Source organism: Equus caballus, chromosome 14 (assembly GCF_041296265.1).
Source record: "Equus caballus isolate H_3958 breed thoroughbred chromosome 14, TB-T2T, whole genome shotgun sequence".
In the NCBI taxonomy this organism is placed as follows: Eukaryota; Metazoa; Chordata; class Mammalia; order Perissodactyla; family Equidae; genus Equus; species Equus caballus.
In genome coordinates, this window is record NC_091697.1 from 35,096,705 (window position 1) to 35,154,134 (window position 57,430).

Consider the following 57,430-nt stretch of genomic DNA (forward strand, 5'->3'; position numbering starts at 1 on the left):
AGTTGCTATTTTCACCTCCTATTTCTTCAAGCCTTTCTTATTACGTTTCAACCTTTATAACTTCTTCATGAAGAGCCTGCACTTTTTAGTAAGTTTATTCCTAGGTTTTTTACAGTTTTACAAGAATTGATAATTTTGGGTTTTTTTTTTTTAAGTTAAAACTGCTCTTTAAGCTCCAATTAAAGCTTACCAAAGCTGACTTTACGATTTTTTTCCAGGTGGGTATTTGCTTGCAGGAAACTAGTCAGAAACCAAAGGCTCTTTAGCAGCAGCTAGCTATTATGTTCCTTCTATACTCGGCATGGCGGTTATCCCTTTATGCGAATTATCTTATTTAATGATAGAATATCCCCAGCAGGATGGTGCAACTTTTATTCTCATTTGACACAGGAGGGTTCCCAAGCTTCGAGAGTCTGAGGAACTTGGCACAAACCACCTAGTTGGTAGGTGGATTCGATCCCAGGACTGTGAATCTCCAAATCACAAATACCGTGCCATCAGATTAGCTGACTGAAAAGAGTGCCTTTCCGAAAACAATCAACTGAATTAAAAAGACAATGCTTTCCACCTACTGGACCGTCCCAAAAGATTGCTTTTCCTCCCATGTGAGGCGTAGATCAACATGTACTTCGCAGGAGCACAAGACATCTAGTTGACTTACTGAGCCTCCTGTAGAATTAGGGACTCGTGGATAATTAAGAGTGGCTTTTCTGGAGCTTTCGTGGGAACCGTCCGTTTGGAAATCTACCTCCCCAACACAGGACAGGTTAAAACAAGAAAGAAAAAACAGGTGGAACGGACGTAAACTCGGCTAGAGCAGCGCACGCGGGAGACAGAAGTTTCTGGGTGCATCCCGCCCGCGCGTTTCACGTGTGCTGCGCGCAGGTGGCGCCGCGGTCCCTGCGCCCCCGAGTGAGCCGGCAGGGTGCCCAGGAGGCCACCGGGAGGCTCGGCAAAGGTGAGAGGAAGCTCTCCACCGGGGCGGGGGAGGACGGCTGGCAGGAAGCGGAGCCAGCGCTGGCGAAAGAAAGACTCCAATTCCCAGCCCCCCGCCCCGCGGGGTGCGGGGCCGGCGGCGCATGCGCGAGGCCCGGCCCCCAATTCCCCCAGCGAGGGAGGGAGGCCCCCGCCGGCCCGGAGGCTGCGAGCCGCGGCGGGACCGAGCGCACGCAGGGGCGCGGCGGCGGCCGGGGCGAGCGGGCTGCGGGGGCGGCCGTCGGGAGCGGGGAGCGCCCCGTGCGGTGCCCGCCGCGTGCAGGCTCTCGAAGGCGCCGCCGGCTCGGCCCTGGGAGGGGCCCGGCGCCCGCAGCCCCCCACGCCCGGAGAGGGATGCGTGAGTTTCGCCCCGGCTCGAGGGCAGGATGTGGGAGCAGGACAAAGGCTGGGCGGCGGGGGAGGAGTTGGGGACGGCGAGCCGGTGGCCGCCGCCGGAGCCCCAGCCTCGGGCGAGCTAGCGGCGACGGCAACTTTCTCTGCAACTTTTGCAAAAGGGAAGATAGAAATTCTGCAAGTTCTCGCACAGCTCCAGGTCGCCCCAGGTCCCGCGAGCAGAGGGGAGGGGGCACCACAACCTCCCCGGGACAGGAGGCGACCGCCAGCTCTGCCGAGCAGGGCAGGAAAGGGTCCCCGGGTGGGGACGAGCGACGATAGGGATGCGGGGGGTCGGAGCCGGGGGTCGCGCTGCGGCCGCTGAAGTTGCCCGTGTCTACGCAGGGTGCGCCCGGAGAGCCCGGTAGCCTCGGATCGCGGCGCTGCGCACGCGGTGATGGATGAGCCGTGGTGGGAAGGGCGCGTCGCCTCGGACGTCCACTGCACCCTGCGCGAGAAGGTCAGTCCCTCCCCGCCCTTGTCACTTACAGGACTGGGTAGTTAAAGTCCCTTCGCTCTCGATTCCGTGTCCTCAGGTCACCCCGCGTGGGAACTCAGAATCCTTGGTGCCTTGCTTTCTTCCTGCCCTTAGCTTTCTCCCGGAGTGTGTGGGGGGAGAAAGGAAAACGAGATTGGAGAGTTTAAGTTGATTCTTCTGATTAGGAGCCCAGAGCTCCGGCCAATTAAACAGAGATAGTCACTGTACTCTTAAGGCAGTATTTCCCGTCGTATTGGCGCTCGAGATTATTTTAAATGTCACATGAATGGACTTTAAAAAAAATAGTGTATTTTAACGTACAGTTTAAAAATGTATCTAGCAAATTCTGCGTAGGATAAATGATGCTCATTTTCCATTTATTGTAACGATGTAGCAGATCCTTTTAAATGTAAGTAAAAATAGTGACTCGATAACAAAGAAATATTAGGTAAATGAAATTTAAGAAACACTAATCTAAATGAAAGAGGCTACAAAACTAGGAGGCTGTGGGGAGAAAAACACAAACTCCCCTGCCAGTTTGCCTCTGGTGGCAGAAGGTGGGGGCAGCTGAAATGTGATCGCTCCACTCCCCTCGCCTCAAAGGAGGGAAGCTGATGGCTCCTGGGAAGGTGGAAAAAGTCCCGGTGGGCTGGAGGCATGGCCAGTGTGTCTGGCCTGCTGCCTGTGGGCTGAGACAGGGAAGGGTGGTTTGGGGAACAGGTGTGAAGTAGAAGAGTGTGTATTGGTTTCCTAGGGTTGCCGTGACAAACTACAGTCCCTCGGTATCCGCGGAGGTTTGATTCCAGGACCCCCGCGGATACCAAAACCCGCGGATGCTGAAATCTCTTATATAAAATGGCGTAGTGTTTGCATATAACCCAGGCAACATCCTCCCGTATGCTTTAAATCGCGTCTAGATTACTTATAATACCTAATACAAGGTAAATGCTGTGTATAATGGTTGTTATACTGTATTGTTTAGGGAATAATGACGAGAAAGTAAAGTCTAGCACACGTTCAGTACCGTCGCAACCGTCAGCGGAACCACGTGCGTAGGGCTTTGCATCTGCACTTAGTTGAATCCACGGATGCGGAACCCGCAGATCCAGAGGGCCCACCGCGCCACAAATCTGGTATGAGGGTCTTAAAATAACAGAAATTTGTTGTCGCAGTTCTGGAGGCCAGAAGTTCGAAATCAACGTGTTGGGAGGGCCATTCTCTCTCTAAAGGAGGGTCCTTCCTTGCCTCCTCTTAGCTTCCGGTGGTTGCACACAATCCTCAGTATTCCTTGGCTTGTAGTTGCACCCCTCCAGTTTCTGACTCCCTTGTCACATGGCTGTCTGTCTGTATGTCTGTCTGTGTCTGTTTTATCTCCTTATAAGGACACCAGTCACTGGAATAGGGTCTACTTTAATCTGGTATGACCTCATCTTAATTGAACTAATTACATCTGAAAAGACCCTGTTTCCAAATAAGGTCACACGCTGAGGTTCAGGGTGGGCTGAGGTTCAGGGTGGACGTGAATTTGGGGTGGCGGGGGGGATGGGACGCTATTCCACCCAGTACAGGGAGGGAGAAGAGGCCTTCCTAGTGGGGCTCCTGGGTCTCTGTACCGACAGGTCCCACATCCAGTGCACTTGCACCCAGTGTCTGTGGAGTTCTGCTTAAAAAGTCACCAGCTATGCGGGATTTTTTCCTCATTAGGGAATAGCTGTCTTCCAGCCAAATTAATTATTTTTTCTTTTTTCCTATATTTACTAGCCTGTCCCTGTCTTGTGCTGTTCGTCCAGGCTTTCCTGGGCTTCCCTGGGGCTTCTTCCTCGAGCAGGATGGCCAAGGTGCAGCACATTCTAGACATCTGAGAGGAAATCCTGGTCTCGAGGGTTCAGTTAAAAAGCAGGGGTGGTGGGATGGAGCCCAGGCTGCGCGGTCTCCGTCCTTTTCTGGAGGTGGTGGCTGAATGAATTAGTGAGGGCCGCCGTGGAAATGGGGCTTCCTTGTTTATCATAGGCTCGAGTGGCTGTCAGTTCTGCTTATAGCTTGGGAGGAATGACTTTGACCTAATTCGCCCCTTTCTACCAGGCAGGATTTCTGAGAGCAGTATAAACTCAGCCGGCTCGTTACCTGAGAATCCCCAGCCTTTTATACGTGAGTGAGTGTTCTCATCTCGCCTCCAGCCACTCAAAGGAGCAGGGCAGGCTGCTCCCCAGTAATTGTGCCTCACCCATGCCATGGGGTCATACTCCTTCACTGTTGGGCCACCCACCTCAGAGGGTAGATGGGTTTGTCCAGGTTTTACAGGTTAGAAATAGAAAACTCAGGGGTTGATGGTCAGGGTCACCAGTGACTTGAAGCTGGTCGTACCAGGGCAAACCCCAGGTTCTTTTTTTTTGAGAAAGATTAGCCCTGAGCTAACTGCTGCCAATCCTCCTCTTTTTTGCTGGGGAAGACTGGCCCTGAGCTGACAATCCATACCCATCTTCCTCTACTTTATATGTGGGACGCCTACCACTGCATGGCATGCCAAGCAGTGCCATGTCCGCACCTGGGATCCGAACCGGCAAACCCCAGGCCGCCGAAGCAGAACGTGCGCACTTAACCGCTGTGCCACCGGGCCAGCCCCAAATCCCAGGTTCTTGTGGTTATAATGTCCCGCCTCCCCAGTGTATTAACTATTTTTCTCCTTTATTTCCTTTCCCTCTTGAAAGAAGCAGATGCTTCTGGAGAAGGTTTGGCTTAACAGAGAGTTTGCAGAGAGAAGTAAAGACTAGGGGGAGCCCAGAACCACGCCAGCCTCACCTTTCTTGAGGAATGAGAGCTGGCCATTTCTTTTTTCCCCAGAGTAATTTTTTATTAAACATCTATCTAATAAAACTTTTCTTATACTGTAGAACAACTTTACAAGTGTCTGGCACACAGGAGACACTCACAGTTTGGTGAATGTTGCCAGATGGACGCAGAGCGTGTTTCCGTATGTGCCGTTGCGCTGTCGTCCCAGAACCAGGAGCACTTACTCTCGGCAGACTGGTGCAGGAAGCAGGCTGGGGTCGGGGGGATGGCGGGATCCCCGCTTCATCAGATGTGAGATTCTAGAAGAGCATTGTACTACAGCACGTAGGATGTGCCACTGTGGAAATGAACCTCAATGTGGGATGCAAGCCAGTAATGCCAGTGAAACCCTGAGCTGCTTATTTACCCTTTCTAAACCTCTTTAAACCTGGCCCCCATTGCCCATTCTTTCCACAGCAGCCAGAGCTTGGATCGTGTCGTTCCCTGCTTAAAGATCTCCCGTGTCTTCTCAGTGCACTTAGAATAAAATTCCCAGTCCTTACCACTACTTGTGTTACTTGATACAAGGGCCCCAGCCTGCCTTCCTCCCTTGTCTCACTGCTCCCGCCTGACCTCCTATCTCCTCCTTGAATAATCAAGCTTGTTTGTGTCTCAGGGCCTTTGCACTATCTGTTCCCTCTATTTGTAGTCGACTTTTCTCTATTACTGTTCCTCCGAGTCACTCTGTCAAACCATCCTATTTTGTTTTCTTTGTAGCATTTACCAGTATCTGGCATTGTTTTCTGTGTGTTTATCATCTTTTTTCCCAGACTAGAATATATGCTCCACAAGAATAGGCCTGTGTCCATGTTACTCAGGTCCGGGCCTTTGTGTCTAGAACAGAGCCTCCCGGATCTGTGTGCAATGACGAGAAGAAAGAATCTTCTTTACTTTCCTCTCTGTCAATGGGGGTAACTGTGTTATAGGAGTGTTAGGAGTAAGTGAGAGAACCTAAGAGCTGTGTGAGACATGTGCTGGGTACCTCTCGGGTGTCGTGCCTTTCCACTTCCGATTGCTGCCTGTGAGCACGACGGCCCTCTCACGTAGTGCATTGTCAGGGTAAGGCCTGGGGTTTGTGACCACCCTCCAAGGGTTTACAAGTGTGACAGATAATCCTCGTAAGAAAGGCAGCATTCTGCCCTTGGACTATTGGACGGTGATGGGGTTGAGGCTGGGGATGGCAGCAGTTTGCCAAAAGTTATGTCCTGCTGAGGGCTGAGGCCCACGAGCTAGACACCATCGGCAAGATCTGACAGCCCAGCTAAGGCGTCCTGACTGGTGAAGAGGAGAATGAGCTCTCCTCCCCCGCCAGTGCTCTGGAGCAATCTCTCTCTCTCAGGTCACCTTTATCCCATGCTCAGCCTTAAATTGCTCCTTTGATCACCCTTCCTGGCCCTACTGCTTCTGCTGGAGCAGACCTAGAGCCCCCCACTTCGGCTACACCCCGTCTACCCCACATCTCACCTTTCTGCTGGGTCTGGGGGCTGCCAGCCAGGACAGGGGGTCAGGTTTCTTGCTGTTAGACCTGTGCCCTTGAACCTCTTCACTGAACACGAGGGGAGGAGCAGATCAACACCAGGCCGGTGGTGATAATGAGGCTGGTGGTGGTGTTTTTCTGGTAACCAGGTGTATGCCCTGGTGAGTATTCAGATGACAACTGAGAGCTACCTTTTTTTTATTGTGAAAGATGCATCCACCTAAGTTTAAACTTAGCAGGTTCTGGACGCACACGATGGAATTAGGGCATGGTGTGGCTCTCAACTTGAGGGCCAACTTCCTTGTCCTTCAAACCTCTCCCCTCTGCCATGTGTCCCGGCTCCAACCTCATGCATGCTTCTCACTGTCCCTGTCACCCTGTGTAGTCGTGTGTCCTGCCCGCTAGACTTTAAGCTCCTTGCAGCATGAGGTTGTGCCTTGTGTCCCGGCATTCCCAGATGAGTGTACCGTGTGGAGAGGGGCCGAGGGATGTCCACCGCCTCACCTGATGCAGACACAGGCATTGTGAGAGCACAGAAGGGAAGGACCGGGCTCAGATGGATTCTTCTGGGGCCCATGGAATGGGTATGCGGGAAGGCTTCCCAGAGACCCTACGTTGGGGCTCTTAATGTAAGGAGAATTCCTGTAGGCCAGCTTGCAGAGGTGATGTGGGCAGCCCCCAGAGGTGCATGAAGACAGACAGAGGGTGCAAGATGGATTGACCAGTGGGGTTGGGGGGCTGGATGAGATGTCATGCAAGGTGGCATCCAGTTTGGTGACTCCTTGACTCCGGTGTGTCACCTGTCTTCTGTAGGAAGCTGGTGACAAAACAATCAGAACTTGGCGTTTTCTCGAGTCCTTCATGTCTCAGAAGACCGAAGGGCTCAGTGTACCCGCGACACGCAGCTGAGACTTGCTCTCTCTGCACCTTCTCTGTGGAAGAAGCAAATTAGCTTGGAGCCTTCTTTCCATCTGTAAACCAGGAAGTGATCCCTGTCCCACCGGCCTCCCAGGTGACGCTGGAGAAAATGACGGGCATGTTCCGTCAACCTCTGGGGCCTCTGGATTGGGGACAGGCAAGGGGCTTGGCAGGCGCGCTGGTTGGCTGGGGAAGCCTGGGCTCTCTGAGTGAGGGAAGGACACAAGGCTTTGGGCTGGCCCTGTGCCCTTGCCCTTGACTTGTTCTTTGTCTTCCTAAACCCCATGGCCCCTTGGGTAAGAGGAGTGCAGCCAACCGCTCTCTCATGTATCTGAGAACCTGGCAGAAAGAGGTGACGCTATGGGTCTGCTTTTTCTCTCTTCTCATTTTTAAGCAATTAAACACACACACTCAGAGTGGGATCTTTTTTTTTTTTTACTTGTTTGTTTAGGAAACTGCAAAAATAAATACAAGCAAACAGAAGAAGGTAAAACCCCTCCCACAGTCCCATCGCTTGGGAGTAATCTCTGTTGACATTTTGATGTAGATTCTGTTCTTTTGTGTGTGCGTTGTCACAGAACATTTTTATTTTTGAATTTCTTATGGTAAAAATGGAAAACCTCTTGTCTCAAAACTCTTTGTTCATTTTGCCTTTTATCATGCACGCATTTCTATATCGTTCTTCCCCACTCAATTCCTGGTTATTGGTTATTAGCAAAAAATGAGAAACAATCAGTTGTGTTTATTTAGAATAGATAATACACGAACATTGTAAAAAAAAGTTCAAGCTGTCTGTGGGGTCTGGCCCTGTGGCATAGTGAAGTCTGGTGCACTCTGCTTTGATGGCCCAGGTTCACGGGTTCAGATTCCAGGCACAGACCTACACCACTCATCAAGCCATGCTGAGGTGGCAACCCACATACAAAGTGGAGGAGGATTGGCACAGATAATAGCTCAGGGCTAATGTTCCTCAAGCAAAAAGAAAAATCTTTGGGACTGGCTTGGTGGTGTAGTGGTTAAGTTTGTGTGCTCCACTTCACTGGCCCGGGGTGCACAGTTTGGGATCCTGAGTGCAGACTTAGACACTGCTCATCAAGCCATGCTGTGGAGGTATCCCACGTACAAAATAGAGGAAGATTGGCAGAGATGTTAGCTCAAGGCCAATCTTCCTCACCAAAACAAAAGAAAAGGAAAAGAAAACAAAACAAAATTAAGCTGTATAAAAGACCAGATAGTGAATAGACTTCCTCTGTCGTGTTCCCCTAGTTTTTTCTTCCTTGGAAGGTACCACTGATCCCAGTATCTCATGAATCCTTCCAGAGTTATTCTGTGCATAAACAAATCAAATGTGTGTATGTTCTAACACAAGTGGTAGTATCATTTACACACTTTCCTGTACCATGTGATTTTTTTTAATGTTTACATTTTAATAATTTAATATTTTCTGTGAAACCACTGAACAGAATCTCCATGACCAGAAGGGACTTTTTTTTGTCTTTTCTGCTCATTGTAACAATAAAGATATATAGTAGATAACTCAATAAATTTGTTTTGAATGAATGAATGGAATATTTCTTTTTGGTCATTTTCTATCCAAATGTACACATTTTATTTTACAAAAATGCCATTAGACTACATTAGTGTTCGCTAACAATTTTTTTCTTAATTGTATATACTAATGACGTAGTCCTATGTCATTAACTATTCTAGAATATCATGCATAATGTTTTATTGTATGGATATACCATGATTCAACGCGATGCTTCAATTAACTTGTCTTGTTGGGTATTTAGACGGAGCTGTTATTCATTTTCTAAATTGAAGTATAATTTATATACAGTACAGTGTACAGATCTTAAGTGTGCATACAGTTTTGAGTCTATAGTGAGTTTTGACAGATGTATACACTCATGTAACTACCACCATAATCAAGATATGGAACATTGCCATCCACCTAGAAAGTTCTCTGTTGCCCCCCTCAGTCACTCACCGCATCCTGCTCCCAGTCAATCACTGATCTGTTTTAGTCTCTGTAGGTTAATTTGTCTTTTCTCGAGTCATATAAATGGAGTTACGCCTGTGTATGCCTTTTTTTGTCTGCCCTTTTTCACGTAGTGTAATGCTTTGAGATTCATCTGTGTTGTATCTATTAGGAGTTTATTTCTTCTTATTGCTGAGTAGTGTTCCTTTGTATGTATATAACATAATTTGCTTACCAATTCCCCTCTTGATGGTCTTTTGGGCCATTTCTAGTGTACCATTTTACACAGCACTGTGGTGGGGAGCCTAGTCTGTGTGGATGCTCATGAGAATAAATCCCTGAAATGGAATTGCTGGTCACAGGGTATGACTCTAAGAACTTTGCACATCAGCAGTTAATACGTTCCCAAAAGGTCGGCCCAGCTTGTGCTTGCCCCAGTGGTGGGGGAGAGTGCCTGCTTCTCAGCAGCTTTGCTAACTCTGGATATTAGCCTTCCAAAAAAAAATAGGTCCCTTTAGATGGTGTCTCTTGCCTGTGCTTAAAAGGAGCAGGAACCCAGAATAGGAAAATCGCTGCGGGATGGCGGGGCAGGAGGAGGGAACTCTGAATACTTTCCAGCATCTGGGAGACCTGTCTGCAGCAGGGAACCAGCCTGAGGCCTGTGTCGGGCTGCTTGAGGGCTGTGAAGGTGACCCTCAGCCCTGGCCAGAAAACTCCCCATGCTCCCTCTTAGCCCCATCATTGCAGTGTGTGCTGTCCACTGCCCCCAAGGGGCAGTTCCTTGGAAACTGAATCCTTCTGAGGCTGAATTGGAAACTGAATCCTTCTGAGGCTGAATTTGAATTGTCTTGAGACACTGGGTCCCTTGCAGGTCGCTGGAGCAGATGGTGCCAGAGTCTAGGCTATCTTTGTGATAGGGACATCCACACTGCTACCACCAGCTACTTAGTCCAGAAATGGTCATCCAGTGACTTGAGAGTCTGAATTGGGGAAGACAAGAGGGGGATGGGAGGATCATCAGAACAGAAGCTTCTGGAATTGGATAGATTCAGTTGTTATAAGGAAAAGTTGGAAAAAACGTGACTGCCCATCAGAAGGGAGTTGGTTTCACTGTGGTTCATCTATCCACTGAAATATGGTGGAGTCATTAGACGTGATGTGGTCGATAACTTTGTATGATGGCAATTGATTTTTCTGATCATTGTAAAAAATCCAAGCTACCGGGAGTGCTTCTGACGCTTTGGAGTAAACCACGGCTTTTTCCTTAACTTGTTATTATAGAAATATTTAAAGATACGCAAAAGTAGAATGAATCCTTCTGTACCTTCCACCCAGCCCGGAACCTGTTTCATCTCTTTGCCAGACAGCATGTCACTTCACCCAGAAATATCTACTAACAGATAAATATCTACTAACAGCTTTTTTTTTTAACATAACAACTGTGCCATTGTTACACTAAACAAAATTAACCATAATTCTTTAATATCTTCTATTGCCCAGGCCGTATTCAGTTCTCCCCAGCTGTCTCAAAAATGGCTTTTATAGTTAGTTTGTTCAAATCATGATCCAGATCTGTGCATTAATTACATTTTTAAAAGATTATTCTTAAGTGTTTTATTCTCTAATGGTCCCCCGTCCTCCATCCCCTTAAAAGTTTTTTTTTTCATGCCATTGATTTTTGGAGAAAAACAGGTCATTTGTCCTGATGAATGTCCCCTGTTCTTGATTTGACCTATTGCTTCCTCTTGATATCATTTAACTGAGTTCGGTATTAACAGTTTGGTTTATATAGTTCCCCACTCTTGTGGATTATAATTTGCTGTAACCTACTTGTTCTCTAGCTGTTAGCTCAAACATCACTTCCTCCGAGGAGCCTTCCCTGACTCCCAGACAAGGACAGGGCCGGGCCCCTTGTGATGTTCTCAGACCACCCTCGATTATTCCTTCTGCGCTCAGCACAGTTTGTAATTATACGCTTCTTAATGGGATTGTTCCATTTGGATCTGGCTCCATCCCTAGATGGCGGGCGGGGGCTGTGTCTCCTCAGATCTCAGCAGAGCAGCTGCTGCATGAGAGGGCCCACCCCACCCCCCGAGTTGGTATGTGCTCATCATGGACACCTTATCTGGGGTCTGTGCCTTACAGCCCACACACTGCCTTCTGGGAGTTTGCTGTCCACAGTGTTGTGGGGTGGGTAGCACGGCTGCTGCTAACTTCATTCTGCTGGTAGAGAAACAGTCTCCCAGGACTGAAGAGCTCGGCCAGGGTCTCCCTGTTAGATGGAAGAGCTGGGGCCTTAAAACCTGTGATCCACTGTCCAGAGCCTGGCTTTTGACAGGCAGAGGACTCGCAGTCAGTCTTGAAGTCAGTGATGGTAAACTGTGAATTTCCCCTCCGGTGGGCCGACACCCTGGGCGGCCACGGAGCGAGGTGAGAAGGCGGGGGTTCGTGGTACAGAGCTGTTGCCTCTGGAGTTGAACTCTCTCGTTGGTTTCTCCTTTTGTGTTAACTTTCTGTTCCGAAAAAATTTCAAACTTGCAGAAGAGTTGCCGGCAGAGAACACAATTGTGAACATTTTAACACATTTGCCTTATCGTTCTCTTCTTCTATCTTTGTACGTTTTTTTTTCTGGAACGAAGTTGCAGACGTAATAACCCATTATCCCTTAATACCTCAGGGTTTATTTCGCATAGTTAATTTTAAGATGGGCCGTGAAGCGGTTTCTGGGGGAATTTATGTCAAGCCACTCAAAACGTCTTCCCGGGTGTCAGGAACCTCCCCGGAAGCCTGTTTGGGAGGAGGGGAGTCAACATTCTGGTCAGGAAGGAGGAAGCCAAGTGGCCACAGGTAGTCTTGGTTGACTGTGAGTCTGGGAAGGGCAGTTCTGGCTTATTTCTGTGCACCATCTCCGTGGCTTATTTAGCAGAGAGCCTCTTTATCCAGCAGCTATTAACTGAGCCCCATGTATAGCCTGCGGACCCCTGGGAGGCTCTGCCAGGACATACCCGGACCCAACTCCCACCCTGGGGGCCCTTAGCACAGCTGAGGACATAGTCGTTTTAAACCAGTTACGGCCATTCCATTTGTTGGTGGCTGTAATAGCCAGTGAAAGTTGGTAATGACTGCCCACCTTAATGGGTGCTGAGAGCTTGACATACCCCCTTCCAGTATCTAAGTCCTCGGGCCCCCTTTTGTAGTGGGTCCTGTAATTATCCCCATTTTACAGATGGGACATGCTGTAAAAGTTTAAGACTGAACTAACTTACCCAAGGCCGTACAGCTAGTACTGTAGATGGCAGAGCCAGAATTTGGACCCAGGCAACCTGGCTCCAAGCTCACACTCACACCACTATACCAACAGCTACATCCCGTTCCCTAGGAAAGTGTGAAAAGTCCAAAGAGGAGGTGCTGTTTGAGCTGGGTTCAAAAGGTGAGCACAAGCTGGCTAGACACAGAGAGGTGTGGAGGAAGTCCATCTCCCAAAGCCGGGGGCAGTGGATGATGGTCACACATCAGTGACCTGTGAGGGGCAGCCCGGTGAGTGGGGAAGGAGAGGGAGATGCGCCAGGAGCATTGACTCTGGGGATGCGGTCTCCGTAGATGTTTACACTTATCCTGAGAGCACTTGGAGAGCTGTGAAGAGGGTAGGGGCAAGGCAGTGCCAGACCACTGGACAATGGCCTTGGCCTTGGCAACCTGGGTGTTGGCAGTGATTCAAAGAGATGGCATTTGAACCAGGGCAGGAAGTGAGGAGACCTCAGAATTTTAGAAAATAGGATCAAAAGGGCCAATTAAGGGGCCAACCCTGTGGTGCAGTGGTTAAGTTCGCACACTCCACTTCGGCAGCCTGGGGTTCATCAGTTCAGATCCCGGGTGCAGACCTACACACCACTTATCAAGCCATGCTGTGGCAGGCATCCCACATATAAAATACAGGAAGATGGGCATGATGTTAGCTCAGAGCCAATTTTCCTCAGCAAAAAAAGAGGAGGATTGGCAGCAGATTTTAGCTCAGGGCTAATCTTCCTCAAAAAAGAAAAAGGGCCAATTAACAAAAGGACTGAAAGATTTCAAGTTTCTTGCTAGTTAGAACAAAGTAATTTTCCATTGCTGAGCACAATCAGCCTTTTTCACAGTGCATTGTTCTTAGACTGCTCCTTCTAGCAATGACTAGTTTCTCTGTAATCTTTAAGGACCCCCCACTGACCACCACAGTAAGGGAGTTGGTGTTTATTGGGCACCTACTATATGCCGGACCCTGTTGAGTGCCTGATGCACATTATCTCATTTGATTATTAAAGTTGCTTTAAAAAAAAGGATAAGTTAAATGTCCTGACTGAAGCTCAGTGCATGTTCATTCTTGCATTCAACACGTATTAGCAGCTGACCGGGTGCCAAGCACTGCTAGCCACTGGGGATGTAAGTGACGAACAAAACAAAGTTCTCTACCTTCATGGAGCTTAGAGTCCAGCATCAGGCTCAAGTGAAGTGCTTGTAAAGCACAGATAGGTGCCCAGGACGTCTGATTCAGTAGGTCAGAAATGGGGAGGGTAGTAGGTTTCTAGGGCTGCCTCAGTCTGGCTGGCTTAAAACGACACACAGTTCATTCTCTCACAGTTCCGGAGGCTGGAAGTTCGAAGTCAAGCTGTCTACAGGGCCGTGCTCCCTCCACAGGCTCTTGGGGAGGATCCTTCCTTGCCTCTTCTAGATCTGGTGGTTTCCAGCATCCTTGGCGGTTCCTTGGCTTGTAGCTGCATCACTCCATTCTCTGCCTCTGTCTTCACATGGCCTTCTTCCTATGTTCGTCTCCACCTAGTTTTTCCTCTGTGTGTCTGTCTCTGTTTTCTCCTCTTGTAAAGACACCAGTCATTGGGTTAGGACACACCCTAATCCAATACGACCTCATTTTAACTTGGTTGCATCTGTAAAGACCCTGTTTTCAATTAAGGTCACGTTCTGGGTAGACATGAATTTTGGGGGTCACTATCCAACTCAGTACGGGGGGGGGTGCCTCCATTTTTCAGGAGATTGCCAGGAGATTCCAATGCCTGTGGTCAACTGACCACAGTTGCAGAAACCCGGGACTAGAGACCAACAGGAGAATGGAGTCCTGGCTGGGGTGACTGGAGGGTAGTGGTGGTGATTACCCTACTGACCCGTTTTGGGCTGCATGGTAGGGTCAAGGTGCCAAGGATGGAAGCCATCAGAAGGAATCTGGAAGTTGGGGACAGGAGCTCCAGGTGTGGAATGGAGAGCTTTTGAGGCCACAGCTTAGCAATGGTGACCTAGGAAGAAAGGGGGAGACATCCAAGGGTGGGACGTGTTACAGAGTACTAGGAAGGGGGCACGTGATGACCCCTGCCCCTAGGTAATGGAGGGTGTGGGAGAAGGAGGGGAACCCCAGTCAAGGGGGTGTGGGACGTGGTCCTATCAGGAAGCTGCTGAAGTGAAGACCTTGGGGGTGTTTTATGAAAAGGCCGTGAGTGTTGTCCATGGGGGTGGTGGGAGGGCTTAGTGGCATTGGTGGGAAGGTGACCACCAAGAAGGGGACACACATGACTTTGGCCACAGTTGGATGCCTGGCAGCTGTAGCCGTGCCTGGTGCAGAGTATGCCCGGAATGGCAGTGGCTCTGGCTCCTGGGAATGAGGAGGTGTGTCCTGAGCTGGCCCCCCTGCCCTTTGCTGAGTTCAGAGGGTTGGTGAGAGATGTGGTGGCTGGGGGCACCTTTCTCTCTGCTAGAAGGAAGCTAAGCCAGGTGTCAGCAGGAGGGGATGTCACTGGCATTGTTGGCTTTTTGTGCCGGGGGCCTCCCTCTCGAGAGAATGTTGAAATAGTGTTCCTGCAGAGATGTCGATTCTTTACCGAAAGTGCCTCCTTGGGCTTTGTGAAGCAATAGGGCAGAGAGGGGAAGGAGGGTGACCCTCCAGCCTTGCAGGGCCTCCCGGGTCAGTGGTGTGTACTCCTGAGGCCTCTGAGGAACCCCTCCCCTTTCTTTTTCCCTTTCAATTTGCAAGTCTCCGCTTCCTGTTGGTCACCTTGGTTACCCATGGTGTTTCTTCACATCTTGCCACTCTTTCTTCTCAGGCAGACGCAACCCCTGGAGCTGTTTCCCAAGCAGCTGGCCCAGCGCCTGGAGGCCCAGCCTCCCTAGGGAGGCAGCAGTTGGCAGCAGTGAGGAGGAGCTTGGTGGGGAGCACAGAGGAGACCCAACGTGGTTTTCTGTTCAGTGGCTATTGTTGGGGAGCAGCTCAGCCCTGCGCTGCACCTTGGGCTGTTTCTGAAGTGGCTGTCACACCCCAGGCCTGGCCAGTTCCTCTCATGTCTGAGTCCAGGATTTGCCACTGACGTGAGTGTGGCCTTGGCTCTCGCACTTCTGTGCCTCGGTTTCTGGGTACTAATGCTAGTGGTGGTCTGGCTGCCTGGGCCCACCTCAGGAGGCTGGGTGTTGGGATGGAGAGCCTAAAGTGAGTTAGAGTTGTCAGGGGGCCATGGTCTCCTGAGAGAGAGAAGTGGGGGCATGTGTGCACCAAGAAGCGAGACTGGAAGGCCTGTAGACTGACACATGCACATCTTCGCAGTTCTTTCCCCGCTGTGGGGTTGCTCGTCATTTTCATTTTCGTTATTCATCTGTATTCTCTGAAATTTCTGTAGTGATGAGATATTTTATAATTGGTTAAATGTAACATTATTTTGGAAGGAAAACACAAACAAACCTAAACTGTCCTGTGGAGCCCCCAAAACATAGTGTTAAGAGCACGGAGTCAGAAAGCCCAGATTCTGTTTCATCATTTATTAACTGGGTGACCTAATCAGGTTATGTCACCTCTCTGAGCCGTCCTTGTCTGGAACACAGCGATGCTCATAATGCTCACCTCGTGGCCTGTTGGAGGATGAGAGGACGAAATGCATGGAACACAGAGTCTAGCCAATGAGAGAGAGAGAGAGATAGATATATAGATAGAAAAGCTTTCAAATTATATATATAATACATATTTATAAAATGGAAGGTTGTATAAGACTATTCATCATAATGAGCAATTCCCAGCACTCGTGAAGACCTGGGGGAGGTGCAAGAAGCTCGGGGGGCTGAATTCCAGGGAAAAGAGAAAACTGTCCTTGCCTTGGAGTGGCATTTGCCTCAGTCTACCCAATAGCGACAGAGGGTTTCCAAGGAGGAACCAGATCTGTGTTTTCGAAGGATTGGGAGCTGCCAAAATTATAAATATAAATATATGTAAAAGATATATATGTAGTCTATATAAGAGATGGGGGCATTTAGCCTTGGGCCAGGTCCCTGCCCACCCCCCCCAAGTTGGCACGTAGCCCTTGGCTGCCTGGGGCTTCCGTGAACTGGCACCTGCAGCCTCTTGTGCCTCTCCTAGGCTCCTAGTCCCACGGCCGTGTAGAAGTTCTCACCAGGGCAGTTCTGCAGGTGGAAGCTGTGGTTTTTAATCTCAGTGAGCTTTTCAGTAAATCTCTCAGCTTAGAGTCATCAAATTATTCGGCATTGAGCCAGGGATTCCCACCAGCCTCGCCTGGCGGATGTGCTGGGGTTGAATTTTCCCCAGTGCACCAGTGCCCAGCCGCCAGCACCCTAAAGCACCCTTTCCCAGAACAAGCTCTCTGAGGTGTTGTTACTCTGCCCCCGCAAAAGGGGCCGGGGATGGTGGAGGTGGTGGTCTGTGGATAAATAAATTTACCTAGAGTTTCTCAAAACTAGATGTTTTTTCCTCAACAGATGTTTCAGGGCTTCTAATGGGCTAATGTACGATTCCTTTGAGTAAGCAGCAATGTAGTATGCACTGCTTCCCAAACTACTGGCCCACAGAACCCTTTTCTTCAAGGAGTGTATCTTAGCACTGGCGTATTGTGGATCACACACTGGGAAACGTTGCCTTTGAAAGGACTGAATGTAGAGTACATAATTTGTAATTCTTGAAGCTCCCAATCCTCTCTAAACAGTGACCTGCTTCGTCCTTGGTAACCCTCTGTTGCTACAAAGTAGACTGAGGCACATGCCACCCGAAGGCAAGGACAGAGCTTTTTCTTTTCCCTAGAATTCAGCATCCCCTGGAATCCTTGTACCTCTTCTCTGGTCTTCATGAGTATTTGGAATTACTCGTTATGATTAATAGTTTTTGTTCAACCTAAGATCAAGAGCAAATCTTTTTTTTTTTTTACCTATTCATTTCAAGTATTTGCCATTCCCCAAATTTGGAGAGTTTGGTAATTATCGAGTGTCCTTTGTGTCAGGTATTAGAGTCACAGAGCTGAACAAGGTGAACCCAGATCCTGCCCTCTTGATGTTTTATAGCGAAGCGTTGAAAGACAGTGAAAATGGATGGATAGATCGATGAATGGATGAAAAGTCCTTGATGCCTGGGGAGTGTCTGACAGGGGCATGACCAGGGGACACTCTTTTCAGAAGAGACTTTTAAGCTGAGATCTGAAGGAAGAGTGGGTCAATAATGAGAAGTAAAACCAGAGGCAGTAGAAAATAACACAGTGCAGGACACCAAGGGTTAAAATGAAGACTTCCCTTCCTCCCGTAGTATGAGAAACCAAGGGTGACTGGCTGACTTCTGCACTGCACGTGACCTTCAAACGCCTCTGAGGTTAGCCTCAAAATGCCAGCAGAGCCTGTGTGTCAAGAGCACACGCTGAATTTTTTCGTCTATCTGTCCAGCGACTGTGACAGGCCGAGGTCCCTGCCCAGCAGTCCCGGCTGTGGGCTCGGGGTCTGTTTAACTGCACTTTGGGGTGGGCCTTGCCCGTACCCGCAGGCACTTGTGAGCCCAGCACAGGGGTGGGGTGTTTGCCACCTCTGCCAAGGTCAGCGCCTCTTGGGGGGAGGGGGAGAGCAGTGGAGACGAGACACAGCCAGGAATCTTCAGAGGCCTGTGCTGGCCGGCCTGCTGCCTCTGTCCGGAGCTTGGTCGGGGCCTTTGTGTAGGTGTGATTCACTGGTGCTTGGCCTTTCCTGGAGCCCTGTGCCGCTCAGATAATCCTGTTTCTGCTTCAGAACCTCCGGGCAGAGCTCTTGGCAGAGTGGTTGACACCCGCCACCTTCCTTCCCCCGAGAATGGCTCTATCTGGTCTCAGAAATGCTGGGGTTTCCCACTCAAGGGGGCAGTCACCCCCCACCCTGTTGGTTACCCCAGAGAAGGAGGCAGGGCCAGGCAGCGGGGGAGGAGGGCAGAGCAGGCCACAGGCGCAGGGACGATCCCCCAGTTGGTGTTTGCTCCAGTCACGGCTGTGTTCATCACATGAAACACTCCACTTATTCATTCGAACGTTCATTCACTCCTTCAGCAGATGCTCATTAGCCCTAACTCTGTGCCAGGTACCAAGGGTACACCCAAGACCTGGAGAGGGAAGTGGTGCCCTCCCTCACGGAGACCACATTCTGGGGGGTGGGGAGGACATTTAGTAAACAGGCCAACACTCAGCAGGGATGCGCCCTGCAGAGGTGTGGGGTGCTGCGGCCGAGGAGGGCAGTCAGGGAAGGCCTCAGTGACCGGGCCTGACCAGAGACCAACCGGAAGGAAGGGAAACAGCCCAGATGTCCACACGAGGGTTTGGTGAAGTCACAGCACAACCTTACAATGAAACGAGCTGGGCAGCCATTGAATACATGGCTTCCGGTGCTGTCTGAAGGGGAGGTGGGGCCCACTTGGAGCTTATGATCCCGTTTTGTGAAAGTTTGCAGAGAGAAACATCGGAACAGTCCGTGTAAAACTTACTAGTACTTCTGTCTTTATGAGGGATTATAAGTGCTTTTTGTTATTCTTTTCTACTTTTGAAAATTTGTAAGTGAACACATAGTTTATCATTAGTAAACAGAAAAACATTACTTCTGGGTAGGACCTTGGCGGGGCCTTTGCATCGTGTGAGGCTGAAATGGGCTATTGAGTGCAGGGCTGGCCCGCGGATGTTCTTGTTAAAGGGCTGACGTTGTCAAAGCGAGGATACGGGGTTGCCACGAAATCGTCGGCCATACACTTTGAGCTGGGCTTTAACCCACTGGGTATCTGGGTATCTAGTCCTTCTCTCCATTTTTTTTTTCGAACTCAAAACACAGTTATTGAAATAGTAAAGTGGTTATACTTTGAATTTTTTAAATTTTAGTCTTTTTTGTTGACGTCTTAGTTCCAGGTGTGCAACCTGATTGGCTATCTGTGTATATTGCAAAATGATCACCAGCACAAGTCCAGTTAATGTCCATTACCACACAGTACAATTTTTTTTCCTTCTGATGAGAACTTTGAAGATCTACTCTCTTAGCAACTTTCACATATGCAGTACAGTATTAACTGTCGTCACCATGCTGTACGTTACATCCCCATGACTTATTTATTTTATAGCTGGAAGTTTGTACCTTTTGATCCCCTTCACTCGTTTTGCCCACCCCCCACCTCTGGCAACCACCAGTCTGTTCTCTATCTATGAATTTGGGTTTTTAACATAGAATGTTTTTTTTCAAATTTGCTGGGTTGAAATTCGTGAAAATAAAAATCACACGTGATCCCAGCCTCCAAGATAACCCCTGGTATCATTTTGGTGTATGTCTTCCATTTTCTTCTAGCCCATTGTTATTGTTTTTTAAAAATAAAATAAATTAGGGGCCAGCCCATGGCATAGTGGTTAAGTTCGGGTGCTCTGCATGGTGGCCTGGAGTTCGTGGGTTGGGATCCCGGGCGCAGACCTACACACCGCTCATCAAGCCGTGCTGTAGTGGTGTCCTACATACAGAAAAAAAAATAGAGGAAGATTGGCACAGATGTTAGCTCAGGGCCAACTTTCCTCACCAAAAAAAATAATAAAATAAACTACTGTGGTAACAAAAGCAGGTTTTTGTAAGGTGGGCTCCCCACCCCAACTCCATCACAGCCGTCTGTCCTTGTGCCCTGCCTGCTCATCTGCTCATCTCCAGCCATACCTGAGGCTCACATGCTCTCCTTTCTGGCTGGGCTGCTAAAGGGCCAGCAGCTGGGGAGGAGGAGTTTCGGAAGCCTCTTGACGCCCCTCCGCCCCTCTTCGTCTGTCCCTCCCCGCAGCCTTTCTGCTGGCCACACTGGTGCTGCCCCTGGCCCTGCTGAGAGGAAGGTCACCCTGCCTGGCTGGGTTCCTGCCCTCTTTCCGCCCACGCTGGCTGCTGAGTGCCTGCCAAGGGCCCGCCTAATCCGGGAGTGCTTTATAAGCCCCCCCTTGCAGGCTGCTCTTTTGTTTCTGGAATCCAGGCTGCTCAGCAGAGGGGGCAGGCTTCATGCATCCCGGCCGGCTGCTGCGGGCTTCAGGCTGACTTAGGTCAAGATGCTTGGGAGGAATGTGATCTCAGAGCAAAGCTCTCGTAATGACTGCCTTTTCCCCCTCATTGGCTTAGGGAAGTAATCAGCTGGACTCTCAAACTAAACAGGGCAGGCATGCTGGCGTCCCACAGTATTGTTTGTTTGAGAAAGAATCGCCCTTCTCTGAGTGCCAGAAGCTGAGGCTCAGAGCTCTCGTTCCATTTGGTTTGGGAGCTCTGCCGAGGACACAGGGACACGAGGACACAGGATAGGCTGATATCCTTTCCTGCAGAGGCCCCCAGGCTCAGCTGTAAACCCTCAGGTAGAAAGCCACATTCCACTGTACAAAGCAGGTTCCTTCGAGAGCCCGACAGAGGCAGAGTCACTCAGCTTATCTGCAGCCTGATTCCCCTGCTTGAGGGAAAGGCCGCTAACGCTTGCTGAGTCCTAAGGGGCAAATACTTTACGTTTATGGCAGCTTGACCCCGATTTTTCACATGAGGACATCGGGGTTCAGGATTCACATGCCCAAGGTTAGTACATAGTGGAGCTGAGATTCCCCCAGAACTGCCTGGCTTCACAGTCTCTGCAGAGCTCTTCCTCCACGTGGGCGGGGAGTTAGGAGTGTATTTGGTACAGGGAGAGACGTTGCTGTATTTATTCTTTCTTTTTTAACAGACTTTACTTTTTAGAGCAGTTTTAGGTCCACAGTAGTATTGAGCAGAAAGTACAGAGAATGCCCATATACCCCTGACCCCACACATGCATTGTCTCCCTGTTATCGACATCCCCCACCAGAGTGGTACATTTGTTACAATCGCTGAACCTACACTGACACATCATTGTCACCCAAAGTCCATAGTTGACAGTAGAGTTCATTCTTGGTGTGGTACGTTGTACAGGTTTGGACAAATGTAGAATGACGTGTATCCACAACGACAGTATCCTATAGGGTAGTTTCAGTGCCCTAAAAATCCTCAGTGCTCGGCCTTTCATCCCTCCCTCTCCCAGCCCTCGGCAACCACTGATCTTTCTACCGTCTTCATAGTGTTGCCTTTTCTAGGTCGTGTAGGTAGAATCATACAGGATGCAGCCTTTTCAGATTGGCTTCTTGCACTTGGTACAGTCATGCACCCCTTAACGACATTGTGGTCGACAACAGACCACATATACAAGGAAGTCCCGTAAGATTAGTACCATCCAGCCTGGGTGTGTAGTAAGCTGTACCATCTAGGTTTGTGTAAGTACACTCTATCCTGTTCATACAGTGACAAAGTTGCCTGATGTCACTTTTCTCAAAACATACCTCCGTCATTGTGTGACGCATAGCTATAATATTCATTTAAGTTTCTTCCGTGCCTTCTCATGGTTATTCATTCTTTTTTACTCGTGCAGATGTTTTTTTGAGTACCTCTTCCAGGCACACACTGGGCATTGGGCAAGTGGTAGAGGCAAGGTGGACATGCCCTCTGGAGCTAGAACTTAGCAGGAGGAGACACAAATAGTAAATATTTGGCCGTGGAGAACAGCGTACTATGAGGGAGAACAAGGGGGCCTGATTTGGAATGATGAGGAGTCAGAGATAGCCTCTCTGAGGAGGTGACATTTAAACCAGTGTCTGAGGGACAAGCAGAAATGAGGAGGAAGAACTCGCAGACAGCCATTCTAGCTTTCAGAATCCTGCCCACCCTTGAGTCTAGCCTTTTCCAGGAAGCCCTGCCTCCTCACTCCTCCTTGTCATGTATGCTTGCCCATTCCAAAGGTCCATATCTTTTATGCACCGATGGCTTCCGGTGAGAATCTGCTTAAGCCAGTGGACCGTTTTCCCAGGAGAATGTACAGAGGAAAGACCTACAAGTGTGTCGCTTTGAGTTCTCTTCTCCCAGTTGGCACAAGGGAAAATCCAGGAGTTAAGCTTGGCTGAGTTGAGCAGGGAGGGAAGTCACGATGTTGCATATCTGACCTGTTGTGTTTGGGGCCTTTGAACTGCCTTGATGAGGGCAGCGCCGCCCGGGCCAAAGGTCGCTTGGCTAATTTCCGGCAGCTGCCGCCTACAAAACAGCAAGGATCTGTGGCTACTTCTTGTCTGGAACCTTAGAGCCGTCTGCTTAGAGGAAATATACAAGTGGCCTGCAAGCTTGTGGGGGCTGCTGAAGGGTGCAGAGTGGGGCTGCTGTTTGAGGGAGCTGCAGCCCTACATTGGCTGCTGCTACCAGCTGTCTGGCCATAGCTTGGGAGGAGGCTGGCCAAGAGATCTTCATGCGTGTCCACTCTGCCCAGGTTGATGCCCTGCTCTGAATCCTTCAGTGGCTCCCCATTGCCCCCAGGGCAGGCCAGGTATCTTAGCAGGACATGTAAGCTGGGATCCCCCAACTCTCCCAGCCTGCTTTATCCAGCACACCTCCCTGTCTGCCTGTTCCAAGGGCTCTAGGTTCCCTAAATGGGACACCTGTGTGGCTCTGCAGGTGGTGTTTACCCTGCTGAGCTTCCTTTCCTTCCTGCATCTTCAACAGGTTGATTCCTAGACATCCTTCCAAAACTTGGCTAGATTGATCTCTCCTCGTCAAAGAGCTGCCCACTGACCTGTTACTCTCTGCAGACCCACCTTCCTCTGTGGGCCCTGGGCGCTCTGCACTCACCACTGAGAGTCTGTCCTTCTTTTTTCCCTCCTTCTCCCCTCCCTCCCTGATTCCTTCAACAGTTAGTTATTGGGCACCTGACCAGGTGCCAAAGCAGACCCGGACCCCGCCCTCAAGGAATTTGAACTCCCGTGGTGGCTGCATAAATTCATGAAACAGTGAAGATGAATGATACACAAAGTCAAGTCTTTTCCTTAAAGAAGTTAAGCTGGGGATAAAAGATCTCCTCCCTGATTAAAAAAAATAAATACAAGCTTAGAAAAGATACATTAAAAATCTTCTAGTCTCAGATCTGTTGCTAGTTAAGTAAAGCCCCGAGTTAATAGGATAGGACTTTTTCAAACTCAGTTTCTTCATATGTAAGCATAAGAGAGAGGAAATAATTTGTTCAGGTTTAGCACCTTCCATGAGCAAAGCTCTAGGGCACCAAGATAGCCGTGTCCCGGCCTCCAGGCTCTCAGGGAACCGGCCAGAAGAGACAGGATCCAAGCGTGAAATTTCAACTCAACTTTCTCTTTGAGGGGAAAGTTTCTCTTACTGGGCCATAAACTCCATGAGAGTGGGTGATGTGTCCATCTTATTTTTTACAGCAGCTTTATTGAGATATAATTCACATACTATAAAATTCAACCCTTTAAAGTACACAATTCAGTTGCCTTTACTGTATTCATAGAGTTGTGCAACTGTTAACACTATCTAATTTTAGAATATTGTCATCATCCCAAATAGAAACCCCATATCCATTAGCAGTCACCCCTCATTAAACTCCACCCCCAGCCCACAGTAACCACTTATCTACTTTCTGTTTATATGGATTTCCTGTACTGGACATTGCACATAAATGGGATCATACAATATACGGCCTTTTATGACTGGCTTTTTTTTCACTTAGCATAATGTTTTTGAGGGTCATCCTGTTGTAACATGTATCAGTTCTTCCTTCTTTTTTATGAACTAGTAATATTCCATTGTATGGATATACTGCATTGTATTTATCCATTCGTCAGTTGATGGACATTTGGGTTGTTTTCACTTGGGGCTATTATCAATAATGCTGCTGTGAACATATCTGCATACGCATTTTTGTGTGGTGATATATTTTCATTTCTCTTGAGTATCTACCAAGGGTTAGGATTGCTGGGTTATGTTGTAACTCTGTGTTTCACATTTTGTGGAACTGCCAAACCATTTTCCACAGTGACTGCACCATTTTACTTTCCAGCCAGCTGTATGCAAAGGTTCCAATTTGTCCACATCCTCACGAGCACTTGTTTATTTCTGTTTTTGTTTTTATAATGGCCAACCTAATGGATGGGAGGTGGTATCTCATTGTGGCTTTGATTTTCATTTCCCTGATGATTAGTGATGTTGAGCATCTTTTCATGTTATTTTTCATTTTTCATCTTTTCATTTTATTGGCTACTTGTATATCTTCTTTGGAGAGATATCTCTTCAGTCCTTTGCCCATTTTTAAATTGGATTGTCTTTTTCTTTTCTTTTTTATTTTTGCTGAGGAAGATTCCCCCTGAGCTAACATCTGTACCAATCTTCTTCTGTTGTGTATGTGGGTCACCGCCACAGCATGGCCGCCGACAAGTGGTGTAGGTCTGTGCCTGGGAACCCAGGCTGCCAAAGTGGAATGCACTGAACTTAACCACTAGGACACAAGCCCGGCCCCTGGGGTTGCCTTTTCAGTGTTGAGTTATAAGAGTTCTTTATATAATCTGACTACAGCCTTTTATTGATTTATGGTTTCCAAACATTTTCTCCCATTCTCTGTTGTCTTGCACTTTCCTGATGGTGTCTTTTGAAGCATGAAAATTTTTTATTTTGAAGTCCAACTTGGGTATTTTTACTTTTGTTGCTTCTGCTTTTGGTGTCATATTGAAGAAATCATTGCCTGATCTAAAGTCATAAAGATTTGCTCCTGTTTTCTTCTGAGAGTTTTTTAGTTTTAATCTTACGTGTAGGTCTGTGTCCATCTCATTGCAGACTGTATCCCCAGTGCCTGGAATAATGCTTGATCTATAGAAGGATACTTACTGAGGGAAACGATGAATGGACATCTCTTGAATGAATGAACAGCTATTTCCTAGTCCCAGAGCTGTCTGCTTAAGTAAAGCTCCAGGGTTAAGTGAGTGGCCTTATATAGAGAAGGGGCATCACTTTGTTTAATCTCATCTCCCAGTGAACCTGCCACCAGTGAGCTCTCACAATTCCTTTTCTGCCAGCTTCTCCTTTCCTGTTTTTCCTCAGTTTTGCTTCTCTTTAGTCTCCCTATTTGACAAAAAGTTGCCAAGACATTTCCTAAATAAATCATGTCCGGTCTACTTGGGCAAAATTGTAAATATGGTAGATAGATAAGAACATTTTTTCCATTATAAAAATCTTGGTTGGTTTGATATTTCAGATATTTGTTTTTCTTGTATTAGACAAATAAATTCAGATAACACGGCAGTGCATACCTTACAAAGGAAAAGTCGCCTCCTGCGGGGGTGGGGCATATGATGTCTGGAACCTTTAGGAAAAAGTGCATGTGCTTGTAGAGAGAGGAAAGGTACAACATCAACAGCTAATGAATCTGCGGGGCGGCTGTTTGGGAGTTCTTTGTACTATTATTTAAACAACCTTTTTTAGGTTGAGTTTTTTTCAGGAAATTGTCCCTTGCAATCCTAGCCCCAGAGGGAATTAAGCCGTGATCCCTGAGAGGTTCCCGTGTGCCAGGTGCTTCCCATTGGTTTTTCATTTACTCCTCAGCTACGGAGGAGGGAACAAAGGTGTGGCAGGTGAGGCAGGTGACCAAGTGGTACAGTTGGTTGAGCAGTAGAAGCAGAATCTGGATGCAGGTCTCCAGCCTCAGGGCCTACATTCTTTTATGTCCTTGTGTATCTGGAATAGTAAACGTTTCACTCGGGAAATGACTGGCTTCTTAGCCGATCTTCTTCACCTGCCTCTGTCATCGTGTCCCTGACACCTGACGAGCCTGCACTCAGAGAGGGCGGATGGGAGACGGTCCAGGAGTTTCTGGAATAGAGGGGCTGCCCTCCTGGGGCTTGAAGGAAAAGAACAGGGTATGGAGGGATCCTTGCCCCCTAACCAGCCGGCAGCTGGGCCCCCATGTCTCACTTCCCGGGGCATCTGAGGCTCTGGGGAGGCAGCCCTGACCTCCCTCTGCCCTGCCTGTCCTCCAGGAGCTGAAGCTGCCCGCCTTCCGAGCCCACTCCCCGCTCCTGAAGAGCCGCCGGTTCTTTGTCGACATCTTGACCCTGCTGAGTAGCCACTGCCAGCTCTGCCCCGCAGCCCGGCACCTGGCCGTCTACCTGCTGGACCACTTCCTGGACCGCTATAGCATCACCACCTCCAAGCAGCTGTACGCCGTGGCCATCTCCTGCCTCCTGCTCGCAAGTACGTGGAACCCGCTTCCTCCTCTGTGCTGTCTGCTCCTCTCAGTGAGCCTGGGTGCTCCCCAGTCATTTTACATTTCCCTGGTCTTTGCACATCTCCCATGTTCATCTTTAGCTGACTACGAATTATAGTGATAATAATCAACATTTTCTTTAGCGCCTGTGATGTACCAGGCTAAGTGATAAGGGCTTTAGCAGCCTGACTTAATGAATCCACACAATGCCCCTAGGAGATGCCCCTGTGTGCAGAACCCATGTCACTGGCTTCCTGGTCTGGGGCCCCTGGATGTGCTGGGAGGGGAGCTCTAGCACCCACTGTTCTTAGAGCTGTTTAGAAATCTGACTGCTTGATTGAGGCCCAACTGGGACCCATTATGTAGTTAGTGGGCCTGGGCACAGGCCTCATGGGTTTGCATCTTCCAGTAAGGCCTCACTGGTAACACGGTATGGCTTTGACCATCTATCTGCCTGCCTTAGTAGGGAGGCCTACGTGAATGTGCTGCTGCTTGCATCATCTGCTTAAAACAGAACTCTGCACGCCACCTGCCACTTACAATCGCCCCCTGGTTTACCAGCGACCAGCCATCAAGGTTCTACCTCCATGACCTCAGGCCTTTCTCCTCCTCACTCCCTGGGTTCCAGCCAAGCCCCGTCCTGTCACAGAACTTTGCACATGCAGTTCTGTCTGCCCGGAGAGCTTCCCGTTCCTCCCGCTGCCCGGCTGGTCCTGGTTAATTGTCACTCAGGCCTGCGTGCCCAAGAAAGCCTTCCCCGTTGCCCTCGGCAGGTGGGGTCTCCCTGATATAAGTCCCATGGCATCATGTCTTTTTAATTCACACCCGCCTCCTCCACTAAGCAGTGAGTTTCAGGGAGGGAGAGGAGCCTGGCGCGTAGTAAGACCTCAAAAAAATATTTATGTGACAAATGAAATGAGGGCCAGGAGTTCCTTGAGAGCCGGGCATCTATACTTCTCCAAGTTGCCCTTAATGCTCAGGAGCAGAATGCCCCAAAGTGGCCAGCCACGGTTACGCATTTCCTCGACATCTAGTATTTTATCCTTAAAACTAATCAGATTCTACGTTCTCCTCTGCTATATGTTATTGTCCTGTTTTATTATATGAGCACCCCTCTCCTTGAGTCCCGCTGATGCTCGAGAAGATGGCACCCCTTTCCTTCTGGGGCTCTGTGTGCTCCTGGCACGCTGCCATGAACCCCCATGGGCACAGTCACCCAGTTCCAGAAGCTTTAGACTTTCCAGCAATCCCTCTTGCTTTCCACCCTGGCATCTTGCACCTGCTGTTATTTAGAGTCCCTTTGGCTGTTTTGGGTTTACAGCCTCCCAGTTCGTGATTTTCTTTGCCTTGGACCAGCTGGATTTCCCGTGTTGCACAGAGGGGCCCGTCTTGCTAGGCGGCTCCTGTTGGCTGCTTCCAAGCCCCAAATCCACACACAGCTCTCTTTCATCTTGGGAGCCATCCCCATCAGCGGAGGGCAGAGTGGGCATCGCGTTTCAGGAGGCCCCGGAGGAGTCTGTGCTGCGGCCTTTGACCTGCCACTGTCTGTGATCCGTGGGGTGCATCGAGGTCGCGGGCCTGGGGACTCGGATTTCCATGGGGCGGTGGGGTCCTTCTGGGGAGCTGGGGCGGGAGGCGCACACTGCAGACTCCCTCGTGCTGCTGCCACCGTGCCAGGGGGAGTGGGCTTGGCGACACAGAGGCAGACGCCCCCCTGTGTCTGAGGGCAGCAGCCAGCCGCGGGCAGTAGGGACGGATTTTTCAAGACACCTGCCGTATGCTCAGAGGCCCAAGGAAAGAAAGTTTCCATGACGGCCTGAAATCCTCTCTGCTTCTCCCTCCCCTCTGCCCAGGTCAGCTGTGAGGGGGGCACCTTGCCTCAGGAAGTGTGGAGTTCTAATTCGGTACCAAATCACTTCCACATAGAGAAGAAGAGCGACATTCTTCTTGCCCCCTCCCACACCCCCGTCAGTTCTTAGGTTTTTAGAGCTGCTGCAGATAAGGGCCTTTGCACAGGTAGGAGCTTTTCACCTACATGCAGCCCCTTCTGCCTCCATGAAACAGGTGTCCGTCAGGGACCCATGTCTACAGGCCTCCGGAGGGAGTGGGAAAAGCAAGAGCTTCTATGTTGTCCCATGGTGGACAAGTGGCAAAGCCGCCCGCTGGTCTCTCTGTGACCGAGGTGGTTGTTTGTGTTTCCTACCTGAACACAGGACAGACTGTAAGTACAGTCTAGATAGAAATCTACTATAAATATAGTCGAGCCCCTCTCCTATAATCGTTCATCTTACACAGCACCTGTCCCCCACCCGTCTTGTTGTTGTTGCTTAATTAGGATAATTTGAAAACATGGAAACCCCACCGACTGCCAGGTGCGATGGCTTTGACAGTGCAACATAATAATCCTCATCCTGGCCGCAGCGGCTTCATTACTTACTGGTCTCTTTCTGCCCGCCCAGCTCTGTGCCAAACACTTTACCCACACATCGCATGGAATCCTCACAACCGAGCCTATGTACTCATGCTGTTGTCTGCCCATTCTGTAGGTTCAGAGAGGCTGAGTAACTTGCCCAAGGTCACACAGCTTGGAGTTTTATTTATTCTTTTAGTTGAGGTAAAATTTATACCGTGACGTAAAATTCACCATTTTGACCACTTTAAAGTGTGTGCTTCTGTGGCATTTAGTACATTCTCACTGTTGTGCAACTGTTATCTCCATCCAGTTGCAGAACATCTTCATCACCCCAAAAGAAACCCTTGTACCCATTAAGCAGCCACTTCTCATGCCTTCCCACCCCCAGCCCCTGGCAACCACTAACCTGTTTTGGGTCTATATGGATTTGCCTATTCTGGATGTTTCATATAATATAATATGTGGCCCTTTGTGTCTGGCTTCTTTCACTCCATGTTTTCAAGGTTCAGCCGTGTCATGGCGTGTGTCAGTACTTCAGTCCTTGTTGTGGCTGAACAATACTCCATTGTCTGGAGAGACGGCCATTCGTTTATCCGTTCGTCTGTTGATGGACATTGGGTTGCTTTCACCTTTTGGCTGTCGTTGGTTCGTGCTGCTGTGAACGTCCAGGTACCAGTCGTGTTTGAACGCTGTTTTCCATGCTCGTGCGTATATACCTAGGAGTGGAATTGCTGGTCCTATGGTAATTCCGTGTTGAACTTTTTGAGGAACCTTGAAGTTTTGCGTTTGCCTGGTTGTTGCTGCTCAGAGATGTCTGGGTGCTGAGTCCTTAGCCCCAGGGCATGGACCGGCCTGAGGAAGGAGAGAGGGTGAGAAAGAAAGGCAGGAGGCAGGGCCAGGGGCCTTTTTGCTAGGGTAGCATGGCCTCAAATGTAGGACCTTATTATTCTGAGACAGGAAGTATGAGATACGTTTTTATTGTGAAAAATCTGAAAGATACAGAAGCGCCTAGTGTAAAAAATTGGTTTCCTCCCAAACCCTTAATCTCATTCCTACAGTTTAGTGTATATCTTTCCAGACCTAAATATACTTATGTATTTTCATAATTGGGAAAATAAGCCTATTTTCATTTACAAGAGGAGGATGAATCATAGATTACACCCATATAAATGCCCAGTATACAAAATTGCCAGGTTCCCTCTCTTCCTCCCTTTTCCGTTCTCTTTTTTCCCCTCTATGTAATCCCAATTCCATCATACTTTCCTTTGCAAACTTCTGTTTTCTTTCACTGTGACTTCCGCCCACCCCCCTACCCCCCAGCCCCCGGGAAAACAAGGTTTCTCAGTACCGAGTTGTTTTCCTCTGGACTGTGAGCCCCGTCCTGCCCCTGGCCGACTGCTTCTGGTTTGTGAAAGGCAGTGGAAGCTAAGAGTGGCAAGTCCATCTCTTTCTTGGGGGAAAGTTCTGACTTTGGGTTGTTGTAGGTGAAGCCGAGTCCTATGTTCTTCATCTCTGCCGTCATCCTTCTCCCCAGGAGAGGGGAGCGTCAAGCAGGAGCCTGCTTACGGCCTTTCTGCAAGGGCCCCTCTCTAGACGCTGGCCGTCCTGCAAGGCAGAGTCCTTGAGTCCGGATGGAGTCTGTTGTGCTGTGCTGTGCTTACCTGTGGAAAGGCCCGTCTCCTTACGGCAGATTTCTAAAATTAGAAATGGTATGCTCACAGGTAAAGCGAGAGTCAAAGAATAAAATAAAAATATGTTGCCCTCCCACTCTTCAGAGATAACTTCTGGGAACAGTGGTTTTTTTTTGTCTTCTTCTAAAATTGACCTAGTATATTTTCTAGAAATGGTCTGTGCATGTACAGACATACAGTCGATCCTCATGATTCAAAAACCCCGAACTTGTGACTTCGCTTGCTCACTAAAATTGGTGACCCCGAAATCAGTACTCACAGAACTTTCGTGGTCGTTGATGGACATGTGCAGAGCAGCAAAAAGTGTGAGTCGCCCCGTGTGCCCGTTCCCAGTGGAGGTCGAACCAGGCAACACTCTGCCTTCATGTTTCAGCTCTCATGCTTAAAACAAGCGTCCTTTTCTCTGTCTATTTAGTGCCATGCATTCTCATTTTTCTGCTTCTTGATGATTTTGCTATTTAAAATGGTCCACAGGGGGCTGGCCCAGTGGCGTAGCCATTAGGTTCGTGCACTCTGCTTCGGCGGCCTGGGGTTCGCCAGTTCATATCCCGGGCACAGAGCCACGCATCACTCATCAAGCCATGCTGGGGTAGGCATCCCACATATGGAATAGAGGAAGGTGGGCACAGATATTAGCTCAGGGCCAGTCTTCCTCAGCAAAAAGAGGAGGATTGACGGCAGATGTTAGCTATAGGGCTAATCTTCCTCAAAAATAAATAAATAAAATGGCCCCCAACCATAGTGCAGAAGTGCTGTCCGGTGTTCCTCGGTGCAGGACGACTGTGACATGCCTTATGGAGAAAATATGCATGTCAGATAAAACGTGTGTGTTCAGGCATGACTTATCGTTGGCTGTGAGTTCAACGATAATGAATCAACAATATATTCAGCAGAAATAGGCGAAACAAGGTTATGTATTGATTGATTGATGAACATGTGGTCAGAGGCTCATGGGAATCTAACCCCGTATTTCCTGTAGGAGAAATGGTTCTGTATTCACTAATTCAGTGCCCACAGGGCCTTTATAGAATATAACTCCACGAATAACCAGAATCGGCTGTATAGTTACACACGTGGGTTAAAACCAAAGGTACTTTCTTTGAAGTACGTCAGGAAACGTCTTGCCAGTCTGTCTGGGTAGATTTTCTTGACTCTTTTTCTTGATTGCAGAGTTCCCCATGTTATAAACACTGCCATCTATTCACTGATTCCTCTGTCAATGGACATTTAGATTGCCATCTGGGTTTTTTTGCTGCTATAAACAATATGACAGCAACTCTCCTTTTCCCTGTATCTTTGCACACTTAAGTATGTCTGTGAGAGAAATTCCCAGCGGTGGAATCGCTTTGGTCAGAGGTGTGTGGATTTAAGATTTTGATAGGTAGCCCTAAATCACCTTGCAGAGGTTTCAACCAACAACTGATGAGATCCCTTCAATTGCACTTAATTTGTGGGCGCCTTTGGAACCGCGCTTCTCCACCTAAACCGCAAACCATTGGAAGAGGCGTGATGTCCCTCCTCCACCCTGGCGCCTCACCAGTGTCCACTTGTGGCTTTTCTTCCGTGCTCCCAGCGGGGCGTGCATTTGCCTTCCGCCTTCCCGCCTTGTCCTGTCCAGGAGGCCCAGGTGAGAAATGAGTTCCCAGACCGATTGCTTTTAAGGCTCCTCAAAGCTAGAAATCAGTATCTTCATCTCTTAGGGTAGGGACCAATAAAAGCTGCTGCCTGCCGGGTGCTGGTGCTCAGGAGAGACCTGTCCTTCTCTCTGTAAACCACTTGCTGCCCCTCCCTCATCCCTGCACCCCTCCGCTTCTGTCCTCCTGCTTTCATTACTTAGCAGCTGCTGCTTCTGAGCAGCAGCTTCTTTGACAGCAGGGCAGGGGGTGGGAGGAGGTCACCCCCAGATCCAGAAACTTGAAAGCAGTCTGAATCCCTCCTGGGAGACAAGGAGGAAGGAGGGCGCTGCCTTCCTCCTGGGGAGGTTAAAACACACCAGCTCTCCGCAAAGCTGGGAATGCTTGAGATGCTTCTGGGGCACTGATTCTAGGCAGCACATGCAAAGGGGATAATTTTTCCAGGAGGCCTTTTTTGGGGGTGTACTTTAGACGAGGCATGAGATTTACTTGAAGGATTAAACCCAAGTCTGCAAGGAAATGTGGCCATCCCCGTCCAGGAGATAATGTAACAACAGCTCCTTGCATCTCACACGAGAGTGGCCAGGAAGAATACGACATTTCCTCCCTGCCGTGGTTTCACGTTTCAGAAATCAGGATGGGTCTCATAATTGACGTGTGCACTTAATGTGAAGGCCATTTATTATTTCCTCCCCAAAGCTGCTCTAACATCGAGGGTGTGTCTTCTGAACAGTGGCATTTCGGCCGTGGCCACACGGCTCAGGGCGGACTGGAAAAAGTGGTCTGTCACGTGAAGCCACACTGAGCTCATCCGGACTCGGGGCTCCAGTGTTGCAGCCCCGTGAGTGAGGACCTGGTGATTTTCCGTTTCCTGTTCCCATCTCTGCAGACTGGCAGCCTGAGAGCTATTTCAGGGGAGGGATTTTGTGTGAAGTGTCTGTCAGACAGCTGGCTGGGCTGGAAACTCAGAAATTGTGCAGTTTGCCTTAGCAAGTCTAGTGCCCAACCTGTTTGTCCAGGGCCTGGGCTTCTGGTCTCTGAGGTTTTTTTGTGGCGAGGGGGATTCTTAAGCTGCGTGAGTTAATGGCTCCCACACAGGTAAAACATTCAAAAAACATTTATTCGACTTCTGCTGTATGCCTAACACTGTGTCCCGCCCCAGGGAGATGGTGGTGAACAGACGGAGTCTGCAGTCTCTGTCGTTGAAGATGATTCATTCCACACACATCTACCTACTATGCGCTGAGCCAGGGAGAGACAGTGGCACACAAAATAGATCAAGTCCCCATCCTAAAGAAGCAGCGGTGAAGCCAGACATTACCAAGAGGTTTCTGGGCACGTGCCAAGAACAAGCCAGTCTCCCTTCTAAGAAAGTCCACGTGTCCTTACTGCGAGCAGAACAGCCTGGCTCACACAGTTAGCGGGAAGATGACCGGGACGCTGGACATCAGGCTGCTGGGAGCTAGGCGTTCGTCTTTCTTTTCTTTTTATTAACTTTAACCTTGAACCCTCTCTGAGGTGAATACTTGTGTCTTGTGGTACCTTCTCCCCTGGTACAGCCAGCATTGCATTATATCCGTTCTCCTGTTCATGCTGGATTTGGAGAGGGAAGAGCTCTGGAATCCTTATTCTCTACGCTCCTTGTTCCCTGGGAGACCCACCCAGATAGTTTTCCAGATTATAGCTCTTCCTTGCCTTGCCTAAGAGCCTCAGGCTCCGTGTGGTGGAGGGTTCACTCCCCTGGTCACAGCAGCCTGTGCTTTGCTGGGCACTCACCGCCTAGTCAGCATTGGTGGTGGTTGAACCAACAGGGCAGTCTCGGTTGGTTTTAAAACCACTTTCAGCCCGGAGGGAAATATGCCAGCCTGTTACACCCCTGGGCAGTGAGAATAGAGATTATTTTTGTGTAAGGTATGTTTGTGTGGATTTTCACAATTCACTTCAAGGAGCGTGCACAGCCTCTCCCTGCTTCCTAAGTCTTCATTTTAATCACACACATTTTGGTGTCTAGACAGCAAAAGTATTCTCTTCATCACTGTCATGTTGGGGTTTCTGGGACTCTCCTAGGAAAGGCTGACACCACCTGACTGATGGATACTTGTACAGCAGGTTCACGCTGGGATAGTCTTGGACTAGGGCAGACTCACTTTCTGGAACCTTCTCTGGCAGTTACTCTTCCAGTTCTGGCCTCTAGGGTCCCATCAGTGGCATCTTGTCTTCCGAGAAGTTTAAACCGTTTTTCCTCAGCAGGAGAGTGATATTTATTCCTTGTAGAAAATAGAAAAAATATAAAGAATAAAATAAAAATCACTTGCAAACCCACTACTTTTTTTTTTTTTTTCTGTAATCACAATTTGGGGTGGAGGGCACATCCTGGCCTTAGTGATTGTGGAATAGCTAGTGTTTTTTGAGTGTTTATCTACCAGGCTGTGTTCTGCGTTCTTTGCATGGATTATTCATTTAATCCTTAAACAACCTTATGAAACAGGCAGTGTATTCTCCCCAGTTGACAGAGGAGAAAACAGAGGTCCAGTAGGTTAGGTAGCTTGCCCGTGGGCGCGTGGCTAGGAAGGAGCGTGGCTAGGATGGGGACCCAAATAGCCATCCCCCTGAGTCCTTGTTCTCAGCCACTACACAACAGCAGCTCTTGTCCTATGGCTGGATCACCTCCTTCCTTGGTTGCACCAGGAAGACTTGGGCCAGCAAATGGAGAGGTTTCTGGGGGACTCCTGACTGCTCTGCTCTCCAAGCCTGCAGAGCTGAATGTTAACTGCTCTGGATGGAGACTTCAGCCCTCAGGACCAGATCCTGTGTCTGGAAGCAGCTTCCCTTTTAACCTCTAGAGAAGTGGCCAAGATTCCCTCTCCTTCTCCTCCTCCCTGCCCCCAGCAGAGGTTGGAACAAAGGACCCAGCACCCCTAATGTCCACGCCTTAGGCACTGTAGCCAGAAGGACTCGCTGTCTGTTCTTCCTGCAGCCGCATCAGGCCTGGTCCAGAGCAGCCCCTGGTGAGCTGGGAGTGGGCATCTTGCAAAGCAGTGACCTTCATTACAGGAGAGGACTCCATTCCTCCACGCGAAGCATTTGATCGACCCTGGCCTGGATGTCAGCCGTGTACATGACAGGTGGCCCCCACCCCACAGCCCCTGCTTTTAGACAGACAGTAAAATTACTTGGGTCTCTTATGAACGGGAGCACAAAGGAGCCAGGGATTTGCTGGGCCACCATGTGGAGTCATTGCAGCAGTTGCTCTATCCTAAGACAGGGAAGTCCTCGCAGCCAGAAGGGAAGCTGGTGTCTGACCCAGCTGGCCGAATGCCACCTCTGACCTGGAAGACAGTTTGACAATTTCCTTCTGAAGAAAGTAACCACCCACGACCTCACCTCTAGTCTCTATTTCCAAAGTTGGACTCAGGAATTGATTCAGCCTGTCAGAAATGTGCTTTCCTTCATTCACTCAATGTTTATTCAGCCCTGCTCTGTGTCGGAGACTGGAGATGCAGCTGTGAACAGAACAGCCTTGCTTTTAAGAGAGGAAGGAGGAGGCCCCTGGAGCACAACGTGGAGACGGGGCTTTTTCTGTTTTGTGCTCCACTGTCTCGCAGGCCCAGCACGTAGTAGGTACGTGTGTGTGGAATGAATCTTCAACGACAAGGACTGTAAACTTTCCTTCTGTTCACCGCCATCCCCCCAGGCTGTAGGCCACTGTAAGGACCTTTCTTTGTGTCCTAAGGAAGAAAGGGAACTCAGCCAAGGAAGGTCCCAGGTCCACCTTCAGGCCAGGTCTACCCAGCGGGCCCCTGAAGCCCAGGTATGGCTGGGACTGGAGGCCTGTTCCCGCAGGACCTTTCCTAACCTCCGGATCCCTGGAGGGGCTAGGGCTCTTGACATGGCTGCAGCAGCTCCCCACCCCTGTGGTCTTCACACCTTGCTCCCTTCCCCGAAGACCCCCGAAGCCTTGTGGTATAGCTGGAAGGTGTTCTTGCTCTGTCCCTGGCTTTCTCTCACCCCCACATCAAATCCTGTCCAGAAATTAAACTGTCATTGCACCTGTGACGCTGATTGTGTCGTTGGTCCTGAATCAAGCAGGGCTTTATAAAGCAGAGCGAGTTCCAGTGTTTGTTGAGCACTGGGCACCATTCTCAGCACGCTGAGTCCTCCTGTCACCACAGTTCTGTCTACTTCTGTTACTCCCATTGCACAGACCCAAGAGGTTGAGACTTGCCCCAAACCACCCAGCCAGTGAGTGGCTGAGCCTCTGGGGACCCAGGGTGGTCAGAACGCACACTCTGCCCTCCGTGCTGCCTCGCAAGGTAAAACAGCCTTTCAGAGGGTGCTGTCCTCAGAGCAGGCTCCTGGCTTCTCCATCAGATTGCTTAGAATGGTCTCAGAAAGACAATTCTCTGCTGGACGTATGAGCAGTGCCCTCTTTGGGGATGAGTAGAAAGTGACCTTCTGGCTTCCAGTAACTACAAAAAGCCAAAGAGGTTTGTTTGGGTTTTTTAAATTTTTATTTATTTATTTATTTACTTTTGAGGAAGATTAGCCCTGAGCTAACATCTGCCAATCCTCCTCTTTTTGCCAAGGAAGACCGGCCCTGAGGTGACATCCATGCCCATCTTCCTCTACTTTGTATATGGGACGCCTGCCACAGCATGGCTTGCCAAGTGGTGCCATGTCTGCACCAGGGATCCGAACCGGCGAACCCCAGGCCGCCGAGAAGTGGAACATGGGAACTTAACTGCTGTGCCACCAGGCCAGCCCCCAAAGGGTTTTTTAAATAAAAAGACTTGGGCGGGGGGGGGCGCTAGGAGTAGGTCCTTTATTACAGAAAGTATCCTGTTAGAGATTCACTCTTCAACTTCATTTCTGTCATTGGAAGGAAAAACCAAGTCCTGTCGATCATTCCGATCTTTAATGGAAAGGGCTCTGGAATTGTTACTGAATAGCAGAAGCAGAGGGGAGGGTGAAGATGAGGGTATTTGCGGAGAGCAGGGCCGTTAGAGGAGGAGGGGCTTCGCCTGGCCCGACCCCCACATCTGTGGGAATTCCGGCTTGTGGTATAGAAAGCTCTGGACTTTGGAGTCATTTATTCGTTCATTAAAAAAACAGAGCTCTTGGGGCCCTGCGGCCGAGTGGTTAAGTTCCTGTGCTCCACTTCAGTGGCCCAGGGTTCACTGGTTCAGATCCTGGACATGGACCTACATACTGCTCATCAAGCCATGCTGTGGTGGCATCCCACAGAGAAGAGCTAGAATGACCTAGAGCTAGGATATACAACTATGTACTGGGGCTTTGGGGAGGAAAAAAAAAGAGGAAGATTGGCAACAGATGTTAGCACAGGGCCAATCTTCCTCACCAAAAAGCATAAAAATAAATAAAAAATAAAATATTTAGGAAAAAAACAACAACTCTGTCTAAAGCATTGACTTTGTGCCAGATGCCATGCTAGGTGAAGGGCATCTATGATGTTCTACAAGACAGATGTGGTCCCCACCCTCATGAGCAACCAGCCAGACTTTTCATTTTGCTTTGTCCCTTACCAGCTGGTGATTGGGGCAATTCACTTAACCCTTCCAAGCTTCTGAGTTCCTGTGGAAAACTTGCCCAGCCTCCCAGGGATGTCTCAGAATGAACTGAGAGCGCTTGTGAAGGGGGAGCACAGCCCGTGAGGCTCCCCTTCCTGGGGCTGCCTGCATGCGGTGATGCCTGCTGTGCTGTGCTGGAGCCTGGCCTGCAGCGGGGAGCCACGTGTGGACTCCCTGCCCTCCAGAGCTCACATCCTGATGCTACAGATGCTGCTTGTTGCTCACCGCCTGGGTGACCTGGTGGAGTCCCGCCCCTGTGGGGAAGACCCATCTGGGAAAGGCCTTGGACCCCATACACCCCTTTGCCTCCCTCTCTGTGAACCTTGGAACCACCAGCAGGAGGGTGCGAGTTCAAGGTCACAGCCCAGAGGAAGGAGGCTGGAGCCACTCTGCTGTCCACTTTGGGTGTCCAGCACAGCCTGGCTGGTGGATCAGGTAGGGTTGGGGGAGCCTTTTCTTGGGCTTATTTCCACCCCTTTTCCAGAGCCTGTAAGAAAATGTCTTACAGCATCGGCTACTAACTCTAGTTATCTGTGCCCGACTAACAGGACTTTAGAAGAAAACCCAGGTCTTGGGGGGCTGGCCCCGTGGCCGAGTGGTTAAGTTCGCGCGCTCCGCTGCGGGCGGCCCAGTGTTTTGTTGGTTCGAATCCTGGGCGCGGACATGGCACTGCTCTTCAGGTCACGCTGAGGCAGTGTCCCACATGCCACAACTAGAAGGACCCACAACGAAGAATATACAACTATGTACTGGGGGGCTTTGGGGAGAAAAAGGAAAAAAATCAAATCAAAAAAAAAAAAATCAGGTCTAGGGTGCAAAGAATAAATACCGTGTTCAAGAAATGATACAGCAGCAGCTGCTACCGTGTCTGGAGCCTCCCCTGTGTGTGCAGTCACATGACCTGCGCCCCTTGGGCCCTCACCACCCACCCTTTGACACGTGGGTTTCCCAGTGATAGCCCAAAATCATACAAGTTATAACAGGTGGTTGGGGATGGGAGGCTGGCACCTGAGCCTGGACTTGAGGCCGTCGGGAGGGGCATTCTCACCTGTTTCCAACTGGCTTCACAGGATCCTGGGCCCTTGGGATCCTGGGTCCTCATTAACTATCCTCAGGACAAGCTGTAAATAAAGCTGTCAGGTTCCGCCCCTCCTGGTGGCCACTTCTCTCCCCTCTGAGGAAGGAAGCATCTGAGACAGAAAGAATTAGCATCAGAAAGGTCTCCATTCAGCCTGGCCTTGCCTGGGAACTATTGGACCATGCTTCCTCCTCTGGAAAAGCCTTTTCACTAGAGCTTCCTCTGTCTTCTTGGGTCCCCACCACCTCTACTGTCCAGCACGTCCCACAGTCGCCCGGGATGATGTCAGGCCCCACCCGGAGAGCCAGGCAAGGCCGGGAAGCCACTGGGGCTGCTCTTCATCCCTCTCACCTGCCTCCCTCCCTTCCCATTGTCGTCAGCACCCTACAGAGTAGGCCGGGGGCGGGGGCGGGGGCGGGGGCGGGGGGGGGGGGGGGGGGCGGGGGCGGCGCTGCTCAGGTCTGTGAGGCAGCCACGGAGTCTCAATTCCTGATCAGATTTTGTTTCTCACTCTCAGATGAAAAGCAGGGGAGAGAATACTTTAAAAGAGGAGAGTAGTCCTTTCATGGGAGGGAGTAAGCTGTGCCTGTTTTCAAAGAAAGGGCATTTCTTTAGCAAAGAAGAGTAGCAGCTGTTGCTTTAAAACCTGGTTCTCTTTAGAAGGAAACTTTGGCCTCTTCTCTGAGCCTCCAGCTCCTGAACGGGCAGCAGGTCGCCCAGCATGAGGCTGTGAACCAGCATCGAGGACTGTTGGGGGGATTAACTGGGAACCGTGGTAAAGCAGCTGGCCAGGGGAGAGAGCCGCGCCGGGCCTGGGCGTCAGAAATGGGGCAATGCTGACTTTGTATAGAATCCTGTTCTGTGCTATTTACCTTTCTGTTTAAGAGTTTTTCTAAAGGTAGTGTAAAGGTTGGTGATTATTGGAGCTGGAACATGCATTCGTGGCGGTTCATTGTAATCTTTTCTATTTTTTTCTTTTGGTATATTTAAAAATTTCCAAAATAAAGTGAGTTAGTTTTTTTTAAGCAATTAAAAGTATTGCTTCTCTTGGCCCTAATTCAGAAAAGTCAGGAATCCTTTTTGGTCTGCTTAAGGCTTGATTGCCGGGACAGTAGGTGGGAGAAGACAAGCCAGTCTGTAGAGTAGTCTGTTCATAGAGACAGAGAGTGGAATGGTGGTTACCAGGGGCTGGGGGCGGGGCAAGAGGGAGTCGTTTAATGGGTGTAGAGTTTCATTTTGCAAGATGAAAGAGTTCTGGAGATTGATTGCATAACAATGTGAATGTACTTAATGCCATTGAACTGTACAGTGAAAAATAGTTAAAATGGGGCCTGGCACTGTGGCCAAATGGTTAGAGTTCCCCGCTGTCCACATCTGTGGCCTGAGGTCACAGGTTTGGATCCCGGGCACAGACCTACTCCACCACCAACCATGCTGTGGAAGTGTCCCACGTACAAAAAAAATAGAGGAAGATTGGCACAGATGTTAGCTCAGGGCTAATCTTCCTCAAGCAAAAAAAAAAAAGGAAGACTGGCAACGGATGTTATCTCAGGGCGAATCTTCCTCAGTAAAAAAAAAAAAAAAGGTTAAAATGATAAAATTTATGTTATGTGCATTTTACCACAATTTAAAAAAAAAGGAAAAGCCAGTTTGTGAGTGTCCCTCCTGAGGCTTGCTAGATCGGCAGGATCTTGCCACTGTGGCCTAGTCCTGGGGTTAAGAGTTTAGACCTCTTAGCTGGACTCCTTGTCATCAGTCCACTGACTGTCACCCGCCAGGAATCGCCCAGGCGCTCTATGCAGCAGCCCCTGGGAGTGTGGGAGGAATCAGTCACAGGTGTGCAGAGGGTCCTAAAAGGTGTCACTGTGAACATCCAAGAAGAAATATGTGGATGGAATGATAGAACTGTTAACAGTTCTTTTTCAACCCCAATGTAATAATATATTCAGGAAAGGACCATCTGTGGATGCCAAACCATTGAGTTAAAGGTTGGGAAACAGGATATTCAGAGTGTCAGGGTGTCACCTCACAGATTACGTATTAATTTCACAGGAAAATGGTACCCTTAAAATGGAGAGATCTAATGTCACCCCCTTAACCGAGCGATCAAACATAGCATCGTGTTGCTGGGACAAACTGACGTTACATACGTAACTCCTCAGGGGTCCGGTGAGAAGGACGGGGCACCACTCTGCAGTTCTCTTGCCCAAAGTGTCAGATCCCGAGGAAGCACTCAGCAGTCCAGAAGATGGGGCATTTACAAGACAGCTGGCCCAGATTCATCCGGAGTCGGTGTCATGAAAACAAAGAAAGAACGGGACTAAGGGACCTGACAGACACCATGTGTGAGCCTGGTTGGATGTAGATCCAAAAACACAAAGGTTATCAAAGGCATTCTGGGGGCTTTTGGAGGAAAGTCAAATGTGGCCTGAATATTAGAAGATGGTGCTGCATCAATGCCGATGTTCTTAGGATTGCTAATAGCCTTATGATAATGTAGGAAAATAACCCCAAGAATGGATGAGCAAGTGTCCAGGGGTGGGATGTCACCCTCTAAGTGAGTTAGAAATGGTCCAGTAAAACCAGTTTTTATACCCTCACACACGCACGTGCACACACACAGAGCTAATGTGGCTCGGTGTCAGCAGTTGGTGAATCTGGGTGAAGGGTCATCTGTGTTCATTGTTCTGTTGTTTTCTCTGTTCTGTTGATTTGAAAATTTTCCAAATAAAAAGTATATCAAAGGAGTCAAAGAGAGTCTGTGGCTCTTGTCCGACTTGGAAAGACATGGACTTCTGTCCCCCGCCCGTCCCAGGGGACCTGCCTGAAGCCTTCCAGGCATCTGTTGTCTGCACCCTTTGTCGATAAGGAGCAAGCAGCTGAGTGGCAGTGTTGGTGGCTTGTTGGTGGCGGTGCTGGGGACAAAGGTCTGGCCCCACTCACAATCATGGGAGGAGGGGCAGAAACGCCTGCTGGGCACGTGCGACACCAGGAAACTCCTAAAATGTTTTCTGGTTGTGAAATGTATTGTGCTGGGGAATAGTCGCTAAGCTGGGATCTCCGGCCAGCAATTAAAAGCAGGGTCTTTGAGGTCGCTTGTGGGTGTGGAGCTGATCTCACAGGAGCTTTTCCTCTGAGCCTCTGGGGCCGGAACAGAACCTCCCTGGGAGGATCCAGTGAGTGACCGGCACAAAGCCCAGGGCCCAGCCCAGCATGAGGCTCCGTGTGTTTCTGTGTACCGGCCGCTTCTTAGGCACTTTCCATTCTGCATGGCTATTTCATCTGCACAGGGGACATATTCCTAGAGAGGAAACAAATGGCCTGTGGAGTCTAGTGCCGTTAGGTCCAGAGCCAACTCGCTGAGGATTCAGACCCAGCTCTGCCAGCCTCTGGCCTGCAGTGTGCTGGGTCCCCAAGAAGCGCAGTGTGGGGAACAGAGGGAGCAGGTGACTTCAGATTCCTCTGTCATCCATGTCTCCTTCCATTTGAGGGTCGTCCTCTTGGGCCTGGTGGCTGAGCTCTGAAAGGTTTGCGAAGCACCATGGTCGGGGGGGACACTGATCTGAGCACATCTGCCACTCGGAATAGATTGCTGGCTGCTGGCGATCCTGTGGAAGGTCTTATCCGCCACCCCTAGCACAGTGCACGTTTCTGCCGGGCCGGGACCTTCACCTGGCCACCTTCTGGGCCAGGGAAGAAGAGAGCTTGTATCTGTTGAGTGCCTGGGAACCGCGCTGGCCCAGGTCAGCACAAGGTTCAGGGAAACCTTGACAATTTTGCAAAAAAATATTTTTTCTTTCTTTTTAAATAGCACAAAATAATACTCATTGGAGAAAAATGAGGGAATACAGGGAATCAGGGATCATCAGGTAACAGTTGAAATGGCCCAGAATTCCACTATCCAGAGAGCACCATTCGTTCTCTCCACGAATGTTCTTTGAGCACCTACTATGTGCCAGGGACTGTGCTGGGACCTGGGGGCACAGCAGCAAATGGGTCAGAGATGGTTCCGGTCCTCATGGGGCTGAGACCCATTAATAACCTATGAAAGGTCAGGTGCTGGCCATTAATATTAATACTTGATATTAAATAAGTAATGGGAGTCCAAGTGCTTTGATGACATCCAGTGGCCTCTGAACTGAGCTCTGGAGGATGCACGGTAAGGTGAGTGAGGGGTCCAGCACCCCCAGCTGGAGGAGGGGTCAGACTTCCATGGGGCAGGATCCTGTGCTTGGGGACATGGGATGAGGGGTCATGAGGCTGCGGAGGCTGGTAAGGCCTGGTCAGCCAGGCCCCACCCCAGGATTTCCATGTACGAGAGGGTCTTCCCCCTGGGGCAGCCTGGACCTTGCCTTTACCTGCCTGAGTTGCCCAAGCACGTGAGTCAAAGGAAGCTGTGTGCCTTGGAGGCGGTGCCATGCCAGGCTGAGCTCGGATAAATGGGGCTCAGGAAGGAGATAGAGCCTCCGGGTGCCATGAGCTGCTTAGGAACCCATTGTCTCTGGTCCTCACCGTGTTGTACGTTTCCACCCACTCCGCTCCTGCCCATCAAGACCGGAGCTTCACGGCACGCTGTTTGCCCCCTTAGTGGACTGTTGCCTGGCTCACTGAGGAGGAGGAGACACCAGCTTCCTGGAGTTGGTGTTTCCTTTCTCAGTGACGTCTTCTGAGGCCTTCCTGAGGAATGTGTTGCATCTGCAGTAGGGCTGCCTGTCGGGGTTACTTCTTTCTCTCTCCTAAAAAGCATGAGTCTCATGAGAACTGGGTCAGAGGCACTCGCGGTTGTGCACAGGTGTGTGGACGCTCTGTGGGCTGCTCCTTTGATCGGCACAGACGTGTGCCTGGAGCTCAGCCCGGCTGCTCCCTGCCTCTGCTGACGCTCGCTCAGCAGCTGCTGTGCATGCTGGGAGGCTGGGCTTTGAGGCCACGGGTGAGCAGACTCAGGCCAGGCCTCCGGGCTGAGCATCTGATGTGGGGGTCGGGCAGTACATGGGCACTGTGGTCACGGAGGCCTTCCCAGGGGCGGTGACTTTGAAGGTGAAGGACAAGGCTGAGTGAGTGAAGAGGGGATGGGGAAGACAGACAGAGGGGCTGCATAGACGAGGCTTGTAGGCAAGGAGGGCACGGTGCCTTCAGAGAACCGCAGTGACGGAGGCCACAGCCAGGTGTGCGTGGTTTCCCCAGAGTGAGGCATGGTGAGGCTGGAAGGGCCCAGCAGCCCCACCTGCAGAACCCCCCTCCCCCCTGACCCCTTTCCCCTTGGAGCCACGACCGCGATGACTGCCAGGGCTTGCTGTGTAGATACCTTGGTCCCCTGGACCCATGCGTGGGATAACCCAAGGCTTGTGTTTTATTTTTGTTTGTTTGCATCTAGTTCCGTGTAGTTTTATTTCATGCAGTTTATTTCCAGGACCTTCCAGTATCTATTCGTTGTTCCTTCAGTACTTTCTGAGCTCTGTGACATTTGTGGGGTTTCACGTCTTTTTGCCACTGTTCATTGATATGCATGTATTCCAGCTTTCTATTCCTGCAAAAGGAACGCCCCAAAACTTGATGATTTAAAACAGCAATGATGTGGGTGGCGTGATGGTTCCTCTCCTGATTTCCCTGGGGCTCATTCACACAATTGCTGGAGGATCAGCTGGGTCGGAAGGTCCAGGATGGCCTCATTCACACGTCTGAGAGTTGGTGCTCCTGTTGTCTGGACACCTTGGTTCTCGTCCTTGTGGCCTCGTCGCCTCCACTAGGCTGGACTGACTTCCCTCCGTGGAGGTCTCAGCATGGCACTCCAAGGGCGGAGGCGGAAGTTGCAAAGCCTCACCTTGGAAGTCACGTAATGTCATTTTCCCCCCAGTTTTATTGAGGTATAATCGACATAACATTGTATTAGTTTAGGGTATACAACATAATGATTCGATATATGTATATAGTGAGATGATCACCACAGTGATTTGTTGTCCATCATCTCACATAGTTACAGGGTTTTTTCTTGTAACAAGAACTTTGAAGATCTACTCTCTTAGCAACCTTCAAATATGCAATACAGTATTATTAACTGTAGTCACCATGCTGTACATTACATCTCCAGGACTAATTTATCTTATAACTAAAAGTTTATACCTTTTGATCCCTTCACCCATTTCCCCCACCTCCCACCGCGCTCTTCCTGGATGCGGTCAAGTGCTGTCTTCCAGTAACCTCTGCTTCTCCCACAGGTAAGTTCGAGGATCGGGAAGACCATGTACCCAAGCTGGAGCAGATAAACAGCACGAGGATCCTGAGCAGCCAGAGCTTCACCCTCACCAAGAAGGAGCTGCTGAGCACGGAGCTGCTGCTCCTGGAGGCCTTTGGCTGGAACCTCTGCCTGCCGACGCCCGCCCACTTCCTGGACTACTACCTCTCGGCCTCCGTCAGCCAGAAGGACCACCACTGCCACAGTTGGCCCACCGCCTGCGCCCGCAAGACCAAAGAGTGCCTCAAGGAGTACGCTCACTACTTCCTAGAGGTCACCCTGCAAGGTGGGGCCCGATGTCAGGAGCTGTCACCCTTCCCCACCCACATGGGCCAGGATCAGGTGGCACGATGGCATGTCCATAGGAAGTCCGTACTGACAGGGGCCCATCCACCCAAGTCACCAAGTCACTCCCACCTTGCAAGGAAAAAGCAAAGAAGGAGTGAGGATTCCCCCAATACGTAGAAGAGAAATAACAACTTATATGCAGGCAGCTGGTACCCTACAGACTTACGATCATCTGGTAATTTTTCTTAGGGTAACCTGGAACATTGCAAATGATCTGAATAGCACAGGTGCACAGGTAGGTTGTTCCTGAAGAGCTGTCATCATACAGATGAGGTGGGGGTGGGGATTATGTTTACGTCTGCCTTAGCAATAAAGTTACCCTGTTTGGGGACTTTTATTTGAATCTCACTCTTCCCAATGTCTTAAAATCTAGGTATTAGATAAAATACTGGGTCAGAAATACTGTTGAGAGAACCACTCGATTAGCCACCGCAAAGCGAAAATGGTCATGAGTAACAGTGTTAATAATTTCGATATAAAGCATTAACTGAGCGCTTACTGTGTACCAGGCACCTTATTTTAGTGCTTTGTGTACATTATCTCATTTGAACCTCATGACGACTCCACGTGACAGTCCTTTCTGTTGTTCTCATTTTACAAATCAGCTTCTTCAATTGATGCTCAAAAGGTGAAGACTTACCCAAGGTCATGGCTACGATTTGAACATGAGGACACTCACTCTGTCTGTGCCTGTAACCATAATACCACCCTGCCTGATTGATTCATGCTTTAACAGGCCAACACTGAAGTCATCAAAAATTATAAACAATTGAAGATGGCATGATAACGCACTGACAACCAAGTGTCATTCGCGAAAACTGGGGGAATTTCAAGTTGGCCTTTGCATATAAGTAGTACCAGCTCTGTGTGTTGCCAGATAGCTCAGCAGGACATTAAGATGTCTCAGATCATTTCTCAATGTGGACATGTACCAAAACATCACATTGTATGCCTTAAATATATACAAATTTTACTTTTCAATCATCCGTCAATAGGGCTGGAGGGGAAAAAAAGATTCCTCAGTAAACCTAAGTCAAGAGCCAATTTTAGTTTGAATATCAAACTCTTATAGCCATTCATTCACTCAACAGATTTTTATTGAGTGCCTACTGTGGGCCAGGCTTCATTACCCTTAGTAAGTAGCCCTCAGTCACACCCCAAAACAGAAGTCTTTGAAATGGTACGTCGTTCACCCCTAACAGCCAGAGAAAGGACAAATGATTGGCGGTTCTGCGTGCAGCCCCCGGGAAGCTATGGACAATATTTTAAAGACCACTTGCTCTAGGCTGCCATCACAAATCCCAGACTGCAAGCCATGGCGTTTAAGATTCAAGAATGGAACTTCACGCTGTTCCAATTTTTCATCATATGTGTGTGGCAGCAGTGGACAGCCTTGCACCTAGTCATCTGTCTGGCACTTCTCAGGGGGACCTCACCCCCAGGGTGATGCTTTGTGATACTGACTCCCTCTGTGATTCCGTTCCAGATCATATTTTCTACAAATTCCAGCCTTCGCTGGTCGCTGCAGCCTGCGTGGGGGCCGCTAGGATCTGCCTTCAGCTTTCTCCCTACTGGACCAGAGACCTGCAGAGGATCTCAGATTACTCCCTGGAGCATCTCAGCACCTGCATCGAAATCCTGCTGGTGTAAGTTCCCGTTGGGATCCTTCCATGTTTCCAAAAGACCCAGGTTCCACCTGCTCTGCAGGCCCACCTCTAACGATTGCCTGAAGTCTGAGGCTTGTGGTGGTTACCCCAGCTGGTGTCTCACTTTAAGTGGGCCGTGTTGACTCCTAATAGAATTGGGATTTGAGGAGCCAGGCCCATGGCCGAGCGGTTAAGTTCACGTGCTCTGCTTTGGCGGCCCAGAGTTTCGCTGGTTCGGATCCTGGGCACGGACATGGCACCACTCGTCAGCCCATGCTGAGGCGACATCCCACATGCCACAACTAGAAAGACCCACAACTAAAAAATACACAGCTTTGTACTGGGGGGATTTGGGGAGAAAAAGCAGGAAGAAAAAAAAAGAATTGGGATTTGGGGAGTTGGTCCTTCCTATTTTGGGTAGCTTTGGGTTTGCAATTTTTAGGTCAAAGAGTGAGGGAGAAGAGCAGCTCTGTGCACATCCTTCTAAATGTCCGGGTTCTTTGAGTCCCAGTGTAATCTCTTGGAAGGAACTCTCATTACAGGCTGATTTTCTCAGACATGGCCACAAAGTTGACCTCTTAGCCAGTAAGCCTAAAATGGCTTACCCTAAGAGACCACAGCCTGCTTGCAAGGGTCCCTGGGAATCTTGGGGAGGAGATGTTCAGTGTATCAGAGAGGATGTTTAAAGGCATCATAGACCCAACACCATGAAACTGATAGCAAGGCGAAAGTAGTGACCACACGGAGGAGAGAGGACTGAAAAGTCATACCTGGTGACACCCAACAGGTGGCAGCATTTCCTGGATGCTGGTCCCTCTGGCTGCGTGGGGGGGATTGAGGCAGCGTGGTCACAGCAAAAGCCCACGGGACCCTGAAGAGCTTTCTCTCGGCCTCTGATGTGGGAGCTTTGCCCATGCTGCCCATGTCTCATTCCTCTAAAATGTTTACAGTCTGTACCTTTCAGAAGGTACCAGAGCCAGAGAACGTGATCTGGTCTGAGTGAGGATGGGCGCCCTGGGTAGCTGGCACCAGCCCTGGCTCTTCACCATGCTTGTCACTGCTCTGGGATAGCCCCCTTCTCAGAGCTGCTGCAGCCTCCTTTTGCTCTTTTCTCTCATCAATTTGTTTTCCCAAAATCTCTATGGGGAACCTCTTTATGAGATGATAAAACACCTGTTCCGGGGCTGGCCCCGTGGCTGAGTGGTTAAGTTTGCGCACTCTGCTGCAGGCAGCCCAGTGTTTCGTTGGTTCGAATCCTGGGTGCGGACATGGCACTGCTCATCAAACCACACTGAGGCAGTGTCCCACATGCCACAACTAGAAAGACCGACAATGAAGAACATACAGCTATGTACTGGGGGCTTTGGGGAGAAAAAGGAAAAAATAAAAATCTTTAAAAAAAAAACACCTGTTCCATCCCCCATTTCAGATGGAAAAACTTAAGATCTGCTAGCTCAGGAGCAACCTAGCTGGGGATGGAGCCACCAGAAGGGCCTGGAAGGCAGAGGTTGTGCTCACCTGAGCAGCGGGAGCTCTGCCTTCTCAGTACCGGGCGCTGTGCCAGGCGTGGGGATGCAGTGATGTGCAAAAGCAGATGGGGTCCTCCCTCTCAGAGCCTGCACTCAGCACGAGGGGCCAGGTAGTATCCCGGAAGTTACTGTCTGGGGTGTTGACTGCTGAGATGGGACAGTGCAGAGGCTGCGGAGAAAGCTGGGCTGGTCTTAAGGAGTCAGCAGAGGTTTTTTTGTAGGAAGGAGATTCCAGCTGAGATCTGAGGCCTGAGTTTAGTCAAAGAACAGCTGAGGCGAGGCTGTAGGCAGTGAGCGCAGGGTGGGCAAAGCCAGGCAGTAAGAACACACAGATCTCCTCGGATCGCACTTAGCAAGGCAGGTGGAGGTGCACTCAGGAGTCTGGTGTTGTGGCCTTTGACCTCCAGGTCTCACCCAGGTCCTTTCCTTCCAGAGCTTATGATAATGTCCTCAAGGACGCCGTTGCGGTCAAGAGCCAGGCCTTGGCCATGGTGCCCGGCACACCCCCAGCCTCCACTCAAGTGCTGTTCCAGCCGCCCGCCTACCCTGCCCTCGGCCAGCCGACACCGCCCACCCTGGTGCAGTTCCAGACCCCCGTGCAGGACCTGTGCCTGGCCTATCGGGACTCCCTGCAGGCCCACCGTGCGGGGAGCCTGCTCTCGGGAGGCACTGGCTCATCCCTCCATGCCCCGTACCCTCCCCTCCAGCCCCTGGATGTGTGCCCCGTGCCCCTCCCCGCGTCCCTCAGCATGCAGATGGCCCTCGCAGCCGAGCCCAGGCACTGCCTCACCGCCACCTACGGAAACAGCTTCTTCAGCGGGAGCCACGCGTTCCCCACAGGCTGCTTTGACAGATAGGGCCCCTTTGGGCCACACAGGGAGGCCTTGGAGACCCAGGCAGAGGAAGAGGACACTGACGAGGAGAGCTCAGCAGAGCGAGGCGACTGGGAGGCTGTCCCCACAGAGCCTGGTCGCCCTTGAATGGAGAGGTCCGTGCTCCTTTTAAATAAAACTGACCCAGAGCAAAACAGTGAATGACATAACTCACCCAAGAGCATTCCTCTGGAGGACGTCTTCCGCATGTGGCCGGGATGCACGGGGATGGCTCGGTGGCCGTCCCCTGGAGCAGGGCCCAGTGAATCATGAAAGCCTGGCTAAGAGGCCAGGAGACTGGGAATGGGGTGCAGACCACCAGTCCATGAGCATGTCTGCTTTTTAGTATCAAAGACTCCTTTTTTCTTTGCCGACGGCAGCTACACCACTAGAAAGAAGGGGCAGCCTGCTGTGTTCTCAGGACCCTGGTCAATGCTATATTGGGTGCTTTTCTTTTCCTGGCCCCACACAGGGGTCCCTGTGTGTGTTGACGCCTGACCGGCTGCCTTCCAAGGCACAGGGTGGGGCGGCTGTCTTGCCTTTGTTGTCGAACCTAAACCTTCTTGGGCCTTTTAGATATTTCACATGCTGCTGCTTCCCCGAAGTGACCTAGCTTTCTGTTCCGTAAAATATCTTGTTTACATACTGCATCAGGGATTTTGTGATACTTGAAAATTCCTTAGGAGAAAAGCAATGTTAATCGCCACACTGCCTGTCCCGCACAAGGCCTGGAGGTTGGAACCCAGCTTGTAGCTGACCCGTGGGTGACAACAGAGCTCCCTTTTCAAAAGCGTATGGTTGGGGAGAACCACTTTCTAGGCTCTCAGTTCCAGGAAATTCCACGTCGTCTTGGATGCTGTGTTCACTTGTAGAACTTTGATAACCACCCAGAGGAAGAAGGTTGTTGAAATGTAGACAGAGGTTTGAAACCAGCCCCCGACGCACACACATGCTTATGTATGTGGGCTTAAGCCCAGCCTCAGCTTCGAGTCTAGCTGAGAGCAGAGGATAATAATGTGGAATGTGTGCTTAATGCCACTGGATCTGGGGCGTGGGGGTGTACAAAGGAAATGACACCACCACCGACGACAGGCCAGTGACTGGATGGAAGGCCAGTATTTGGGTGTCTGCAACGAGAGGGCTCTCAGGAAGACCCTTGTAACCATGTGCAATATGTTTTTATTTTGACTGGCAGCTGGTGCTCAGCGTGTTTTTTGTTTGGTCCAGGGTCTGGGGACACATTATTCACTCATCACAACTGGGAGGTGCCAAGAACCATGGAAGCATTTTTTTTGGTTTGTTTTTTAAGAACCCACGTTGGTTTTCTTGACTTGTTGGCCAGTCCAGGAGACCGTGGCAGGGGGACTGCCCCAAAGTGGCTGCAGCCTGCTGAGTCGGATCCGAAGGTGGTGTTCAGGGCAGGGTAAGCCTCAGTGTGGAAGCGGAATGAGAAGAGAGACTGGACGTGGAGACGGTGCTGCCACTTTGCCACACTAGCGTAGGAAACTGCACGTTCGTTTGTTGTTTTTCTCTTTTGCCTTTGCCAACCTCCTTTTATTTATGTGCGACTGGTTTGGATTCCAAGTTATTGTGTCTGTCTTTTGGGGGGCTGGGGGCTTGTGAGGGGCCCCCCAGTAGAGCCTCACAGCCAGCCGGCCCCCAGGAAAAGATGCCCTGCAATAAACACGTCACCTGCTCCTGGTCTCTCAGTTCTCTTCCTGGCCGGTTCTTAGCCCGCCCCCTGGCCCCCGCCCCCTTTCGCATCAGCTCCCTTGGGAGTGTCTGCTCCTCCTGAGAGGTTGTGGGGGCGGGTGACAGCAAGGCTGGCTCCTGTGGAGCTGGGTCCTTTGATTTGGGTTGGAACTGGGGCTCCCTGGGGACACAGGCAGCAGGTAAGTTAAGGCTTGACATCCCAGCTGGACCACTGTATCAGTCAGGCTTCTCTAGAGAAAGAGAACCTGTTACATATAGAACGAGAGAGATTTATTTTAAGGAATTGGCTCAGCATTGCGAATGCCTGGGTTAAGGTTGGGGTCAGGGTTCCGCTTCCTCATGCCCTCTGGGTTCAGAGTCCGGCTCTCCAGAGCCATCACTTCTCTCCTCTGAGTGCTCTTCTCCCTTGAGCCTTTATATCAGTGATGCTCAGCAGGGCTCATTTTTGTCTGCCAGGGGACACTTGGCAGTGTCTGCAGACATTTGTGGTTGTCACCATTGGGAGATGGGTATGGCTGGTACTGAGTGGGTGGAGGCCAGGAATGCTGCTCAGTATCCTGCAGTACGCAGGACGGCCCCCACAATAAAGAGTGATCTGGCCCCAAATGACAGCAGTGCCAAGGTTGAGAAACCTCAACTCACCTGTCACCTCCTAGAGAGGTCTCTGTGCTAGCCCTGGTCACTCTCATTATCCCTTTTATTTTCTTCATAGCTGTTAACCATCTGAAATGATCTCAATTTGTTTACTGGATTTGAGGGCTGTGCCCTAAGCTTCCTCCCCCAACAGGATATATAGAATGTCGTCATCACCTGGTGCTGGTGGCACTAAGGATAGCAGCTGGCCTGTGTTGAGCATCTACTGTGTGTGATGTACAAACTAAGGAATTTGTTCGTATTATTCCAGTCATCCTGGTAACCTGCAAGGTAGGAACTATTACTAGCTGTGTTTTACAGATCAGAGAACGGGGGCATGGAGAAGTGGTTTACCTGAAGACAGCAGTGGTGAAAGAAGGAGCCACAGTTCGAACCCAAGCAGGCTGAGTGCCTGCCGCCCTGTGCTATCTCCATCAAGGGTTTCAGGTGAAAGGCTCTGTGACTGTCCCAGCTGGCTGTCCCGCTCACCTGGTGGGGAGGACATGACATCAATGGATTTAGGTTCATAAAAGCAAAGAGTTGCCTGGAGTTCATGCTCTGGATTTGCGGAGTGTCAGGCGTTCTCAGAGCATGCTGGCCGGCAGACAGATACAGAAACACAGCTCCTGGCACATCTGCCATGGACTAATGTGATTTATGGTCCATCTGTCTGCTCACATTCGGCTCTGATCTTGGAGGGGTCCCCCCAGCCCCACTGGTGAAGGCAAAGATCTGGGACCAGGCTTGAGGCTTCCTTGGAGCATGTCCCGGAGGGACGCTGCCTCTGGCTGGCTCTGGCAATCCCTGGCACCAAGCGTCTGGGAAAGAATCGTACCTGCCCTCATAGACCTCATTCTCTGTTCCTCAGGGAAGACCTTTGTGACTTGAATTTCAGCAGAAAGGCCATAGCATTTGGCAGGAGTCTCAAGTCTAAGTGCCCACCAGGACCAGGCAGGTAACATGGTGAGTGAGTCTAGCTTGGTGACTGAGACAGCGTGACATCGTAGGGACTGTGTTGAAGCCAGTGTCCCCCTAGAGGGTATGGCTTCTACTCAGCTCTGGCCAATTAATACTTTTCAGGTATTTGCTCTGGGTTAGCGAACTGTCAGATGTCCAGAGAAACTGGAAACCTGCACCTTCTAGGAGATGTACTAATTTTTCATTTAATTTAGAAATTATATTTTAAAAGATTTTTAACGCGATTGAAGACCAGTAAGATACATTGTAAGTTAGAGTGGTTCTTGGGCTGGAAGCTCGGAACTTCTCGTATGTAGACAAGAACATTGAGCCTGAGAGGGGGAAGTCTGAGTTTGTCTGCTCTCAACTGAATGACCTTGAGAAAAGCAACCTCTTCACTCTGAACCTGTCTCATTTGTAAGCAGGAAGTCCATCTGCCTTCGCTTCAGGTCGATGGTAGGAAAGCACAGAGTGCTTGGTATCGTTACTGAGCAGTGCGTTCTATGAGGGTGTTGTATGTAGTGGGCCCTCCCTTCTGTGGGGGCCCAGGGAGCCTCTGAACTTCACCTGCCTCCAGCCCAGCTGCAGCCTTAGAAGAGGATGTCCTTGAGTGGTCAGGCTTCTGCAGGGCCAGCTTGGACCAGGGTTTCAGGCCCTGCCCCTGCCTGAGACACGACAGGCAGGATAGACAGGGAGTCAGGCTTTCTGCTGCTCCCTGGGTCTGGGCAGGTCATTTCTCTTTTCTGGATGTCAGTTTTTTTATCTGCAAAATGCGAGGGTTGGGGGGCCAGACCCGTGGCCGAGTAGTTAAGTTCATGTTCTCCACTTCAGTGGCCCAGGGTTTCACCAGTTCGCATCCTAGGCACGGACCTGGCACCGTTCATCAGGCCATGCGGAGGCAGCATCCCACATAGCACAACCAGAAGGACCCACAACTAAAATATACTACCATGTACTGGAGGGCTTTGGGAAGAAGAAGGAAAAATTTTTTTTAAGTTTAAAAAAAAATGTGACGGTTGGGACTGGAATAATCTCCCAGGTCATGCCTGGCGGGGAGCACTTCACAGTGACAGCTCCCTGATCTTCAGACCTAAGGAATATGGTTCAGCAGGTCCGGGGGGCGCCCGGGCTATCCTTCTAACAGGACCCCCAGGTCATGCTGTGCACAGCTGGTTTGGGACACTTCTCCCTGCTTTAAGAGCTCTGACCCTGTGTGTGCCCATTCTCACCAGCTGAACCACCAGGAAGGGCCCTTAATAGCTGTTTAGTGAGACTGACTATGTGCCACGCCCTGTATTTCACACTTTCCTCGTGCTCTCTTAGCCCCGCTACTCTTTTGTCCTCAGAAACAACACTGTGAGCTAGTAGTAGTATCACTATCTTCCAGATGAGGATACTGAGGTTCAGGGAGGCTCAGGGTCTCACTGTGGGCAAGTGGTAGACTGGGTTTCACACTTAGATATGCTTGACTGAGGAGTAGTGTGGCCTCCACGTTGTCACCCATAGATCTCTCATACACACCAGCACCAAGGCCCAATCTCTCAGGATTTCTCTGCCCACCGTCTTCCCTCTGCTCCCCCAATTTACTCTCTCATCTTGGTGTCCACAGGGTGGCAGGTGGGTGGTGGAGCGCCACCTAGTGATGGTCTGTAAAGATGCTTTGGGATGCTCTTGTTTCACCAGATAAGCTTGGCAGGAGGGAGGCGGTTTCCCTGGCAGAAGGGGGGAGAGATGATTCCCGAAGATCAGGGTGAAGGCCGTGAAGGGCCCGGGGTAAAGGGCGCCCGACTGGGGTCTGTGGTGTGGCCAGTCACTACAGCGTCTTGAGCAGCACAGCAAAATGATGAAGCTCCTCTAACTTTTTGGAAGCCATGAGAGTGGATTTTTATCCTTTACCCTTGCAACTCCCCTGGTTCCCAGGAAGGAAAGGTCTTATTAGCCCATTTTACATGTGGGTAAGGTGAGACTGAGAATCCAGCACCTGCCCACGGCCTTACAGCTTCCCGGAGGAGGAACCCCTAACCCTTCGTCACACTGGTTGATAACAATGGTGGCGATTGGCGATGGTGGTGGTGATGGTGGGCGTGATGGCGGTAGCTAACATCTAGTGAGTCTGTAGCATGACGCCTCTATTAGGTAAGGGAAGTTGTTATCCCCATTCACAGGGGAGGAAACTGAGACTCAGAAAAGTGGCTGAACTTACCCCAAGTCACAGCTTCTAGTTGGTAAGAGAGGGATTCGAACCCTAGCAATGTGACTCCAGAGTTGAATCTCTGAACCACTGTCCCTTCTCCTGGCCAAGGAAGCCTCCTTGCCATTTGCCAGCAAAATGGACACTTTTCTCTAGTTCACCTTAGTCCCTTTACCCTCATAAGCTGAACTGAGAAACTGAAGCTTCCATCAGCCCAAGAGGCCCAACCCCACATTACTCTCAGAGACTCATTCACTGCTGTGTGACCTTGAATGAATTTCTTCCTCTCTCTGAGCCGCGGTTTCCATATCTCTGAAATACAGAGTTTAAAGTGCTGAGCTGCAAGGTCCTGCTATTCCATGAGTCTGAGAATCCGTTACAACACTGGCTTAAGAATTTCTCCCCTGCCGGTGATTTGAATTTGTCCTTGAATCAGTTACCAAAGTAAGAATTTCTCTCTCTCCTCTCCCCTTCCCCACTCTCTTTCTTTCTCAATTTTCAGCCTAATTATGGTTAACTCTGTTATTTAGAGACTTATTATCCAAGCTCATTATGAGTAATTATTCAGTCTGGAGGGGAAACAGCAACACTGCTAGTTTAATTTAATGCTTACCTAGTTCACTTAATTAGCAATAAGTCTTGGCCCAAAGATGGGATTCGTGGGGTCCTGGCTTGGTGGGAGGCAGGGCAGGGGTGTGGGGGTAGGGAGGGCAGTGAGTGCTGTTCTTGGAAAGATAAACAAGCTTCAGGGCAGAATGTGGGAGGAGGCGAAGAGCGAGCTGCCAGTGAGCTGGGCCCTGCTGTCTGTCTTGTCTCTCCCGGTCGGCTGAGGCTGGCCCCCAAAGGGAAGGCCATGGATTACATGGGCTAGAAGGGTCTTACGTCAGGTCGCACTTATTAAGCGCCTGCTGTGTGCCAAACCCCATGCAAGGCATTGAGTCAACCTTATTTCTTATGTCCCGTGTGCCGGACTTGTATATTCAAGGTAATTTAGATACTTCAACTTCCAGTCTGTGTTCCTCTCTTTTCGGCAGGCCTACAGGTGTGATTAGTCAAAGAGAATGTCCCCCTTCTGACGCGACTGTCTCTTACATCTCTCTCCCCTCTTCACGAAGGGGGGCCTCAGGCTCAGGGCTCTGCACAGGCAACAGAACCTAGCTAGAAGTCAACATCTTTCAGCTTTGATTTTTTTAGTAGTTTTCATCTATTTGTGGCAAAGGATGTTAGCTTTCCATGTGTAGAAGTGATGATGGGCTGGGCCAGCCGGGTGGCACAACAGTTAAGTTTGCACGTTCTGCTTCGGCAGCCCAGGGTTTGCTGGTTCAGATCCCGGGTGCGGACGTGGCACCACTTGGCAAGCCGTGCTGTGGTAGGCATCCCACATATAAAGTAGAGGAAGATGGGCACGGATGTCAGCTCAGGGCCAGTCTTCCTCAGCAAAAAGAGGAGTAATGGCAGCAGATGTTAGCTCAGGGCTAATCTTCCTCAAAAAAAAAAGAAGTGATGTAAAGTTTGCATTGTAGTAAAAATAAGTGAATTTAAAATAAAAATTTTAAAAGTTTCTTTTTTTGCTTTTTTTTTTAAAGATTTTATTTTTCCTTTTTCTCCCCAAAGCCCCCTGATACATAGTTGTATATTTTTAGTTGTAGGTCCTTCTGCCTGTGGCACGTGGGTTGCCACCTCAGCATGGTTTGATGAGTGGCGCCATGTCCTCGCCCAGGGTCCAAACCTCTGAAACCCTGGGCCGCCAAAGCGGAGCGCGTGAACTTAACCACTTGGCCACAGGGCCGTCCCCCTTAAGTAAGTAAATTTCAAAATAAGTGCATTTAGGGGCTGGCCCCGTGGCCGAGTGGTTAAGTTCGCGCGCTCCGCTGCAGGCGGCCCAGTGTTTCATTAGTTCGAATCCTGGGCGCGGACATGGCACTGCTCATCAGACCACGCTGAGGCAGCGTCCCACATGCCACAACTAGAAGAACCCACAACGAAGAATACACAACTATGTACCGGGGGGCTTTGAGGAGAAAAAGGAAAAAATTTAAAAAATCTTAAAAAAAAAAAAAAAAAAGTGCATTTAAAATAAAAACAGTTATACAGAGAAGTATAGGGTCAAAAGAAGTCAAGGTGGTATCCAGATGGGGAACACTCCCAGGAGAGAGATTCGGGGCTCTGGGTTGGGGGTTATGTAGCCAGGAGCCAGCAGGCCACCGCCTCTACCCCATGCCCCGGAGAGATGCAGTAATCAGGCAGGGACATCTGCTAAATCCAAATGCCGCCTCCCTTGGAAGCCTTCCAGACTCAGGGCTCCCAGCACCTACCAGGGCATCAGGGCAACCCTTCTGACCACCTTCCCCAGCCCACTGCAGCCTCTCGAAGTTTCTCCCAGGCCCCCCTGTCCAGACCATGACATTCCTGTCTGTTCTGTTCCTCCTGTCACTCCCATTGCCCCTTTGCCCCCTCATAGACTCATTTCTCCTCAGTTCCTTATTGGTCCTCCTGGCCCCTCTTTA

General features: G+C 50.0%; 1 protein-coding gene across 2 annotated transcripts; it reads left to right on the plus strand.

Moving 5' to 3' along the window:
- Positions 1-358: 358 nt before the first annotated feature.
- CCNJL (cyclin J like) lies at positions 359-51,126 on the plus strand. 2 transcript variants are annotated; one of them, XM_023617300.2, is made up of 6 exons: positions 359-958; positions 1,714-1,828; positions 26,172-26,385; positions 45,018-45,320; positions 46,869-47,028; positions 48,991-51,126. In XM_023617300.2, the coding sequence occupies exons 2-6, from the start codon at positions 1,766-1,768 to the stop codon at positions 49,412-49,414; spliced, it is 1,164 nt and encodes a 387-aa protein (XP_023473068.1). In that variant the 5' UTR covers positions 359-958; positions 1,714-1,765; the 3' UTR covers positions 49,415-51,126. The 2 variants fall into 2 exon arrangements, with proteins under 2 accessions (XP_023473068.1, XP_005599308.2); XM_005599251.4 differs by lacking the exon at positions 359-958 and adding an exon at positions 1,065-1,333.
- Positions 51,127-57,430: the final 6,304 nt, after the last annotated feature.

What these genes read in the sequence shown, in the direction of transcription:
- CCNJL (XM_005599251.4), top strand. Translation starts at nt 1,080, where the DNA reads ATGCGCGAGGCCCGGCCCCCAATTCCCCCAGCGAGGGAGGGAGGCCCC. An exon ending in CCACGCCCGGAGAGGGATGC is followed by an intron (nt 1,334 to 1,713) that starts GTGAGTTTCGCC and finishes GTGTCTACGCAG; the next exon opens with GGTGCGCCCGGAGAGCCCGG. An exon ending in CCTAGAGGTCACCCTGCAAG is followed by an intron (nt 45,321 to 46,868) that starts GTGGGGCCCGAT and finishes ATTCCGTTCCAG; the next exon opens with ATCATATTTTCTACAAATTC.